At 36.2% G+C, this 59,710-nt stretch overlaps 1 protein-coding gene across 1 annotated transcript; it reads left to right on the forward strand.

The window, feature by feature from the left end:
- Window positions 1-25,151: 25,151 nt before the first annotated feature.
- On the forward strand, window positions 25,152-41,237 carry LOC117438553 (matrix metalloproteinase-16-like). The gene is made up of 4 exons (XM_034074027.1): window positions 25,152-25,242; window positions 33,706-33,856; window positions 36,186-36,301; window positions 40,780-41,237. The coding sequence occupies exons 1-4, from the start codon at window positions 25,155-25,157 to the stop codon at window positions 41,112-41,114; spliced, it is 690 nt and encodes a 229-aa protein (XP_033929918.1). The 5' UTR covers window positions 25,152-25,154; the 3' UTR covers window positions 41,115-41,237.
- Window positions 41,238-59,710: the final 18,473 nt, after the last annotated feature.

Consider the following 59,710-nt stretch of genomic DNA (forward strand, 5'->3'; position numbering starts at 1 on the left):
AAAATGTCAGGGGGTATTAATAATTTCCTCCTTACTTTGCAGAACCTCAGGGTGGCAGGTTATAAGGAAATGTTCCACATCAGACTGTAGCAGAAGAAGCGCAGGAATTAATTCTCAGAAGGTATAACAGGAATAGGGACTGAATACAGGAAGGGCATCCAGCCATGGAAGAAGTGAAGCTGGAGGTTCTGTGGCCTGGCAAAATCAAAAAAGCAAGCCTTTTTGCACTTGCCCCGCAATGATAGTACAAGGATATATTGAGAAATGATGGGGTGAGAGTCAAGTACAGAGAGGTGGAGAAGAAAAGTGGATTGATGGCAATACTGTACCAGGTGGAAACAATTAAAGAAGAATTATGACCTTCACTGAAAGAATTATTGCTGGATAGTTCCCAGATGAGTTAAATTAATAAAGTTGGAGGATAATCAAATAATATCCTTTTCTTTCTTTGTCTTTATCTACAGGTCTGTAATGATTGTGTAGTGGCAGATTTTACTGCCAGGTAAAATCTGCCATGTATGCCACGTACATTTTCAAATAGACACTTTTTAATCTCATGGGCAAGTCTGAAGCTCAGGAGCTCAATTTGTTTAAATAATCTTTGAAATTGTTTGGGAACTTAACAGTTGAAGAATGTGAGCCTTTTTTAATAATTAAATTCTAATCTAAACATAAAAATGAGGCACAAAAGATAACAGTGTATGATACACTGTGGATTTTCATAAAAGATGGCAAACAATATTAATTTCAAGATTCTCCTGGCTGTTGAGCTATTAAGTGCACTTAAGAGTATCAGAATATTAGAAACAATTTCTGTGTTCAGTTGAACTGATAAGCTTTGTCTGTGGTTTTAGACTATCTGGCATTCTTGAATGAGTATATCCAAAGTAAAACTGAAAAACGTTGAACTTAAAGGAAAAATGAATTTACACTCATCCATCCCTCTTTTATTGTTTTGCCATCACTTTGGCAAAGCATCAGTCCTAGCAATACTTGATAAAAATAGTAGGGTTATAGAAAAGAAATAAAGAGGAACTGTTCTTGATCTAATATGAACAGTAAACGCAAAAGTAAAGCAATGAACTTGTTAAAGATTCCCCAAAAGCCAACAAATAAAATTAAAATTTGGTGGACCTGTTGTTTTCGTAGAAATTATTGGATTTTAAGGAAAGCAAAACTGTTTGTTACCAAATATACTGGATTACTGACATATAAATATATTGTCTCAAAGGGACTTCTTCCTGAATTCTTTGAATTAGATGCCCTTAAAATGCCTCTTCTATCTGGAAGTCTTGGAGGCACAGTATGCTATAGAAGAAAAATATCAGTTAAAATCAAAGTATTGTAGCTATTGGTTTCGGTTGTCATCCAGTGTTATTTTGAAGTGTATGAAATTTGTCTTAATTGAATGCATTTTTTTTAATCACTGCTATTACTTGGTACGTTTGAGCTGCTATAAGCAACCATCAGGATAGAAGAATGTCTGTGCCAGAATTAATGAGTGCCAAGTTTTTATCTTGAGATTCCAGTTAGCTTCTGTATTTATGCTGAATGCAATTAGTAATTAGCTGTCACACTCATTTCCAATCTTTTCTCTAGCTATTTTCTCTTTCTGTTTAGTTAGAACTCTCCTGGGACAAAAAAAAAATGTTGAAAAACAAATTGGCCTTCCTTTTCTGGGAAAGTTGTGCAAAGTGGCATGACACTGTCTGCCTTTAATGGAAAAATCTCTCAGCCATTTTATATAGCAATATGTGGTGTCTGACAACACTGTCTTCTCCTTAAAGACTCTTGAGAGTACCTCCAGGGCTACTGCATCATGAAAAGAAACCCCATTGTCTAAGGTCACCAGAAAAGATCCATTAGTGAGGATGTTTACAGCATATATTTCTACTTTTTCCTCTTTACTGTGCAGTTCAAACTCCTTTTCCAGCCTTCTGAAGCAAAACAGTTTTGAAGATAGTCTAGAATGTCCTATCAGTAAAGGGACTTACGTTAACATGTTCTGAATCTTTTACACTGTTAAAAAAAATGCTGGTTGAAGGAAGCCAGTGATTGCACAGAATGTATTGTCTCACAAAGAATGCAGATCAGTTGACAGTGGTTGCTTATTCTGTTATTTTTGAGGTGTGTATAGCTTGTTTGACTCTACGTGCTGATTGTTACTTGGCAACAAAACTACCTCTAGCTCTGTTTCAACAATCTGTGTTATTGCTGTTAATATCCTTTTTTCTTTATGTCCTTTTCAGTTTCACAGATTTTAACAAAGTGCTTAGTTTTTTGAACTGGTTAAATCTAGAAAAGTAAGCACTAAATGTGTAGAACTTGTTCTATGACTAAGTTAGAGGGACAAGTCACGGCTCTTTATGTGGCAGTTTTTTGCCTCACAGAACTTCTCATGGAGGTTGCACCGGCCCATTCTTTTTTTGATGCTAAATCTTTAAGAAACAAATTAATAGATCCTATATAATCTATAATGAATTTAGTATTCATATTGGAAAAGTTGACTCACTCCTAGAAGAACAGCATTTTTAGCCACTGTTGTATGCTAAGGTGTTTGTTGAAATATAATGTAAGTATAAGAGAAAGAAACTTGTCCATTAGACAAATAGCATTTATAGCTGAGAGAAATGTCTTCTGAAATGTTAACATTACAGATGGTAGAACATGGAACTAATTTTAGGAAGGCCTTAGCAGGCTGTGTTTTACTATTTTATAGTAATTTCTCCACAACTTGCAGAAATTTGTTTTCTGACTCTTCATCTGCTAAGAACCATTGTAAAAACATTTATGACGTGCCAAACAGCCAAGCCAATTAGGCTGCCATTACCCCTTGGCATTAGTTTAGACTGCAGTGCCTTTCATACATAACTGTATAGATGCCATTTATATCCCTTTCAGAACTGTGTATTTATACAGGGTAGGCTGTTAAACACAAAAGGAAAAGGAAAACTGTTTCTTGATATGTGGCAAACACATGAGGAATTTTTAAAGCATTGTAGCATTGACTATTTAATCATAACTGGTAGGTCTAATGAAAAAATCTGTGAGATGGAGGGAAAATAATAATAAAAAGTAGAGACAAAGAAACAGCTGCAGTATGAGGCTTGACTCTACCTTATTTGAAAGCAGGCATTTTTTCAAAGCTCTTGCGGCCTGTTTGTGTAGCTGGTTTTTGTCGCATGGTGCTGTGGATTTCTGGGCTGTCAGTTGCAGCCTGGGAAAGTTCAGCAGAGGATACTATGGAAGTAAACACTTTGGGGTCTGAGAGGGAAAACCACTTAACATCTCAGCTATAAAAGAGGGGGAACAGGAGGTCAGAAGTAGCTAAGTTTGCAGAGAGCAGACTCCTTTCCCCCTACTTTTTTATATCTTTATGTTAGGATGAACAATCTAGTGGAATTCACCATTTTTTAACTCATCAGGGAGAAGAACTGCTTTAATTCAGTAATTTATCAGGTAATTCAGGTTATATGCTGAAAAGGAAGAAGAAAAGCAGCAAAAACTCAGTGCAGATTTCAGTTTATCACAGCAGACCAAGTCCATTGGAAATGTACAGGATGGATGTTTTTTGACACAAAACCAAATTGTAGGATATCAAGAACAGAAAAAACAGAAACATGCTGGAATACTAAAAATTCATAGCTTGTATATTTTTGGTAAATGTATACTTTCACTGAGAGATGTAAAATTTTTTACCAATGTTGCCTAAACCTCTCAGTGTGCTTCTAAGCTAGGGAAGGGTTTTAGCTAACACATTTCACAGGTTTAAAATGTAAAGCACAGTCTGTTCATCACTGTATGTAAAGTAGGTAGCATATTCCATTCAGTGGCAGAGGAATTTAGACCAGAATGTAATCATCTGGGTAATAATAGTACCACAATAGTTCAATTAGAAATCCTTCTACCCTCTAACCTTTTAAAAAATTCTCTTGTTCTTTATTACATAGTTTTATGTTGATTCGAAAGATGGCAAACCAGTATAGCTATTCTTATTATGTAGCACGTACTAACCTACAGGTATATTTCTACACACATAAATATTACACAAAGCTCTAAAAAGTCAGAGCTATAGTATTAGGGCTTTATTTACAAGAGTGTTGGTGTAATGGATATATGTTACTGAAACATGTAAGCAACTTGAACTGATCAGCTGGTTGTAGTTTCTGGCTAATAGAATTCCTATTATTCATGTACTAGCCCATTAAGAAGGATAACCTTAGCAGGATGCATGACTCAGTATCTTCAGCAGGGCTTTAGATTTGCCTGAAGAAAGAGTTTTGGTTTTTTTTCCCCCAAATTGCTATGTTTTCATTGGCAAACAATGTAGTGTGAAAGGATTTGATCAGTAGCAGAGCAGATGGTACTGAGCTCCTCTCATGTCCATCATATGTGCTTTGCTTTTAATTAGACACAGTCTGTCCTCTGAGGCCAAATAGTTCCACTATACATGTGGTTCAGATTTTTCTGAAGGGTAGCTATCCCTTAGGCACTGGTATCTTTGACTGTGGAGCCCTTTGAGAGCATATCACACAGGCATTTCATCTAATGCAAATGGTGCTTCCATCTTCTGAACATGTCATTGCTCACACCATCTTGACTGAAATAAAACATCACATGTTATTTCTCCTGAAGCTATTTTTTGCATGACAGGATAGCTTGATTACCTTCATACTGTGAGTTTGGATGATGTGCATTGCAACATAGTCCAGGGAGAAAAGGTAGAGACAGATGCTGAGACATCACTTTGACCTTACAGATGAATATCCTTCTGAATTTTCTTTTCCCTCTGAGAAAAGCAAGGCAGAATGCCTTGTTTAAATTCAGTTTAAACATAAGAAAAACCTTTTTCTGGAACGTGTTATCCAGAGAGCTTGTGGAGTCTCCATCTTTGGAGACAGTAAAGATCTTACTGGACCTGGACCTAGTCAACTGGCTGTAGCTGACTCTTCTTTGAGGAAAGGTAGGGATTGGATCTCTAGAGGTGTCTTCCAACCTCAATCCTTCTGTGATTTTGTGTAGCAATTGAAATATGAGCACTATAAGGTATAGTCTCCCAAAATGTTTCTGTGTTACCTTTTTTCTGCACTTTCCTCCAAAGTATCTTTTGAATATTTCTTCATACTTCTCCAAAACCTCCAGAGGTCCCTTCTAACCTCATCCATTCTGTGATTCTGTAAATCCACTGAAATGTCACTGTTTCACCCACTCATTTCCCAATAGTGTTTAATCCATCATCTCTTTGGGGATATAGTCCTCACAGACAATAGCTAGTGAGACTTAGTCAAGAGTCTGTTCTGTGACTTCTGTATTCAGGTCAGAAGAGATCAAGCAGAGGAGATTGTGGTGTGTGGCTGCTGCTGAGAAAGCACTAACAAGGGAATTGCAGGGGAAGGAATATCTGCCCTTTCCAGCTGTGTGAGACAGATCCACTACTGTCTCTAACCCTTGTCTCAGCTTACAGGGGAAGTCACTCTCCTTTCTATGGTCAGGCTGTGGGCTAAAAGACTTTATTCAAAGATCGACTTGGTCCTGTCTCTGTGAGACTCTTACCATCTCATGGTGAGCCAGTAATACCTACCAGGTGAGCCCCCTACTCCAGAGAGTCCTCACAAATTACAAAGAGGTACTTCAGGCTTCAAGAGTTTTCACAGTGGGATGGACAGACTGAATTTAACAGAAATGCTCAAGTACTTATCTGAACTCATTTACAAATGTGGTAGTAGGATTTGGGACAATATTCATACAGGTTTAAATAGTTAAATGTGAATCTTTAAAAAATATCTCATTTCTTTTTTAATTTTAATCTAATAAATACTGGAAAATATAAGAATAAGTACTTGTAAATCATAGGCCAAAACTCCACAAATTTGTCATTTTTTTAGAAGTAGGATTTTTTTGTTATTTTTTAGTAAAGTCGAATTGGCAAATCTGAAGATCTCAGTTACCTTCTTTATGGAAAAGGATAGAGTAGGTCAAATTTTAAATATTCTCATTTATATATTTCTATATATTTATATTTTTAAAAAATGACTTTTTCTTGATGCCCCCAAAATAATTCCAACAAATAATAGCCTACTTAGATGGTGTTAGTTGTGTATTTAGAATTGCTTTTTCTTACTCATAGAATATAACTGTGTATTTAGGATTGCTGTTTTTTTTTTAGTCATTGAATATAACTGTTTTTTTTTAATTTCCATACGTTAGGAAGTTGACCATTCACATAATTCTGCTTTCAGTGAGAACAAGTCTTGCATACTGTCATATGCAAGAACTATAGAAAATTTGTAGTTCTGTATAGCACTATTAAAAAAGTGAAAGACATTAAAAATACAGATAAAAACATGTACATGAAAGACTTTGATCTGGCAGATTTGATTGATTGATTGATGGCTTGGCTTCGCAAGTGAAGATTTGGGAAGGGTTTTAACCATGCTTACTACAAGCATGATGACCAAGGGCATGTGGGATAGTCAAATCTGGTTGGAAAAAAAGGCTGCTTAGGCAATCAGGAAGTTTCCGACCAGGACTGTCATCTCCTGGGGCAATCTCGAGCACCCCATGCCCTTATTTGCCTGCCTGTAAGATTGGATCTGCAGCTTCCCATGCACCTTGTCACCTACTAACTTGACCCTCACCTGTCCATACCGACAAGTGAGAGTAAACCCTTCCAGCCTGCGCAGTGGATTTTTTAGGTGGGGCGCAGTATGCGCAGAGCTGCCCCCCCCCCCCCCCCCCCCCTAATCTTCGTTAGTGAAGATAAGCCTTCCTCACAGTAGAAGGAAAACTCCTATCTTCAAACCCAAGCAGATGGAGCTCGTCTATCCTTAAAAGGTCTTCCATCTAAGAGAAGGACACTGACAGAGTTACTTCTTATGAATAACACAACCTAGCAGAGAATCTCAATGTTAAAATGCATGCACATGAGCTCTCGGTAGTCTTAATCACTTAAGGACTAACTATGTGTATCAAAGTTAAAAGATCAATCCTTTTTTTACTCACATTTATATTTGCTTGCTACAGACAGAGAATGCTGTGACCCAATTAATTATTCACTTATTATTTTACTACAACAAAAAAAAGACAACATAAAGCTTTACTGAATGCTAGGGTAGAAAAGGTATTTAATTTTGTAGAACTTGCCTGTTTTTCAGATTTTCTTAGCAAACTGGTTAAATATATTCCACGGGCAAGACAGTAGAGAAAAGCATTATAGACAGAAAATAATTGCAAAAACCTCACATCAAGGAATAATCAAATTTACATGGAGGCATATCTTCAGTTTGGTACCACCAGCAAGTGTTGTAATATTAACAATACATTTTAATTGGGGCTACATTTTAATGGAACCAAGGGAGTAATTGAAGAAAACACTTCAAGCACAAGGCTTAATTAAAATTTCTTGTTGTACAAAATTGTGTCCTTTCAACTAATTTAGGTAAACATTTGGGGAAACAATTGGAATGTCTTGTAATGTAAACTTTTTTAAGCAGTGGTGTTGATCAGTGTTAGAAATGCATGCTTAATCTTGATTTACAGCTAAAGCTTTATATACCAGAAATACTTGCATATTTTTAATTTCTTTGTTTCTTTTATTTTTTTTTCCATTGCAAGTGGTTTAAGGTCCACAATGCAGCCATTTTACCAGCATTTTAATTTTATTGTTCCTCTGAATTAGTAATTTCCTGTGCAAAGCACTGCACTACTAAACAGTTGAGGTCTGAAATAATTTAGAACATCTATGTTTATAGTCAACAAATAGTGAAACAATATTCACACTATTGAAAATCTATTGCAAAAATATCATAAAGTTATAGTAGATATTTAAATCCTACATTTTCTTCTTTTTTATAAGCTATAGCTTTAATATTTAATTTTAACTGTGCCTTCCTTGCCTACTGAGTGAAAACTTGACCCAGTTGAAAGTAATGGGGAAAAAAAACATTGACTGTAACAGATTCAAGATTTTAGTTATTATTAAGTACCTTTGACATGACAGGGAGACCATCTATTTTGAGAAATATGTATGATATAAAATAACAGAAGAAACAGCAGATGAGCTTTTAATACCAAGCGTATGAGATTAAAAAAAAATTAAAACAAAAGTTTTCCTGTACAAAATCAAAATTTGATTGTCCGTTCTGTAAATCAAAATGAGACAGGGATCATTTTAAATTAACAATTTGACATATCTGTCCAGTGAGAATATCTTCACTGAGGAGAGTAGACTGTATTAGGTCAAGGGTTATACTTGATAGTGACAGAGTTCAACCCTTTCCCATTCTCCTTAGCTGTTCACCAGCATTTCTTCTCAGTTTTGTCACAATGGAGCCTTGGCTGATGTTCTGGAGTAATAATCTGACCAGCTCTTTATAATACCCACAGTCATTTACTGCTTCAAGTTGTACATTCCCAGCTTATTTGTAATCAGATAATATGTATTTTACAATATTATATATTCAGTTAGAAAATACTTCACTTTCTTCATGATCTAATCTGAGTGACAGAGAAAGTGAGCAAAGAAAATCAAATATCTACCATTTTCATATTCATGTTGTCATGACAGATACCACTGTTGGCTGCTCTTTGCTGGATATGGCCACTTTTAATGGCCTGGTTTTATCTTAGCCATTGCTGTCAACCTCAAAGTATCTGCTCAAATAGTGCTGCTCACTCACTGACTGCCAGTGGGAAGTTCTCTAGTCTTTTTCTAAGTCTGCCACTTCCATGGGGGGAGAAAATTTACATAGCCTTGCACCATGCTACTCAAAGCTGAATTTGAATACTCATATTTTTTTTTGTTGTTGTTGTCAGCAAAATTTTGTAGATCACAAGCATTAAACTGAGGATCAGCAGTATATATTAGTGGCTTAGCTGCAGCAGCTTGAATCCAGAATCACCCCTGTACACTCACAGAATTTCTTACATCATGTCTTCCCCTATTTCATATGTTACCAGCTTATCAGAGTCTACTGCTTAATTCATATCCAGGAGGAAATACTAATGCTTTCTCACTGTTTCTTGCTCCCACCTGTGGTTCTGACATTACTCATCAGCGCACTGCTTTTGGTGTCCTCAGAGAATTCATGTGCAGTGGGCGGGAGGCAGGGTACGTGGTTGGATGAGCACTGCATCTGCTTTTAGGATTGCTTTGATTGCATCTGTGTTGCAAAACTATGAGATTTTGCTTCAGAGATTATGAAGCTTCAAAGGAGGGACATGATTCTTTTAGGTCTTCAGAGAGGTAACAAATATCAAGGTGAGAATTGCCAATGCAGCTGCTTTCATGTATTGTACTTGTGTATGACACTTAGATTACCATCAGCTCATGCTATGTCCTCACCCACTGATCTTTATTTACAAACTTATGGTAGTATTAATTAGGAACATTTTGCCCAATTGTAATTTATTCTTTAAATATTTTTTTCTTCTTTCTTGTCAATGTTTTCCTATTATTAGTCATAGATTCATAGAATCACAAGGATCACAGAACCATAGAAACATAGAATGGTTTCAGTTGTAAGGGACCTTCAGTGATTCATCTCCTGCTGTGGGCAGGGACATACGCATGTATATGGAGAGAAACATAGATGTATATGAATTTATGGGTACAACAAAAATATTGAAAATACAGGTGATATAGTGATGTCATGTAAATATTAACATAAATGTATCCCAGTTCATTCTACAGTAAACATATTACTACTTAAAGGAAATTAAAACTATTACATCGAGAAAAATATTTTGAGTACTAATTAATGTTATCCCATAATATCAAGAATAGATTTTTGATAGTTGTTTTTAGCCAATCTTGGTGGATATAGTCTGTTGCTTCCTCATTTTCACAAGCTTTTGGGTCAACAAGAGTGAAATGATAATGACTCATTATTTTCACCATGAAAAGAGACTTAGAAGCTTCCTAGACATGCTTCAGTTCACAAGCCACAGACTTATAAATGTAGGTGAGCGTTATATTTTACTGAGTGAATCCTTCTCTGCTCTGTTGGAGTTTTTCCAGCGTTCTTGGTTTGTTAGTGATATCTAGCTGGATTAAAGAAACTAGAAACAAGTATTTATTAATCATTATTTCTCTGACTTCTTTCATTTTTTTTCACTGCCTGCATCTAGAAATTTTGATGGAGGTCATCCCTTCTCTTGGATTGTCAGTGACTTTTGTTTATCTAGTCTAATAGCCTCTATTCCATGCTGGTTTAATCTATATGTTTTGGGATAAAAATAGAGAAAGGGGAGTTGAGTTTGTCTTCCTTTTTGATTTTAAGGGACTGCCTGAGTCATTACAGAGAGCCTGATGACTCAGACTTTCTTGTAGTAGTTGTTAAAATAGTCTGCTTACCTCTCAGGAAGATGGTGAAGCATCATGTTACAAGTGCTAGAAGATAAGGACAGACATGTGGAGAGAAAGAGTTGTGATTTCATTAGAACAGCTGGTCTGTTTTGCTTGTACGTAGATGAGCATGTCCTGGACCATTTTCATATGTTTGTATGTCTATTCCTTACAAATGTGGCGTCAACAGTTTCAGACTTAGGCTGGTTTTCTCCAGGAAGACTTCTGTTCTAAGGTCTCTGCTATTGTTGGTAAAGCGATATAAACATAGTGCTAAAGAATATTGTAGAGCTGGGAAAAGAATCTTGAAAATACTTTTATGGTGATATCCTGTCTATTTCTAGGGAATTGCATGCTTTCAAATCCTCCTGACAATCTTACTAAAAGGAAAAAGGTAGTCCAAGGTTCTTAATTTATTTTTTTTTTCAGGTTTTTTTTTTCTTTTTAATGGAATGGTGAAAGAGGCTATAAAAGAGTGGAAGAAAAGTGGAGAGTATGACATATAATGTCAGTAATGACTTGAAGAATTAAGGGAGTCGTAAAATTAGTATTACTGAGCTTTCAAATAGAATAGGCACTTACATTCTTGTCAGATTTAAACCAGCAAACTGTCTTAGAAAAGCATTGGTTATTTAGTTTCTGACAGAGTGCATCAAGAATGGAATGTGTTGGTGTAATAGAAGTACCAAGAAGTAGGTGTTGGTAAATGGAAAAGGAGATTTAAATCCTTTGAACATTATGTATACTGTACGTCCCATATTTCCAAGAACAGTGATCACCTGTTGACACAACCTGTAAAATCCAGGCCTCTCAGAAAGCCAGTCTTCATTCAGCTCGTTTTTACACTATTATTTGCAGAGACAGGCATAGCTGCTGCAAAGCAGATACCTTTACCTCATATTGTTATGCAGCTACTAATTAAACCTTTTAACACCTTTTCATTTTTTAGCCATCACTTGCCTGTTTGCAAAGATAGATCTATCAAGAATCCTTTGTTTGAGTTATATTACGTGGACAGGCATGTGTATTACTGAAAACATGTCATACTTTTTCCATTTGAGTCATCTCTGTTAGAGTATTTGAAGCTTAAATATATACCTCAACAGAATACTTTTTTCTGAATGCCAGGAGAAATTCTTTTCATTTTTAATCAAGAACTTTTTTATTCCTTATAATTAAAAAAAGCCAATTTTTTTTTATATATTTTCATGGTGCAGAACATGCCACTGCTCCATGAACTTATGAAACTAAATGGCTTTTATGTGAAAGGGTTCAAGGTATTTTACAGATGGCTTTTGTAGTCTGAAAGTGTAATCATTACTGAGAAAATAAACAGTCAATGGCTCTGTAAAGGCCTAATGTTCATCCTGTGGATAAAGGGGTTTGTGCAGTACTTCATGTGCATGTGCTGTTTGCTGCAAAATATTCAAGGGAATGTGAGCACTTCAGAGATTCTTGGCTACAAGCCTAGATTTGATGTCTTTGGAGGTCTTTATTGTGCCTCTTTTATGGCTGACTGTTTGTTTCTTCATATTGGATCATCATCATGTGGCAATGGGAGCATTTTATAAAGTCTCGGTAATTTTAGTTATTTGGACAAAATCAGAATGAATTGAAATGCTGAGTTCAGTTAGGAATACAGAAAGTGAGTTTTGGGGTTTTGGTTTTTTGTTTGGGTTTTGCTTTTTTTTTGTAATATAATGATTATTTGGCAAAGATAAAGCATTGATGACATGACTCTCATACCTGAGTTGTTACCATTAATATGTTCTGGGACACATGAGAAAAGCAATAGAACTGCGCAATCTTTTCTCCAGCTGCATCATAGTGCAAGGTCAGACTGTAGTCTGTGTAGCTGTCAGACTTGCAATCCAAATGGATACACTGGACAAATTCTGGTGTGAAAGATTTCCCAAGAAAGAGCCAAGTGCTCCTGGAAGTATGTGATAGTGATACAGTACATGGTAATCTTCCATGTAAGGCAGAGACCAACCGTGTTGTAAGAGGTCTCTAAGATTGTTGAGTTGCATGTATGATTTTGTCTCTAAATTGGAGAGACATCAGTTTGATAGGCGGACCACTCGGTGGATAAAGAATTGGCTGGATGGCCGCATGCAAAGAGTTGTGGTCAACGGATCAATGTCCAGCTGGAAGCCAGTAACAAGTGGTGTCCCTGTCATGGTTTGAGCATGTTTTGAGGGTGTTTTTGTTCAAGGTTTTTTTCCAGCCAGGTGGAGGAGGGGAGTCCGGGAGGAAGGAGAGACAGGGCACCTGACTCAGGCTAGTCAATGAGGTATTCCATACCATAGCACGTGATGCCCAGGATGCATACTGGGAAAGAGAAGGCTGGAGGGGGGAGCTCTGGAGAAAAATGGAGGAGGGAGCACATGGTGCTCGGCCAGGCAGGGTGGAGTGAGTTATGGGTTGGTGGCTGGTGGGGTGTTGTATTCTCTTCACTTGCTGTTTGCTGTATCATTATTATTTGTAGTAGTAAATGGCAGTAGGGGTTTTGTGTTATGCCTTAGCAATTAAACCATTCTTATCTCAATCCGTGGGGGCTACATTCTTTGGATTCTCCTTCCTAACTCTCCGGGAGTAGGGGGGACTTGGTTTAAACTACGACAGTCCCTCAGGGATCACTGCTGGGACTAGTTTTGATCAAAATCTTTGTTGATGACATGGACAGTGGGATTGAGTGCACCCTCAGCAAGTCTGCCAATGACACCAAGCTGTGTGGTTCGGTTGATACACTGGAGGGAAGGAATGCCATCCAGAGGGACCTTGACACACTTGTGAGGTGGGCTGTTGCCAACCTTATGAAGTTTAACCATGCCAAGTGCAAGGTTCTACACCTCAGTCAGAGCAATCACAGGCACAGCTACAGGTTGGGCAGAGAAGAGATTCAGAGCAGCCCTGCCGAGAAGGACTTGGAGGTGTTGGTCAATGAGAAAATGAACATGAGCCAGCTTCAGTGTGTGCTCACAGCCCAGAAAGCCAACCGTATACTGGGCTGCATCAAAAAGAGTGTAGCCAGTAGGTTGAAGGAGGTGATCCTGCCCCTCTACTCTGCTCTTGTGAGACCTCACTTGGAGTATTGTGTGCAGTTCTGGTGCCCTCAACATAAAAAGGACATGGAACTGTTGGAACAAGTCCAAAGGAGGGGCACGAGGATGATCAGGGGACTGGAGCACCTCCCGTATGAAGACAGGCTGAGAAAGTTGGGGCTGTTGAGCCTGGAGAAGAGAAGGCTGCGTGGAGATCTCATAGAAGCCTTCCAGTATCTGAAGGGGGCCTACAGGGATGCTGGTGAGGGACTATTCATTAGGGACTGTAGTGATAGGTCAAAGGGGTTACAGATTGAGACTTAAACAGGAAGTTTAGATTGGATATAAGGAAGAAATTCTTTACTGTAAGGGTGGTGAGGCACTGGACTGGGTTTGCCCAGGGAAGTTGTGAATGCTCCATACCTGGTGGTGTTCAAGGCCGGGTTGGAGAGGGCCTTCTGTCACATGGTTTAGTGTGAGGTGTCCCTGCCCATGGCAGAGGGATTGGAATTAGATCATCTTAAGGTCATTTCCAACCCTAACTGTTCTACGATTCTGTGATTCTACAATATAAGATCTAGTGTCATCCAGCCTCTGGTGATAATCAAAGACTCTATAGCACATTTTAAATGTATTCTGCATAGTTCTGCACAGTTTTTGCTTGAACTGAAAGTATTACATAGATACTCACAGGTTTTGATAGCTTCAGAATATTTTTGAAAATTTATACAAAGAAAATAAATGGGTAAATGCCATTGCTCCTGTGCACACATGTAAAATAGGGAGGATGGATAGATAGATATGCATCAAAAATCTTATAAAATGCTCAAATAAAATTTGATAATGAAGAAATTATAAAACACATTTGAGTAAGACTGAAAGAACTAAAATAAAAGATCTAATTAGAGAATCATTTGCTAATGAGAACAGAGCTGTAGCAAAATGAGGATACATAATTTCAAAATTAAATATTAACCAAATGTTCATCAAAGTGTTCTTAAATTCATTACTTCCATAGAGCACCAAACACTAATACCAGTCTTAAGAGATGTTTATTTTAGAATGAATTTTTTCATATGCATTAATTTAAATTTGATCGTTTAAAATGTAAAGATTTTTAAAAAGCCACTGTTTTCATCTGCACTGGAAAGGGCAACAGCAATCATATGCCCTTTGCAGTGCAGATGAAAGTAAGTTAGTTACCGCAGTTATTTACTGCACTCAATTGAGCAGACAGGGAAGGAGCAGGATTTAAATCAAGACATGTCTGCTAAAAGGTAACTATAGCCATGGTTGTGAATACTTCTTCAAGTAGGCCATGTTCACAATATTAACTTAAAGAGGTCATTTCTCTGACAGTTCTCTCTGAATTACACAAATCATGTGTCCTTAAAAAAATATTGATTAAAAAAAAATATTAATTGGCCTCTTTCGGCATTTTTCTTAAGCCTAAGGTCTGTTTTTAAGAGCTGCTTTTCTTTGCACATGTTTATATGTATTATACACGCAGTATTCAAAGAAGCACACAGAATATTTGGATAAACTAATAGCCGAGCAAATAAATGTCCAAAAGCCTTTCTGCATGGAAATGACCAAACTGCATAAGGCTGTTCATTGGCTTATGCAATTGGCTGAATTGGCACATTGGCTGAATATCTTGTTACATTTTGTTTAGGAAGAAATAATGTAAGTTCATAGTATTACACACCTTTTTTTAATATTTGCCTTGTAATATGCAAGGAATTAGCAAAATTTCAACATATGATACCTAAAATAAATGTCACAGTTACAGTCTAAAAACATTAATTGTTTTATGTTCCTTTTATGGTGATTTTAGACAAAACAGTACCTCTGAAATAGTTGAATAATGAATGTTGTCTTTCAAGATAGAAAAAATATAGCACAGAAGAGTGATTTGCAAAATCTAGTCTAAATATGAATGGGTGTTTTTCAAAGCTAGCTTAAGAATTGCAGAATTCTCATAGAGCTTGTTGTCAGGCATTTGTTTTGTATACTGGAAATAAAATCAGAAATTCCTTAAATCTGCTACTAAACATGAAAGTGTTTTGAATTTTATAAAACACCTCTGAGCAGGCAACAGTAGCTTGGTAAAGTGGCTCAGCTTCTCCGAAGGGGAGTCTCTTGGAACCAGCTGTAACCAGCTGTGTCCAGCATGGGTACTTTGTTGAAATTACTACAAAAAGACATGAGAGGTTTCAGAGCAATTACCAATGTTTTTGTTAATGAACCGTACTTTACAATTTGATACTGAATGTAAAGGAGATATTTTTTGCTCCAGCTTCAGTCATTGTTCCTCTGCCTACATCATGCCATCTTGGTGGTTCATATATCAGAGTCAGGCTTGAGATGATTCTGCTTCTCATGATTTGCCCTGAGGAGAAGGACTTGGGGGTGTTTGTGAATGAGAAGCTCAACATAAGCCAGCTTCAGTGTGCATTTGCAACCCAGAAAGCCAACTGTATCCTGGGTTGCATCAAAAGGAGTGTGGCCAGTAGGTTGAAGGAGGTGATCATGCTCCTCTACTCCACTCTCATGAGACCCCACCTGCAGTACTAAGTTCAGGTCTGGGGCTCCCAACACAAGAGGGACATGGACCTGCTCAGGAAAGTCCAGAGGAGGGTCTTGAAAATGACAAGAAGGCTGGAGCACTTCTGCTATGAAGAGAGGCTGAGATAGTTGGGCTTGTTTAGCCTTGAGAAGAGAGGGCTCAGGGGAGGCCTTAAAGCAGCTTCCAGTACCTAAAGGGGGCCTACAAGAAATCTGGAAACAGACTTTTTACAAGAATATGTAGTGACAAGAGAAGGGGGAATAGTTTTAAACAGAGAGGATAGATTTAGGTTGGATATTAGGAAGAAATTCTTCACTGTGAGGGTGATGAGGCGCTGACAGAGGTTGTCTGGAGAAACTGCAAATGTCCCATCTTTGGCAGTGTTCAAGGCCAGGCTGGATGGGGCTTTGAGGAACCTGGTTGAGTGGGAGGTGTCCTTGCTCATGGCAGGAGGGTTGGAACTAAATTATGTTTAAGGTTCCTTTCAACCTAAACTATTCTATGATTCTATGAGCAAGAGTGCATATTACAATTTTCTTGGATATAGTGTCCACAAAGGCAATCTATGCAACAATTTATAAATGAGGGGAAGAAAAAAAGGTTTTGCTTATGAAGAGGATAAGAGTGTATATGGAGTCCCATAGCCCTGTGACTACTTTGGAAAAAGAAATTTTCTTTAGAATTTTTCCTAATTTTCCCTAATCTTTGAAGTCTTTCTGGATTACTGTAGGTGATTTTTAAAGAGCACAGCTATAGATTTCAGAATGAACAATGAAAAAGACTTTTGCATGTATCTCAAATGAGCAGAAGAGGCTTGTCATGTCAATAGTTAGGACTCAGGTAATGAAGCCAAGAATGTAAATTTTAACATAAACAGAGCCATTTTTGACATGGAATAAATTACTTGAGACTGCTTTGTCAGTTACATAGAAAACCAAGTAAGAATAGGTAGTAGAAATAATTATGCAACTTCTTAGCAAAGATTTCCTGGGTAAAATTGCAGGATAATTTTTCCACTTGAAAACATATTTACACCAGTGAACTTTTCCTGTCACTGGTTTAGCTGAAGACAGACACTTTAAAGCAGACTCAGTGTAGTACTACCCATAAACAACAAATGGATAAGTTTACCAGGTTTTTACTTGCTTCTACTCTGAGTCACAGTAGTTAAATTCTTTCGCTCTTGGTGTTTGTTAGCAGTAACATGAGTAAGATAATGAACAATGGCATTCATTTGTGTGGAGGAATGCTTCATTATCTGATTAGATGGCAATATTAAATTGTAATTAACAGTGGCTAATAATTGTACCAAGAAAGTATATTCCTTGTTTAGGAATGTATGGAAGCAACCGAACTAGCAATAGCATTCAGTGACGTTTTGAATCCAGTGAGTTGCTCTCATCTCCAGTGAGGAGAGGATCAGGGGATCCAGAATCACAGTATAGAAGGTGCTGAGTTTTTCCTAAACAGTGTTAAATGATCTGACTTCTCACAGTGGTTCTCAGACCACATTTTTCCCCTGTTATAACCATGCCATTGTCTCAAACGCATTAGGAAAGATTTTTTTTACAAGTTCAAATAAGTCATCTTCAATGCATTATACATTTATCTGTTAACAAATGGATAACAGTCCTTTGTAGTTTTAAATGAGCTTTGTTTGTTCTTAATGTTCTTATTACTAAGCTGAGCTAAAGTATTCTGTGTGTATATAGAATAGCCCATTTAGCTAATTGTTTCCTAAAATGAGCTGGATTGATAACATTCATAAAATGTCTGATTCCAATCTCTCTAGAGCTAGTTGTTTTCTGCTGTGGGATGAAGTAGGGAAGCTAATTTATAAATTTCCTTGCAAATTCTGTATTAATATTCTATATTGAAAACAACAAAAGTAAAAGCAAAACACAAAAAAAACCAACAATCAGTCCCATTGCTGAATGGTGCTAAGAATTTTTTCTATATTTAATTCCCCTAGATTGTATCTTTTTTTTTTCTGCTCCATGAAAATTATTTCACAGAAAGGTACTCAAAAACATTTTATTCTGAAGGGGGCCTACAGGGATGCTGGTGAGGGACTGTTCATTAGGGACTGTAGTGATAGGACAAGGGGTAACGGGTTGAAACTTAAACAGCAGAGGTTTAGATTGGATATAAGGAAGAAATTCTTTACTGTTAGGGTGGTGAGGTACTGGAATGCATTGTCCAGGGAGGTTGTGAATGCTCCATCCCTGGCGGTGGTCAAGGCCAGATTGGATGAAGCCTTGGGTGATGTGGTTTAGTGTGAGGTGTCCCTGCCGATGGCAGGGTGTTGGAACTAGATGATCTTAAGGTCCTTTCCAATCCTAACTATTCTATGATTCTATGATTCTTTTTTTCCTATTCTATACAGTGGTGTACCTTGACTTTAATGCTATAAATTTCAAATTTGGAGTGCTGAGAATGGATTCCCCAAATGAGTAGAAAAAAAAACGTTTAATCCCCCACGCTGAAGACCCAGTATTACTATCCCTGAGATCACCTGTGGAATTCACATGGGCTAGTGAAGTAGATGTGGAAAAGCGTCTCTTGAGATTAGATCAAGATTTTTAAAAGTATATTCCTGATTTATTTTGACTTAGATACAATAAATATACCCTGCTTTTCCAAAATTCAGGAAATTTCTTAATACTCTCATAAAGGTGTGTCTTAGAGGAACCTCATTCTCTCCTGAATCAGTCTTGAAATGTAGTAGGTTCTGCCCTCTGGAAAGTTTCTCTGTACTTAACTGAAACTCTTCTTTGTAAGAGAATAATATGAAGTTACTAAACAACATAGTATATTATTTAGCACTGTTTTGTTACTGTTTTTTTTCCCACAAAACAAAAATGGGAAAAAATCAGAAGGCTACTCATTTGTCTGAAGGTTTCAGTCTGCCGCTCATGCTTTGCGTGGCTGCTTGGTATGTTTAATCTACTGACAAAGGCTTGCTTTTGCACTTGGCCAGAGGTAGCTTATGGAAGAAGACATGACCCAGTGTGATGTGTTCTGTCAATAAAATTAAACTACAGTATTAATTAGAATGCATTATTTGAATAATGCTGATGTAGGTCAGTAGTTTTATGTTTGTCTTTTTTTCTGGTGGTTTTTGTTTGTTTGTTTGTTTGGGGTTTTGGGTTTTTTGTTTTTGGGGGGGTGGAGGGGAGAAGGTGGGAAGGGGTTAAATAGGCCAAGCAGTGATCCTCTCGAATCTAGTTATAGTCAAACTAATCTCTCTAGCAGCTGTAGATATTAAGTTTTGAAGTTTCTCTTCTTATTCCATCTTTTGGTGGTTATCCTTAAGAGCACTGTATTTATATTTTAACATCAAGTTAGAGTTTCAGTACTGATAGAGAGAAATTCACACAGATATTTGCTGTACAACACAAGGGTAATTATTAATTATGGGGAGTTTCAGACACATGTTTATAATTATAGTCAGAATATTATAATTAGCAGTTGTGACTCCTACTTGTTTTTCACCTATCGCATTGTCTTCCTTAAATCTTTTACTGCCTTGTGCACCTACAGTGAGTTTTAAAACCTTGTAAAACCAGCACAAAACTTAATTTCTGCTAAAGTCAGCTTAATCTGTATCTTCAAATAGTTACTTGAAAGGTTTCCAATGTTTTCTTCTTTCTAGCTCTGTAGATTCTTTTAGAATATGTGTCACATTGGGCAGTCTTTCTGGATTTAGTGGGTGTCATTTGGACTTCTGAATCAGAGCGTCACATGTCATTATAGATTGCAGATAGAGTTCATTACATATAAAGGGCAGAGCGCTAGAGAGTTTGTAACAAATTAATGTTTTATTGTTGGCAATAGTTGTTGGTCCAGAGATGAATGAGAAAATGAGATGCTGAGAGAAGAAAGCTCCATTAATTTTGTACTAAAAACTCCACTAATTTGTGTATTATGGATGAACTGAAATATCTGGAGATTGGTTTTAATTCTCCTACCAATCAGTTGTGTCCCTTAAGGAACCTGAGAGGTGTTCAAGGTGAGAATAAATACTGAAATTGAAATTAATTATTCATAGGAGTGCAGTTTTAAATGTTAATTTGGAAAAAAAAAAAGATTACAGTAATGCTTTACCAGTATCAAAGTAAAAAAGTGTAAAAAACTGCATTATGATTACGATCCAGATTTTTTTTTACCCTAATACACTCTTCTATTCAAAATTCTTCAACTTGTTAACAGAGAAGTGCTTTTATGAGGAAGGTATTTGCAATGATCATAAGCAGTGGACTATAATTTGGCTCCACTGAATTACATATATATGCACAGGAAAACTTACCTAGAGCATTTACTGACAGTGCAGAATGATTTATGTATTACCTCTTGTTCAGTTTGGTTTCTCTAAAAAGCTTTATTGTCTTTTTTTCTCAGAAATATCCCATCTTCTAAACAAAACAAATTTTCTCTATTTGAGTGGCTGCTCCTGATTCTTTATCCCACTATTTTCCTTTATCCATAATAGTGTTTCTGAAACAGCTTACAGTCTCTCATTACTCAATGCCCATTTTATGATTCTTAGATGTATTGCTCATTTTTCAATTTGTTTTTGAGGGCTTTTTTTTGTTTCAATACCGCTTTTTGATCTGGGAATAGTTATCCAAGTTTACTTTATGTCTATAATCATAATATTTAATGATCCATTATTATGCAAGATCTCAGCTGCACAGAAGCGATCCATGTCTGGAGATAATGGGTAACCACAAATGCTTAAAAAAGGGCATTTGCTAGCTGGCAAAGAAAGGCACCAAAAGCTGTGCGTTTAAGGTATGTGTTTGTCAGGCTTGGAGTGCATGTGACAAGTCACATGTTCAACCTGTCTGCAGGAGTTAATGTGTTTTGGGAAAATAAAATACCTCAAAGTATATTTAAACAATATAGTGGGAAAGACAAACAGTTTTTCAATACACAGTGTTTCTCAAAAGAGACAAAACTGTGTTTATTCAGTATAATCAAATATACTGAGACGTGTTGTGTCAGAGAAACTGTTTCAAGCTTTTTACTTCAAGTGTGAAAGAGCTTCCTTAGAGGGAATACACATTATCTTGGACTATGCCTCTTCTGAATTTCAGCAATAGCTGAACTGTGTTGAAAACACCTTTTCAGTAATTGTGCCTGTTTAACAAAATCCAAATGATAAAATTGCTGGTAAATATAACTTTGTTTAAAGATAAATTAAGTACTTTCAGTTATATGTGCTGAAATGATCCATTCTTTCTGTAATTAGAGCCTATCCCATCTGATAACTCAGAAAGGTCTTTGTCTTCCTTTACAGACACATGCTAGACCTTCTTAACTTGATTTCCAGAATTTGAACTTTGGCATTCTAAAACTGTATTGTCCAGTGTGTTCATAGGAAAGTCAATCAGGAACATTAAGTTCACATAAATAAATTGTTCTTTCAGCCTCTGCCAACACTTACCTTGCCAATTGTATAAATGGTCCAAACTTCCATTTCTGCTCTCAGTTATTTCCAGATATTTGCTGATTCTTGTTGATCTGGCGATCTCCAAAAATTCATTTATTGCCAAATCATGTGCCTACTTCTGTCTGTTTAAAATAGGACCATAAAAATGCTAAAATTGTACATTTCCAGAATTCTAGTTCTGTGGAAACCTGTAGGGCCCTGACTGATGAGCAATACCCTATTGTGCATGATTATTGCAATGACATGTAAATCTACTGAAAATAGAGCAGGAAAATAAAGATTCCATCAACCGAAAAGAGAGCATGGTATGTTATGTTCACAATTGTGCTTCAGGGTGGAATATTTAGACATTAAATGAAATGGCACAGGAAGATTTTATTTCAAGCCATTTTAGATACCATTTCTATTGGAAGTATCTCTAAACTGACTATAGAAAAAGAGTGGGGACCTTTTATAATCAGTCTCAAGTGAAAAAGCTGATGCTGGTCCAGGATGGATATATATATACACACAGTAACACCCTGTTGAATGAATTTCTTGTCAGATACCTTAACTTACTTATTCTTTTGTTGAAAGGATGGAATGGTGTTCCATTATATGTATCCAATGTTATGGATACATAGCATTGACATAACTCTTCCTCTCTCTCTCTGTCTTTCAAAACAAATTCCTGGGGTTATGCTACTTGAATCAAACACTCCAGCTTTGCCATAATTTTTCATTGTGAAGATTTTAATTGTGGTATAGCAGGGCAAATTATTGCTTTGTCAAGGACTTGGAGAAAAAAAGCTAAAAAGTCTCATTATTAGGCTGCATATACCTAATACAAAAAACATAGTTTGACATACAACCCAGTACCAAATCTGCAGAATTTAATTTTATTGGTCTTGTTATCAAAATAAATTAATGCAAATATGTTCACAAATCACTAAGGTTGAAACATAACCCATTCTCAAAAAAAGGATCTTTGTTGACTCATTGATTTTACAGGTTTTGTCGCTCTGTGAAACCTGTGTTCCTTACAGAAACAGTATCTTTCAAGAATGCATATTTAATCTCTGCTGAGGTCATTCCACTGACATTTCAATATTATACTAGAAATCACTGTGATGGTATAGTACCACCCAATCAGCAGTGCAGTGCTGACCAAACTAAAATGACTGCTTGCTATTCCAGCCACATCAGTTCTTACACTTGGAAGTTTGTGGATTATGAAATATAGCCAGAACTAATTTAAAGTGGGGGGTTTTGTTGTTGCTGTTTTGATTTTGCTTTAAGTTACTGGAATTGACTGAATATTTAACAATGCAGACTATGACTCCTATCATTGCAACTACTTCTCTTGAAACACATTAATGTGATTTGCAACATTTGGTGTAATAGTTGAAAGTTGGGATTCATTAGTCTACCTGGAACTTTAATTTTGTCTGTAGCACTGATGTCCAGACTTTCCAGAGTATGCATGCTATACTGGGAAACTCATGAAAGCCTGAACTTTTCATTTGCCACCTTTGTTCAGTGAAGTGATTATGTGGGTAAATATGTCTTTTTTGTAATCAGCTAAGTAGTAAGCCTTTGTTCAGCTTTAAAGATCTTACTTATTTTGTACCCACAACTTCATCAGTGACCTTCTGAGTTGGTGGACATTTAATGAGAGCTGTATATATTCTCTCCCGCAACTAATCATTGTTTACTAAGTGCTTTTGCAACAAAATTCACACAAACAAAAAAGTTTTCTCTATCCTGGAGTGAAGAAAGACATGATTGGACTATTTCATTGTACTCAGATAGTAACAGATTCTGCAAACAGACCTATGAGATATGTTGTGGCATTTGAAGTTTTTATAGAAAAATGGGGAGGGGAGGTGAGAGAGGGACAACAAGGATCTATTTGGCCTATTGAGACTTATCATTGCATCATTCGTTCATAAAGTAATTTCTAGACTGATGATGCCTTAAAAAGTCTGACCTGAAAATTCATTTATCCATTTCAAGCATTTATTACTGTTTAAATAAAAAAATACTTCCAAGTGTCTGCTCTGAGGATGTTCCCCCTGATTTTAATTTTTCATAGCCATCTTGTCTTGTTTGCATTATTGACATTGTCTGTTCCAGCATTCAGAACACATGCTTCAGTGAGGCCTTCCTAAATACTTGTATCTCTAAGGTGTATCTACCCACATTTGCCAGTTCTCTTACTGGAATTTTATCAATCAGTCCTAAAAAATTGCTTTACTGACCTTCCTTAGGTGTTATAATACCATCTTTCAATAAAAAGAAAAAAAACAAAAAAATAAAAATAGGGATCTAATCTATGTTACACTAGCAATGAAATAACTAGACATGAAAAAAATAGAAGGATTTTAGTAGTATTATTTCCAGACAATTGCAACTTCTTAACTTAAAATTTTACAGGTTGTGTAAGCTATTTCAACTTTTTTTTCTGGGACTGAAAACAACTCTTTCAATTTTAGACTCATTTATGCACGTGATTAAGATGTATTTTTGTATATATATATATATCTTGAGCTGCTTTGTATTTGTATGGCTAATGCTTTTTGCAAAGATTTATAAATGTTGAGTCATTGGAAAGATAAACAATTAGAGAGCTGTGATTTTGGGTTCAGAAAGATGATGAATACAGTTCATCATAAGCCTGCTCCGGCAAAGTATTAATCTTCTCTCTAAGCTGTGTCAGTTCCCAGATAGGAGCACAGATCTCTTTAGCTTGGCAAGCTGACCTACAGGGAAAGAAGGCTGAACTGCTATGTAAACTGTAACATATCTGACAGAATAACACTTTCTTTGTTAAGGGGTTTTGTTTTGTATAATACTAATGCTGTAAAAATCTGCAACTGTGTATAAAAAGCTAAATACTTGCTTACCCCATCCTTCATCTGTAAATATTAGATCAGCTGGAACTGTTGCTTTACAAGAGCTGGCAAGGTACAACCTCGTGTCACATACTCATTTCTAACTTAAACATTCCTCATTCCTCAATAATGCAACTTCCCTATGGCTCTCACTTAAAGCAATAGCATATCTCATAGGGAGAAACCATTTTAAATGTCAACAAACAGCAATTTACCACAATACTGGATTTAGCACCTATATTTGGCTGCAATATTAACCATTCTATTTAATATTACATGGACAGACTGCAAATCTTCACTAAAGTTATCATCAAAGTGCAGTTCTTATCAGACTGATGTAGTAGGATTAAAGCTATATTTATCAAACTTTCACTATTAGCAGCCACTGCAAAAAAAAATTGCTTGCAGAATTAGTTGATCTTCAAAGCCTGTCTGTAGTGCCATTACATTAGGCTTATACATATGCATATGGTTTGGTCTAAGAGCACTTGTAGTCAGACCACAAATTTTAATTTGGGCCCCTTGTAGGAATGATGCTGAAAAAGTTACATCATCTCATACAGAGTGCTGTATGTTCTGCTGAAGGCTATCTACACCAAACACATAGTTCACATGGGTAGCTTATTTTCACCTCAGGGAACAACCAGTTCTGACATATTCTTGGTGTGTGGATGGAAGCAAGCACAAATATGGTTATGCAGACAGCAAAAGGTCATGCTATAAAAATGCTAGGATAGGTTGTTCAGTATTTTCAAGAGAGCAGCTGAACACATTTGAATGCTCAAAGTATAGTAAGAGATGTATATTCGGTTTCCAGGATCAGTGGTTTTGGCGAGTCAGAAACAACAAAGTGATGGATGGATACCCCATGCAGATTACCTACTTCTGGAGGGGACTGCCTCCCAGCATTGATGCAGTTTATGAAAACAGTGAGGGGAATTTTGTCTTCTTTAAAGGTAAGAAAATAAGAAAAGTTTGTGTAATGCTTTCTGCTGTGATGATTTCTGGTAAGGTCTCGCTTATTTTTACTAATGATTTGTAAATCATGTTGCAAATTGGTAGCTAAATGAATACTATATGAGTTATCTCATTTTGCAACTGCAACTTTAATTTATGATTACCCTTCAGAGTGTCAGATCATTTACATATTCAGTAAAAATTAAATTTGGAAGTATAAATAAGAGACATAGTAATGCAGTGATCTACTATGGAATCCTTTTTGAGAAATGTGGATTAGGAAGCAAGAATGAAACCACAAACTTGTTTGCTTGTTTTTGTGGTTCTCTTTGCTCTTCTTCCTTTTTGCAAATGAAATCTGCATATATTTAAATGTATCTCTGCTACATATATATCTCATTGTACTGCACTTATTTCATCAGAGAACTGTGATGTTAGGATTTTCAGGTGCCACAAATAAGTATATTTTTTAGATGCATGTTTAGTAACTTTAAGGACAAAAAACTTCAGAAAATGTGTGGATTAAATTGTTGCTAATCATTCTTTTCAAAGTTTCACTCCCATCATCAACTGCTCTTCAAAATGAGAGTTCTTGAGCATGCATCTAACTTAGGTTTAAAAGAAAATTATTCTGTATGTTAAATAAATACCCATTTAGCAACAGAAGGGTGCAAACCATGAAGAATATGTTATATAAGATAATAATTTCGAAGATAGAATAGAGATGTGAAAGCTTATTCAGCCATTTAATGTTGTGATTCATTTGTTAACTTATTATCAAAAAGCAATTTTTTTTAAGTTGTTATATAAAAAATTAATTATATTTTACTAGTGGAATTATTAGCAAGGAGATAGAAATAATATTTCTTTCCTTACGGAAACATTATCATCTTGGGAATGTTAAATTGAAAATGTTTAATAACGTCCAGAAACACTGCACAGCCTTACAATGCAGATGTAATTTATGTTTTTACTAATAGGGAAAATGTATTTTTGTGTGGATTGTAAGGGAAATTACATTCCATATAGAACATCTTTATTTATATGATTTCAATACAACATGTACTTTTACTTCTGTTGCCGTAAAATAAAATTCATATCATAAACCCTGGGAAGTTGATAAGATCAGGAATCATGATCAAGGTGTCTCCAGTTCCATCCCTCTGCTTGATTTTTGGTCCATGAGACATGGGAGGATATAAATATTATTCTGCAGATATTTCTTTGCTCATCACTGATACATAGAGCAAAGAAACTACCCTGTGCATTGCAGACCTCTACCTTGATAATACTGAACTTCAGACAGGAATGGTCAAGCTTATTGTTCTACCAGCTTTCCTTGACAGTGACCTCAAAATATATTTTATCATTATTTAACACTTCCCCCAGTGCTGACTGGCTCCTGTTAGGTCTTAGAGGAATGGGTTGATTCAGTAGTCTCTAAGTTATAGGTAACACACACACGGAAAAAAGAGAACTTTTTTATTTTCTACCTGGGAAATTTAACAGTTAGGATTAATCAAAGCAAACAGAGGCAGCAGTATTGTGCTCTTGGAAGTCAGAGTATTGTGTTCTTTTCCTTCCTCATCATTCCCAGCTTATGCTGTCTGATTTCAAACCAGCTAATTTTGTGCTTTTTAGCTGATATATTTGGATTTTCTGTTGCAGGTATTTTTCCACCTGCTGTCTGAAAGTCCTTAAATTATTTTTTTTCAGTGACATCAGTACTGTGCCTTTGGTTACCAAGGTTAAAAATCCTGTATTTCCTTTTGCAATTTTTCTGAATTTTTTTTGCTTTTCTGCCACTTCCTCTTCATGATTTCCTGTATCTACCTAAAGCTGTTTGTCTGTCCACATAATTCATGTATATTGCATTGCAACAGGATCAGTAGGTTCAGCTGAGTCATTTGTATGTGTGTGTGTCCTTGAAAATTCATGTTAACCAGGGATCTCAGATGCCTTATGGAACATGATTGCAGAAGTATATATCAGTATATTGTAGGTAACAATCACTGTCTTATTTCTTCCATTCCCTCACAAAATGTCTTTCTGGAAAAAGAGTATATGTCTTCCTCGTAAAGGTACTAAAAATATATGAGTTGGTTATTGCTAAGATGATGAGCAAGTAAAGTATGTTATCCAGGTAACGTGCTTTACCGATCTAAAGCTGGTCAAGCCAAGTAAGTTCTAGAAGGAGATTAAAATCTGAAGTCTAGCATACAGGTGTGTTCATTTGCATCCACTATTCAGATAAAAAATATTAAAGATGGAGTGAGTGCCATCACAGAGCTTGGGCTAGGATAATAGTGACATCTATGCACTCCTCTCAAAAAACATTTTCCACATCACTTCATTTTAAGACTGGTCAGTATTTGGGTGAAGACAGCATTTATTTGAGGATTTTTAAATAAGATTTCCAAAACTTCTTCTTAAGTTATCATTAACATCCAGTGTCCTGAAAAATATAGTGTCTTGAATCTTAAGTGTGTGCTGGAGAAACAGGTCAGTGTGTAGATATCCTCCCTTCACAAAAGCCACTGCTTCTTTTGCAGATGTGCAAAGGAAGGTTCCAAGCACACCTTCCATCTCCATTGCCCTCTTTCACTCACTTTGGAAGCTTTTTTGCTAGTGTGAAACAGCTTGCTATGACTAAGTTGAGGAGCAGCAATTCTGCTCTCTGAGGAAGGTGAAGAAAGGAGTAAGCCAATCTACTCCTCTGCAGTTGCTACTAAGTAATTGCCACCTTCTTTCTCTTTACATGCCTACACTGTCATGAGTTTAGGATAAACAGTATTCTGTTAGGCAGGTGATATTTTTAAGATGCACTCAGGGTAGTAGACCTTGTGAACAATCCTGGATTAATACATCCTGTTTGTCTATTTAGAAATCCACAAATCTCATTTATTTTCAATGATCTATGCTCTATTTGATTTGTTTAATCCTTGTTTTCAGGGTGGCAAACATAAAATTTGAAACAATTAATTTAAATTATAAAACAGGTTTAGATCTTGTTTAGATATCGTTTTTTATCAGCATTAGATATTTTTTCCCTGTGTGTATACAGTTGGATTCATGATATTAGTAGACATCTTTACAGTAGTATAAATAGCGATTGATAAATGTATAAAAATACATTTAACTTTTTTTCATAGAAGCTATATTGTAAAATGTGAACCATATACAAATAACACATGATTGCAGCTCTGGATAGTACATTTAATTAGTAAACTTTGAAATCTTTGGGTCTAATGTTTCTGCTATGAGAAATGTAATTATTTTTAACTTGTTCTAATAAAATCTATCAGTATATTTATAACTATTTGACATTATTCAACTAAGAATACTTAAGAAACCAGTGAGATCATGCATAAGGTGTTAGATGTCTGTAGAAAGTCAAACTGAATTAATTTCAAGACTATTGGATGAAGTGTCTTCTTTGCTTTTAAAACTTCATTGGTTTAATTTTTTTTTTGTTTTACCATTTTAACTTTTTTTTAATAGTATTAATTTACAAAAGCGTAAACAATTGTAAAAATTCATCAGCATGCTTGTAGTGCAAAGTGATATTTGCTCATTTTTTGGTGGCTGAAGGTGCTTGGCCTGCCTCATGCCTCATAATGCTTGTAAAGTACATAACAATTTGCTGGATGGCTGGTTATAAAAAAAACAGATGTTTACATTCTTGTTATTATTCATTGCTGGTGTCCATGCTGAATGATAATAAGAAGATGGCACCAGAATAATACTTTTTCATGAGAAAATGTGAATAATAAAATTTATTCTGTGTATCTGTGGGAATTTATATGGTGCTAAAAATGAAATTGTCAAGCCATCTGCACTGTTGAATGTTATAGCAAACCAAATGCAGCAATAGAAAGGCTGCTGTAAAACTCATACTAGCAGTGGCATCATCATAACTTTCAACTGCACTTACACAACTGTTGACAGTTTCATTTTAAAAGTAAATTTACTGCTGTCAGATCATGGAGCGGAGAAATGACAGAAACTTAATGTGGGAAATAAACAGAGAATGAGAAAAAAGGAAGCATGAATAGTAATTTGGTAATACTAGTATGAAGACACGTGATCCTGGCTTCAAAGACTAAAATTAAGAGCAAAGGTGACTGGAGAAAAAAAAATAATCAGAATTAGATATTAAATTTTTCACTGGTTTCAGTTGAATATAATTCCTAAAAATTTGGAGAATTTGTCTTATTAAAGTTAAACTTACAGTGATTATATGCTAAACCCGGCATAGGTCTTGCACTACACACATATAATTGTGTGTAAGATGAACAAAAACCTTGGTTGCTGACAACACAGGAGCACAACTGTTCAGTATTCTGGTTCTATGAATGAAGAACTATCATTTAAGGTCTGCAGAATTGTTTGCAGCAGTCAGTAGGTAGTTAAATAGTCTGAAGAACATCTGGAGTTAAATATTCAGTATTTTAAGTAAAGCATAGCAATACTCATGCTCTTTATTTCCATTTTTTTTTTCAAATGTCAAAGATAGATGTTGAGAAACTGCAAATACCTGCAATCACAGTTCATCTGTCTCAGTTGTTTCCCTACAGTGATGGTATTTAACAAAGCATGATTTCAAAAAGTAAGACATTTTGACTTTTTTATCACTCGCTTCATTCCCAGCTTGTGACTTTACCAATCTGTTTGTTATTATGCTAGGTTTTACATTAGGGAATAAAAGCAGAGAGAGATGAAACATTCTGAAGGCTGGCCAGACTTCATGAAACATGTGGTGCTTTATTCTTTGTGAGAGTAACAACCTGTCAACTAGACTTTAGAGAACAACTTTATGAAATAAATACAGTGGTGATTTCTGCCAAACGCATAGGTTAGGACTCTGAAAAGGCATCAGTTATATATAAAAAGGATCAAACTATAATTATTCTAGTTTTGTCATATATTTTTTATTCACATTATAAACACGATTAATGAAGTGCATTGAAAATTTACTAGTGGAAGTGGAATATGAACTAAGTGAATGCATACTGAGTTAAGAATTCATTTTTAATGCATTTTAAGATACATAAATATAATTTGAAATAAACGGAGCTTATTCTCATCACAGTAAAGTATCATTTGCATTAAATTTCAGCTTTAACTCTTCCTAACATTTGGCTGTGAATTTGAAAGCTTCTGATTTTTTCTGTCCTTTTTCTTTGGAAATCCTCTGATCAACAGCCATCCAATTTCCTTCAGCTGAGGGAGAGAAACTAAACAGGAAAAAAACAACAAAATCAAACAAAAAAACCAACAACAAACCACCTAAAACCCTCTGAAACAAATAAACAAAAAAAAAAACTGAAGTAATAATTGTCAGCCAGGTAAAATATTTGTATTTCCTCTATACAGTCCTTCCCAGTAAGTCAGCACAGCTGAAGCAGACTAAAATTTCTTCCAAAGCAAATCAATAGAAGTCTTTCCCACATATGTTAGAGCTTTCAATGCCCTACTGTCTCTATAAAAAACAGTCAAATTTACCTTTTCACTCTTTAACCAGAAAGAATTTTCTTTTCAGTAAGAAATTGTGTGAGGAATTTAGTTTTTTATGTCATGTATTCCCACAGCTTCACTTTCCTTCTGCTTCAGTATATTTGAATATGCAACAGATATGTGGCTTAGTCACTTATAGTGGTGTGTGCTAAACCCTTGTTTATTTTGGTATGACCTGATCTTGTTAATGCTGTAGCTGTGATAATGTTCCTAACAATTGCTGTTACTTTTATTCCTTGTGAAGTCCAGAGAAAGGTAATAGCATTACATACATCACAGCATATGTCTCCCAATGCTGTGCAACAGCTGTGATTTTGAATGATCTTTGAAACAGAAATGAGCTGGCTCAGTATCGTTCACTGCATACCATCTGTTGTTCACACCATAACTACCAACTGGTAAGGTCCAAAACACATGACTTCTCTTATCATTGCGTTTGAAACTGCCATTACCATCTGAAGCCTTCTGTATCTGGTCATGTGAATTGGCAGAAGGATAAACCACATGGGAGGCAGGACAGTGAATGACTGAAGATGCTCACCCCTGTCATAATCAAACCCTATAAGTGAATTTTGTAAGGAATCTCAATAAAAGTAAAGGTCACGTTAGCACAGACCTTAATCCTCTGACAGCACAGACCTCAGCTTTCCATGATCATTCTTCATCATTCTGTGTGTCTCTTTTATTTTCACTACTTCAAATATCTCTGCACATATTCATTGACTCCTTTCTTCCTTCAACTGGCAGGGAGGGAAAGATGGCTCTGTTGAGCAAACTGTAGTGTTTGTGCTTGGAACTGGGTGACAAGCAGCTGTAAAGAAGCTGATAAAAAATTTACTCTGGAAACCCAGCATGGGAGGGACTGAAACTGTATCTCCTCTCCTAATTAAAACTGTGATAATATGTAAACATGCTTTAAATCACTACAGCATAAACAGGGAGATTAAAAAAACCCTGCCTTTAAACAAACATTTAATACCACTGAGGGATAGTCAAAATACAAAAACAACTGCAAAACAGCTCTCTAGATTCTTCCCTCTTGGTGAGTGGCATACACCTGATCCTCGATCTTTGGGGTAATATTACATTCCCTTATAAAATATTTATACAGCACAGTGTCTTAACCTCGTCTTTGTAGCAGTCTGCCTAGCCTTACAGGTAAGCGTAATGGCTAATATGAACAGCTATGATTTTATCTCTTAGGATATCTTTGAAAATATGCTTGGGCAAAATATATTTTCAGATTTCTCTCCTAATATTTTAAATATCATCATAAATAATAATGGACTGACCAAAGTGAAGTATCCAGTAGGCCAATTCAATATATATGTTCATGGATCTTCTTTAGACCTTTCTGTGATGTAACTCAAAATATGTACATGATGTCAGAGTATCTTCTCCTTCAGTGTTAATACTAAAAATAACAATGTTTTTCGGAAACACAGGTAAAGGTAGTGCTTTGAAAAGATAAAACACATGGTTCCTATACAGTGGAGCCTATAGTCTAGGTCAGAAAGTGTTCCTGTGGCCTAGATGACATAGTACAAAGGAAAGACAGGCCTCAAAGCAAGCTCTTCAGATAAGTACTAAAATGCAAATTATGCTCCATTTTCCCTATTTCTAGGGGGCATATGAGGAACTTTATTCCTTTTTTTTCAGCCAAAGCTGTCTGTGTTTGAAAGAGAAGTCTCTACTGAAAAGACACAGGTGAGAAGTGTATTTTGAAGAAGAATTAGAAGCAAGCAAAAAATGTAAAAAGGAGAAGATAGTTGCAAGAATAGGAGGGGAGGCACAATTACTGGGGAAAGTCTCAGACTAAACGCTTAATATGACATGAGGTGAGATAATCACGGAAGTGTTCAGTGAGGAAGAAGAGCTTATCTAGGAAGCTAGAGCAGATTGAAGCTGGGAAATGAGAGTTGTGGGGTGGTGAGGTGAGCTATCCAATTACAAGAGAGAGCACAGGAAGCATCCTCTCCAAAAACAGGGACAGGGGGTAGGGGAATACTACCAAACACTGATGCAATTGCTGCTTCTGTAGACATGTATACCCGTATATAGAGAATATATTTAGTTAGTAAATGCAAAGTAGGGTTTCAACCACTGAACATTGCCAGTGTCCAGGAGGCACCAGGCTATTATTTTGATTTAAGACAGTTTAGGTAACATGCGGTTTGTGTAGACAGTGTGCTAAGAGTCATGCATTTACCTTGTATTATCAGCATGCAAAAGTCAAGCGGGTAGTTTTGAATGATTTGTCACCCACAGCCAAAGGTTAAATCTTACTGCCACTGGTACTAAAAGCAACCACCATTGATTTCAGAAACACAAGGTTTTCAGCTGTGGGATTTCAGAACTGCAGTTTTGTCTTTAGGCCACAGTAAAGAAAATATGATTAAAAATATTTTAAATTCTATGGTCATTTCAGAAATAATCTAAATAATCTGTACATCCTTCATGAGTAATTTAATTTCTTGAGAAACAGGAGAGTGCAAAGTAACAAAATTATATGGTCTCTTTGAGGCTAGGATTTTCTATTTTTTATTTATTTCTATGCTTTCTTACCTTTTTTGTCTTAACATTCACTCTTCTTTCCTAATAAAATGTAAAATTGTTGTGTATTATTGCTGCAAATGTATTACATTACCAGTCATAGAGCCTCCTGAGATTATTTCATTTTCATTCTGCATTTGAACCCTATATAGTTGATATCAAAATACTCTGTGGACTTACTGAACTGAAGGTGCTTTATAAATGCAAGGTATCTGTAAGGCATATTTAATTTTGCATTATCTACAGTGATAGAACATTTTTCATTTGTGTTTGGCAGAACCACTGTAGCCCTTTGGGAGTCTTTCTTATTTCTTCAGTATGTATTAATATTAATATTGATAGTACTGAAGACTAACACACGTATATCTATGTGTATATATGCTTTTGTACAGGTAACAAGTTCTGGGTTTTCAAGGACACTACTCTCCAGCCAGGTTATCCTCATGATTTGATAACTCTTGGAAGCGGAATACCTTCCCATGGCATTGATTCAGCAATTTGGTGGGAAGATGTTGGGAAAACCTACTTTTTCAAAGGAGATAGGTTGGTATAGGAATTATGCAAGGAAGCATATTTCTTATAAACTAAATCATATTTGTGTGAATATACTGAAATGTTAAAAAGCCATGTAGAGGAGGCTGTCAGTGATATGGATTAGTGGTGGTCTTGGCAGTCCTGGAGTAATGGTTGGACTAGATGATCTTAAAGGTCTTTGCCAACCTAGTTTATTCTATAAGTATATGAGTATATATGTATGTCCAGTGGAAAAAAAAAATTTATAGGTCATCAGTGAGTCATAGTTGTCACAAATATAAACTTAGTATTCAAAGTAATGTAGTTACACACGCTCTTACCTGCTCCTTTTTACACACATTTCTAAACCCTGTCACATAAACAGGCAAGGCATGATGAAAACCTTTTTAAGGTCAGTGAAAATTACTTCTCTGCTACTATTTAAAAACAGGGTAAGAAAGGGAAATAACAGCTAAGCCAGGGAAAGAAAGAACAATTTGAGCAGTTCCTTTGGAATTATTTTTAAATAAATCTTACAGTTCCCTTCTGAAGGAACACTTACTTTTAGGATTAATGAAGAACAGGAAAAAATTGTAAAATCTGAATTACTTTTGAATCCTGAAAGAGAATTGTACTGGTCACTTAGTGTCTCTATGCCTTCATTTCACTGTCTATAAAAATAAGTTACCTGACTGAAGGATTTTATGGGGTTTCAGGATGTTGCTATGTTTGTTGATTGATGTATCACTGCAAATTCTGAGTCCTCAGAGACAAATTATTCTTTATTAATAATTGTAATGTCTGTATTAGTATTATTAAGAATATAATGACTGCTTTTGTTACTGTTTGGTACTTAGGATTCTGGGACACTAATAGTATTCATGGATCTGTTAAGAAATTAATGTACATCATATAATATGTTTAGAACACTGCAGCTGATAATTAGCAATACTGTAATATTGCACTACAAATTGACATATGCAATTTTAATATTAAAGCTTTTTTTAAAAAAAAAAACAAAATTTTTTCCAACACTCATGATGAGGAAAGCACATAACCAAGTCAAATTTTTGTGCTGTTTTAAAACTAAGTGAAAAAGAAAGCCAAGTAACTAATTTGCCTCCAATAGTTGAGTCTGAAAAAGAAAGATGTTACATTTCAAAATAAAGAGCGTCATTGGCTGGTTACTGGTGCCTATGTGACTAGATTAAGGAATCAGGCTATAAAAATAATTTATGCATAAGAAAGAAAAAATAACTACAAATGATTTTAATGTAACTTGCCAACTTTTAACCCACTTGAAATCTTCACCTTTTAATTTAATTGAAAGTTTAAAGCCAAAGGACTGCCCCACAGGGAGAATTCAGAGGAGTTTAAACCATTTTGGTTTTTAAAAACATTAATATGTGAATTGATTAGATTGTCTTAAGAACCTTTGCAGGGACAAAATATCATCCACTTAAGGATTCTTTAATATGTCAGGAACAATCATAACAAGGGCTTCTAAAAGTTGAAGTCAAATAAAAAGAAAAAGGGTCAAGTTTTTTGCAGTGACTAGATTATGAAGGAAAGTGATACTTTTTCAGGCTTTTGGTGTTCTGAAATGTCGAGTGGTTGCTTTTAGTGTAATTTTTACATGAATAAGACTGATTCTGGGAAAAAAGAAAAATAAAAATCTTCCAGGAAACTATGCCCTAAAGTAGTGGAGCTAATCAAAACATCCAAATGACCCATCCAAATCTTGTATCCGAATACACAGAGGTACTAGAGATACAGTGTACTAATTCTTAGAACCAGCAAGAAATAATCAACAGTAACTGTAAGTATTAGATAATAGTGAATACTTCTTACATGTTCAGGCTACATTCTGAAGCTTTTTAAATTGGAAAAAGCTTAGCTGACAAAAAAAAGCACAAAACCAGGTTAAATTTTGTATCTAATGATAATGAAATGAGAAGCTATGTAATGCATACATATAAGGAGTTAAATTAGGATTGCTGGGAGTATTTTAATCTTAATCTACTGACATTTTCATAATTAAAATATTACCTAAAACATTAATATATTTTTTGCATATGTTGCATCTCTGTCACCATGTAGAAGTCTGAGGCATCAGAACTGCTGCAATTATAAGTGAGATTCATACTGATTTAGTTGTCAAAGTACATATGTCTTTTATCTTTCTGTTTACATGAAACAGTTGTCCAGTCAGCAAATATATTTCTTTGTAGTCTGGTTGTATGTTCAAAGAAAAGAAGTCAAGAATTCCCATTTGTGGCTAAAGAATGTAGCAATGTTAGAGGGCAGAAAAATGTAGTTACTTAGCTGATTTTTTCTTTTTCTTTATAAAACATTTCAGGTATTGGAGGTACAGTGAAGAAATGAGATCCATGGACCCTGGTTATCCCAAACCAATCACAATATGGAAAGGCATCCCAGAATCTCCCCAGGGAGCCTTTGTCCACAAAGAAAATGGTATGTTCTAATTCCTGTTCTAATGATTTACTAACACCTTTTATGTGAGATAGAGTAATAGAGTGGTGATTGAGTATTCAGGTTAAGTAAGGAGGGAATTCTTGATTTATGATCAGAATATTTCCTGTTGTGGAACTTGCCATTGTGGAAATGGCTGTTTGCATGTACTTTTTAGCACAACAGAGAAAAAATCTTTCAAATTTAGTATAATAAACCTCAATTTACTCTTTTTTTCTTGTGTCTTAATTCACTTAATTATTTTTGTTCTCTGCAGTACCTCTTAAAAAGTACCTCTTAAAGCAAGCTTCCTAAACAAATTCAAATTGTCAAGATATTGACTGTTTAAACAGTTTAGAAGGTGTTATTTTTATTCTGAACTAGGAAAGGGAAGCAAAATCTTTATCTAAGCAGAAATATCCCTAGGAATCTATGTAAATAAAAGATGTCATAAGCCCATGATTCAGAAATGCAGACCACAGGGATGTTAGTCTGAAATGCTATTGCCTGTTTCAAGATGCATCATCACAGGAAACTAAAATCTCATCTGGCTTCACCTCCAAATGAATGAGGGCAGCCCAATCTCCATCTTACAAGAATTCAATGCTTCTCAGGGGCTGCTGGAAGGCTGCCAACACAGTGCTCAGTTGCTCAGAGTTGAAATCCCTTTGACAGGAATAAAAACATGCATTTATCATCACTTATCATTGTCGGAGAATTGTTGTATGGCATATGTGATTTATTTATTAGTAGGTTCCATTTGCCTCACAGGCAGCACACAGATATACTGTCATATTATTTTAATTTCCTTTTAATAAGCAGATAAAAAATTATTTTCTTGTATAAATCATTTAATTCTCATAACTTGATTAAGTAATTTACCATGGAAATGTTTGGGGGTTCTGGGGGGTTTAGGTTTGGATTGGTTTTTGGTTTGGGTTTTTTTTTTTTTTTTTTCAGAAATATGTTTTATTGCTTCCTTGCTTTGTCTCTGTTCCATCCAGAAGCAGAAACTCTCTCTAGATTCTGGCCTTTTGGATAGACTGGATTTTTTTTGTGTTGTATTTATTTGTTTTAACTGGGAAGTAGGTCAGTCAAGAGGATACTCTGCACACATTGCACTCAATAGCTGTTTGTAAACACAGATGCATGTGAAAACAGACACAAACATTATGTATGCGCAGACAAACATAATGGATACAACCTCTGCTTTCTTCCTTTCATTATTTTCAAGTATATTTTCAAAGAAATATAATATATATATATATGTATGTATGTGTTTCTTACCTTGACTGCATTCCCCATAATAAATTTTCTGTGCTGAGCTCAGGTACACATGTCTCTCATTACAAATTTAAATTATCTTTCTGTAACACTGAGACCAGTGTTTCTGAAAACACTACAGTGGCAGAACACTCCTTGGTAGGTCAGGAAAGAATCTTGACTACAGCAAAGCTGCTTCTCTTTTTTACCCCAGTGGCTTTGATAGTCTGACTCTTTGAATAAGGACGATGGTAAAACATGACATGAGATAGTGGAGGAGGGGAGGGGAAAGAGGTCATTCTTGGGCTTCTCAGAAAGGCTAAAAAGGCCCAAAGGCAGAAAGAGGGATTGAAAATAACACCATAAAGTTCCCAAGGAGACCACTAAGAAAATTTCCCTGAAATCAAGAAAATAGAAATATTAAGAAACAGTTCACAACTCCACTGTTGTTTGCATGAGGATGGAAAGAAACAATAGCAGATGAAAATAAGAATTGCCACTGCTTAGTTGGAAAGAAGTTGATTACATTTTGCCCGAAACTGTTTTCCTTTCCAAAATTGTTTTCTTCTCTTTGAGCAGAAGTAGAGTTGATACGTTTTGCTACATTATCTTTGTAAAGGAACACCTGAAAACATATCTTCCAGTTAATTCATTTAATTTCAAAGAATACTTTCTTCTTTCCCTTCTCTTTCTATTGTGTAAACCATGCAAATGATTACCTGCAATAAATCTGATCATAAAGGGGTTTTCTTCACTGTCCACAAAAATTTCAGGTAATCTTGCAGTAAAAGGCTTGGGAAAGAAAGAAAAAACAATTTCCTACTTGAGTCAGCATACCGACTCTGTGTCCTAGAAACTTGGTTAGGCTCAGGTAACATCTTTGAAAACTATCCTTGATACTTCCATATTGTGATTTGGATACTAATGCTGTGGTAGAAACTCCAAGGAAGAGATGAAGAAGAAATTTCCTTTTTGTTGTTCCATAGAATCTGAGATCACACAAACTTCTCCAGATTGGTGAAAGCTTTCTTTCTGCCTTGAGAGCAGCATAGAAAATCTTATCTCTCAACTAGAAATACTACTAAAGTGAATAGTGAGGCAATTTTTAGAGAGAAGAGAAAATGTAGTCTATTAGTCCACTGGGCTTTTTTTGCCTTGTGCTTGCTAGTACTTCTAGTCTGAATTCCTATTTGCCACATTAGTGACTGCTATGTCCTTTCATGCTGTTTGGGTCAGGTATTGTGCTCACCATTGTCGGGTTCTACCACCTTGAAAATGGTAAGGAGCAGCTCACAAAGCAGGCTCAACAAGTCAAACAGATGAAAGCACTTTCAACAGTTGTGTGACATCACTCATTCTGCCATGAGAAGTAGTAAAACTGCCCAGTCTCTCAAACTACCCTTCTCTGCTTGTGATTTCCATCCTTCTGAATCTTATTGACTGTTATCCTGGTTCCTGTCTCAGCAAAGCAGAACTTTCTAAGTAGAAGTTTAAACTACCTTCAGAATTTCCCAGTGGAAAATATGCTCTGATTGAAGATTTTTTATTGGTTCTATAGAGGCTGGTAATTCCTTTGCTGCTTTGATTTTAACAGTTTTAATTTGATCTTTCAGTATAATAACAATTAATGCTAGCTAATGTCAGTATTATTACTTATATGTACATTTGATGTATACCTGTATGTATTCTGTATATTTGCAAGAATACAGATTTAGAAATGTCATATCTGTATTTATTCTATATGTATTAAAATACTGATAATATATCAGATTTCTATACTTGAAATACTTATCCAGGTCCAGTACGTACAGTGCTTTCTTACGTACACATTAGTATATGAAATGCAAGGATAGCATAACCTGGGGTTCAGAATGCTGAAATTCTTCAGTTTAGAGTATTATTTATTTAAAATACAGATTGCTTTAAGGAACTTGATATATGCTGAAATTTTAAAACTACATCATAGTAAAGAATTATAGTCCTCTTTTTAGTTTTGTTCCAATCAGAATAGAAGGTATTTTGTGACCTAGCCTCCTAACTACTGTTTTAATATAACTCTGCTATTCTTTTCTTTTTTCTTTATAATCAGTATTGTACCTTTCTATAGATAAACCAACAGTACAGATTAAGGAAAGGAAAATCCTACCTTTTCAGTAGCTAGGAAGGCCTTTAAAATGACATAAATAGAAAATGTAGAATAATGTTCTAACTTTCTAAGTGTTTGGGAAAATGGCAGTAGATAATGAGGGTGTTCTTACAGTTTGAGCTGCAAAATATGCTATCAAGTAATTTTTTTTTGTAGAATTAAAGAAACTAACTGCTATTTAAATAGGTGATTACTAATATTATCTCCAGATAGCCAGTCACTGATGTTTTCAGGAAGCGTTGTTCATATGACAAATAGTGCCCAATCCTTCTTGGTGTTCTTAGTTGACTCAAGTACTGCAGGAAATACACTAGGGTCTATAAAGTGAAGCTAAGCATAAATCCAACTGTTTGCATTCAGTTCATAAGCAGTAGGAAGTTCACCCATCCTGATGGATTTTTTTTCTTGCTATTTTTCAGCTGGGATAATAAAGAAATGCAGATTTTTGGCAAAGTGACAAGGGGTTTTTCTCCATTTAGGCATGTTTAGTAATATGACTGAATTGTGAATTAATAATCAAATACAAGCACTTTGCAGAAACTTTAAATCTTGCTACACCTGTTTGCTCTTGCCAAAGCTGGTATTTCATCCAGTTTCCTTCTTCTGAAGTACAGGAGCTGGCTATGTGACTGTAAAGAGGGTCAGTTCTCATTTCTGGCTAGCATAGCATTGCAATTTGTTTCAGTAGACTTCTCATCTTGAAGAGGTTGTGATGCTTTAAAATCCTGGCCCTGAGGACTGGTTGGATTTTCAGCAGCTGAAGAGACCACATGGACCCTTATCTTTCAAAGATCATATTCTGTGGAATTCCTTTATTTTTCTGTAGTAATGTAAGAAAATAAAATCCCAGTTTATTAAAAAACAAAAACCAAACCAAAAAAAACCCCAATGTTAGATTCTCTAGAAACAATAAGAAACAAAATCTGTAAAGATTTGAAAGACCTAGAACTGAAGTCTATTTTTAATGTTTTAATTGCAAAAAAAAAAAAGATACCAGTAGTTTCAGTCATAGTGTGTTGATGATGTGATTCGATCCAATATGACCATGAATAATTTCAATTTTCTTCCTCAGGCTTCACATATTTCTACAAAGGAAAAGAGTACTGGAAATTCAATAACCAGATGCTCAGGGTGGAACCTGGCTATCCCAGATCCATCCTCAAGGATTTTATGGGTTGTGATGGACCAACAGATCGAGATAAAGACCGACACAGCCCTCAAGATGACGTTGACATTGTCATCAAACTGGACAACACAGCCAGCACTGTGAAAGCCATAGCCATCGTCATTCCCTGCATCCTGGCCTTGTGCCTCCTTGTCTTGGTTTACACTGTGTTCCAGTTCAAAAGGAAAGGAACACCCCGCCACATACTGTACTGCAAACGCTCTATGCAAGAGTGGGTGTGATGTAGGGTTTTGGTTTTTTTTTCTTCCCTCCCAGGAGTTTGTGGTAACTTGAGATTCAACACAAGAGCTGTTTCCTAGCTAGGAGCGGGCATCTGTCAGTCTGAAACAAAGCTGATCTTTAAAACCCAGGGGGTTTGCCTGTCCTGCGCATGAGTGGCGATTCGCTCATCTGGGAAACTTCCATGATACACAGTATCTGCTGTTTCTTCAGTCCTTTGTCTTTCTTTGTCATTCAATTTAGGCCTTTCCTCTGCGTGCTCAATGCCCTATAAACTATCAGGATTAACTAATGAAGAGGAAAAACAAAACAAAAAAAATCTCCAAATGTTTCTACAGTTGTCCCTTAAGGCCTGTTCCCCTTTGAAAAATTTTTTGCTGAAAGTGAATTTTTTTAGAAAAACACAACAACCCACAACGGAACTTTCAGGAAAGTGAGAAGACCCAAAACAGCTTTGTCTCCAAAGAGGATTGCTTTCTGTCTGCTACGGATAAAGTCCTATACTCCTACTTCCAGTTTTGTTGTCAGGTGGGAGGCTCAGATGACATACAGGACTTCAGACTGTTTGGACAGCCATTTTCCAACAAACAAGGGGCCAAAATATCTGCAATATAGTAACAGCCTTAATGATACATTCATTTTGTGTTTTATACAGCTGCTCTGGGCTACATCCTCAATGTTTTTAAACTCATTTATATTCGTCACTATATTCAAGCAGAACCTTTTTATTGGTTTGTTTGATTTTTGGTTGGCTTTCCTGCATAATCTTTCCCAAGCTGTACGAAGCCAACTGCCCCAGGCCTTTCATAGGTCTGTCAGGAGCACTCATTCCAAAGCATGGTAAAAAGCAGTGTGTCTCTGAAGTGGATTTCAATGAACTAAAGCAACAGTCATGCTATCAAGAAACTTTACGCTGGTATTACATTGGTGGTGTAACCCTTTGAGAACTATTGCATCCTTTTTCAGAGTCTGTTGGATGTTAATCTTGGTTGTCATTAAATTATAGGATTGTGTTTGGGTAATACAGGTTTTTAAAGAAAATCAGTTTTTCAAAACAGATTTCCTGTGAGTGCGAGTGTTTTAATTATTTGCATTACTAGAAAAACATTTGTAACATAAATAGAAAACAGAATATATTTACCAGCTACTTTCTGGCTAAAGGAACCAAGCCTATTTTAATAACTTCTACCATTTACCAAGAATTTTTCTGAACTGGCAACAGTTTTATAACTTCGCCTCTTAAGCATCTTGAATTTCTCTTTTAAACTATGTTGCATGATAATTCAATTTGCCTCCACAGAGGTAGAGTTACAGTTTCAAAGGAAAGCTAAAATGACTCTGATAATTGCATGAATATCCTCTGGTGTGTTACCCCTTTGCATGTTCATCATAGTTCTCAAAGGGTTAGTCAAATTTCTGGCCTTCAGCCAAACATGATTATCACTGACAGAGCCAAGGGACCACCAAAGCGTTTTGTCATTCTGTGTAATTTGTGCTAACAGCAGTATTGTCATTTTCATGTGACCTGCAGAGCAGGTTTGTATCAATATTTTTTTCCTAGAGAAAAGTCAGCAACTGACAGACCTCTTTATTGATTTTAGGAGCTGCTTCTTGCAGTGATAGGCTTTACAGTCACTGGGCTGTGAACTTATTAAAGGTGGTCAGAATGATGCACCCCAAAAGTCAGACACCTGGTTTTTTATGAAAGCCGGGATTTGAGGGGAGTAGCTTTTGCAACAATGAACAGCTTGCCTTGAACTTGATTATTGACCTGTTGACTGTCATTACCAAGTTAAACATTGTCTTCTGTGAACAGCTTCACTGTCTGAATTTTCTTAAAGTGTACTGTCCTATGTCTTTGATCTTTGACCTTTAACTTGCAAACTGGCACAAACTGAAGGGAATCTGGTGTTGCAAATGGACTAAGACAAGTTTTATTTCTTAAAAGGCCTGATATACATCATCCAGAATTCAAGAAAAAAAATTGAAGTGTTTTCATAGAAAAGAATGGACATAAACCTAAATATTTATGATAGATCTGTAGAAGGGTATTTTGCTATGTATACATGCACACTCTAAAAATGAACTACAGTAGAAGTTAATTTTTATTTAACTTGGATACAATTTTCAGTATAAAATTATAATTTCTACAAATAGCTAATTATTAATGAAAAGATTATAGGAAAATATTAAAATACTTGAAATGGCCAGTATGGGCTTTTACATAAACTGAAACTTTTGTACTACATTCAACTAATTTCATACTGGTTTCTTAATCCACATAACTGGATCACTTTTTAGAGAGTGTAGGTATATATAGATATATATTATTGTTATTATTATTTTGGTAATGGATAGCTTGACTGCCTTGAATTTATATTTATATTGAGCATAGCATGACAAATAGTATGCCTTTTTGTTCAATTACATGGTTTTATATTGATTTGAGGACTTATTTTATGAACATATGTGGCATGCTATAAAGCATTGCAAACGTATTTCTTAGAGCATAAACAGATGATATACATATGTACGGCTAACAAAAATGAAGATTAGAAAAAGATATAGTTTTACAACAGATATGCAATGCAGATGGCATTTTGGAGATGTTACGTAGAGGTACTTCATACTGTAGGTTAGAAGTGCAGCAATATTAGCCCATAACATTATTCAGTAAATCCAACTCTGTTGTTGCTGAAAACATAGATTAATTGACAGTTTAAGTAATGTAGCATATTTACTACACATCAACTCATTTGACGAATTTGGAATTCTATGCCTGTTTGTCATATATATTAAAATGTGTGTGTGTTTGTATACTTGTAAACACACACATACAAATACGTACATATTTTAATCCAGGGAAAGGTTTTTATTTTCAACAAACTAATTTATGTTACGCTACAAACAGAACAAAATGATTCATGTTGCTGTTCCAGTTTTGTCCCTTGCATTGTTGGTGGAAAATACTAACAGCACTACTTATTCTGCATTTGATTTTCCTCTACAATGGGAGAACTTATATTATCTTTACACCAGAACAGCATCTCATCTGTTTTTTTTTTATTGACTTGAAAATTTCAATTCAATTTTAAAATAACTTTCATGGCAGCTTTAATTTTTTGTGCAACTGTTTCCCTGACAGTAATGAAGTGCCGAGCATGTAAACTGTTGTTCTTTGATAAGGTAACAAAAATGTTTGTATTTGGAGAATTTAACTTTAATTATGCAGGAAGGTAAGTGTAATAAGTCTAGTGCTTGGTATATGGTACATCATAGATACATGGATACATGATCAATTGATTGATCTATCTTCTTTTACTTAAAAGTGCATATATGTTATATACAGAGAAAAGGAGGAAAAATAATACTACATTGGCATGTTTATGTCATGCAAAGAAAGATTGTGTCAGGCATTTCTATTACATACTCCTACTTTCAGTAGGCTATAACACAGTCATAAAGGTTTGCTTTAAGTAAAAGATGTAGGAGCATTTGTTTTCACCGTAATTCCCAAATACATACTGGCTAGTTTCAGATAACTTCAGAGTAAACTAGTGATGTTGCCTGGTCTAGTTTTGAACTCAAATGAGTGAAAGTTCTAAGACAATGTTATATTTTGAACAGTTGTTTTTCTTCCAGGGCCTATAATTATGAGAGTTAAGAAAATACAAATTGAAATTATTTTCAGTTCTGCAATCTGGGCTCCTGCTCATGTGCCGTAACTTTTTTCATAAAGTTTTTAATAAACATTTCCATATTGCTATTGTTATGATCTCAACTGTGGAACAATACAAAACTGAATATGTATTGCATTAATCAGTTACAGTCTATCAAGCTGACTATACAGGGTCGTGTATTTTCAGAGTATGTATGATGCAGGAGGCCTAAGCAGATAATGGCAGTGTTTCCTCTAGCCTTTTAATGTAATGAAAAGGTTATTGACTGTAGACAAAAAATAATTTTTATAAAAAAAAAATTAAAACTATGTAACTGTATATTTACTGGATAGGCTGGGATAGAGAGACTCAAATGGCTCCAAAGGAGCCCTTTCAAGTCTCCTGAATAAATGTAATACGTATTTTATATATTCCTATGATCTTCTTTTTCTTCTTTCAAAATGGGGCAAAGGGATGGGATAATTAAAGAAAAAAAATGTTTAAGGCTGATTTTGTGAATTAAAATTATAGAAGCTAATAGATTCAAGCATAAGGGACAGACAAACTTTTTTCTTAGAGATGTACTTCATGTACCCGGTTGGTTGATAAAGACTTCTGCACCATTTGGACTGTGGGTTAAGAACAGAGTGTAAGGCTTAATTATTGAACTTTCAACTCTTATTGGGGGGTCTTAATTCACAAACTTAGTGTCAGTTAATGTAGCTTTTGGTACCAAATTTATAGAATCAAATTCTATCTTGTTGGTTAGAAGAAAGTGCATAGAATAGAAAGTAGGTCTACCTATAAACAGTGGAAGTATTACATTCCTATTCTATTTTTTTTAATTTGAATCATAGCTAAGGCAAACCTTAGAAAAGGCACATAGCAAACTGAAGAGTGAATGTTCCAGTCACTGCATTTTCAAGGAAGTAGAAATGAAAGCTACCACACCATTAGCAGCCTAAACTGGAGATAGCACAAGATCACTGGGCTGAGGAGCAAGAATTATGACTGCAGGGGCTTGCTCTATCCTGGCTCCCATGTCCTTCCCACAACATGGCCTAAGTTGTCTTACCAGTTACATAGGTGAAACCATGCACCATGGCAGCAGGAGATGTGAAGCAGCCATTATGGAGCAGTAGCTCTCTGTCACTTTTTGTTGTTGTCAAGGTTGTGTTTGGATGTCTCTGTTTCCAGAAGTATAAATAGATGACTGCAACCCTATGAGCCATGAGGAAAAATCGTTATTATCAGTGGAGGGAACAAATGTCACTGGCCACTTAGGTATTCAGATATCCTGTAAATCAAATAACATTGTGTGGGAGCTAAGGAATAGATAACCTGTTATTGAATATGATGGGATAGCCATGACCAATACAACAGTACTGCAATGTTAGGTGTACATCCTTAGCTAACAATACACAGACTGCAGATAAACAGTGGTTCACATAAGACAAGACAATTTAAACATATGTCAGTTACAAAATCAGGTGTAAATGACCATATACTCATAAAATTAATCTCTGATTAATGCATGCAAATCAGTGAATTATCTGTCACTGGTCTCATGAAAAATGGAATGTGTGAGTCAAATCTGCCCAACCCATTGTTGTGATTTACTATCTCAGATGACAGAGGCTGATAGAGAAAGACATTGTCATCAGTGCCATCAATGCTGAAGATGTCTGGTAAGCACCAAAAGCATACAATCACTTGCTGCAGACTGGTTCCATTTGATGCTTGATCTAATGTTAGGCATCATAGATTCTGTATGATGTGGCATTATTTGATGTGTGTATGTACCTAGGAAAGACCAGCACTAATCAGGAGGTCATATTTTGAAGGGTCATCAGTATGCGACCACTGCAAGCATCTGTTCCTAAATTAGAATGTATTTCAAAGTAGCATGTAGACAGCATTAAACAGATGCATCATAAACAGCTCTTGTTTCCCACTATACATAAGGTTTAGCATATCATGTACAAATTTTAGTCAGGTTACTAACATCTGCAGTTGCAGCTGCCCATTATGTCTTTGAGATATGGCATTCTGTGAGAGGTGTACATAAAGTACATTTGCTCTGTATAAACAGCCTTAAGTACTGCCCACAGTATAGATTAAATAAATTTTAGAGTCAGAGAAGACATAAATGAAGAAATGCTGATGTAAACTAGCATGCTGAAGACAATTTTCTACTCTTGGATGTGCATGCAGCACTCTGCTACGTGCTGTCATAGTAAAACTGCATAAACAATGATCATTACACTTTCCAGGCATTTATGATGGCACAAAGGTTTTCAGTCACACAGCTCAGTTTCTTCTGCTTCTGTAAAATGACATTGTTCACAGATGATAGTTATAATAGCCACCACATAAACCAAAGCTTTCTATTTAGTTAATAGTAATTTGTACCTGATGAAATTGCATCACATACTTTTTAGAACTACAGTATTAATCTCCTTGGTGAGCTATTGGCATATCTTAATTCAGTAGCTTTTCATGCCAATGATTTTTTTGTTGTTGTTGTTGCAGTAAAATATATACTGAACATGCTCCCCATCTTGCCATCTGGCACTAGCACATTGAATAATCACTTTCATTGTGTGCATACATGTGTCCTGGTTCATCCATTTGCCCATCCATCATTTGGGGAACTGGCTTTCTGGGAAGCTGGGATAAAATAACTTCCTAAAGTACCTGGTTAGCCCTTAACAATATGACAACAGAGTTTGAAGAGTTTTTAGTGAAGTATTACTACTTACAGGCAAGAGAACAGTGTAGCTCCACCAGATGGGCTCACCACTTGCAAAAAGTAGTGTGTGAAATCAGAAAAGAATGTTTCCAATCCATATTCCATCCTGATGTGTTGGCACAGTTTAACACCCAGTCTACACAGATATTCATAGCTTACATGGCTGTACACAAAATCATCTGCCTTTTGGAAGGTGAGAGTGCTTAGGGTCAGCAGGAAACTCAGTGTTAACTCATTTATAAGGTATGAACAAATTTTGATTCCCCTTATTATCAATTTGCATCCTCAAAATAAAATATTTTTTTTCATAATGTAAAATTATGGTTTATAATTTTTCTCAGTGTTCATAATTGCATGATATTATATATAGCTCCAAAAGTACTAATGTACAACTGATACATTCCAGTTGAAACACACAGCCCCATACTTAGGCATACAATTAATTTAAAACAGAGATGCGCATACTGTGTATGATTGTTGTATGCTTGCCTATTGCTACAAAATTGTCAAGTGCTCACATAGTGATCATATTTTATGTAAGTAACCATGTTTGAGTCAGTTCCAGGCAGTTTGTCTCTTTGGATATAAGCAGAAATTATATCACTTAGGAAATGGTACATGTCTTGTATTCAGAAGACACCATCAGCAACCTACAGCACTGTTTTAAATGATCCTGTCAACAATAATTCATACCTGCAAGGCACAGCTGCCTCTTGTATTTACATGGTGTGTTTTTACTTCGTATGATAAAGTGCTATGAACTCTGGCCCTGCGTCACGAGGTAAATGAAAACTATTAAAAAAGTCTTTCAGGATAGCCATTGTCAAAACTCACACAGCTCACAGAAATACCCTGAGGTGGTTATACCCAAGAAAGTTCTATCTTGAACAGGAATCTAGAATTGAAGGGATGTGTGATGATGTAAATCATCTTTTTACTCTGTGCAACACAGTTGGTAAAACACTGTCAGCTAAGCTGTATGCCTAACAGTTATCTTTACTGTGTTTCTAAACCCAAAATCTCTTGTCAGTTCATGCACAGTACTGTCTTATTGCATCTGGTCAAAAACCACTCGATAGGATAGATCAAGGATTATGATCCTCCCTTCTGTACATTGTCCAAGATGTACAGTTCATTATCTGCTACCAGTACATATTCCTTTGAAGGTGGTAGCTCTTGGATCACAGCTTTTCACAGCTATGACAAATACAGATTTAAAGGAACACCCTACTGAAATCCTTCTCAGAGGAAACATAAATCAGTCATAAACTTTCTTTCCACAATTTCTAGATCCACAGGAAATCAACTAGGTCTTTTGGCCAAAGACTGCAGACAGACACAGAAAAAGCAGCATAAGCACATTTCCATTTTTCATTTCCAGAAGAATATAGAAAAGGAATGAGAACATTTTGGTTTATAATTGCAAGTACAAACCCATTTTCTCAGAAAGGGAAGGAGTCAATGACCACTGATACCTCTAAAGTTGCATGTAGCTGCTGTGTAATCAACAATAAAAGAGAAAAGAATCAAGAAGTTGTTTATAGCTTTGAAAGAATTACTGGTCTCCAACAGCAAAGATACCTGTTAGGCTGTAGGAAGTCCACTGAATTCTGTATCTGTTTGTCATAACACACCAGAGAGCAGCCAGTCAGAAGGCTCCTCAGATAGTTACTCTCTCTGAACCAGCCTACAAATATATAGAGTGCATTATTTATCTGCTACATTCAAAAATCTTTTGAGAGAGATTTAGTCAAACTAACATTGGCCAGATCTGTGCAAAACCTTGTCACAGTGAAATGTTCTTATGTTTGATTTCAGAAATTATATCCAAAGACATATCTATCATTTGAAGAACTCCACTGGATGAAATACTGAAGGACAAAGAACCTTTACCTCTATTAGCCTATATTATACCCATGTGTCATTATTTCCATGATATCTCAGCCCTGAAGAGTTTAATATAATAGAAATACTTTTATGACCTTTGGATGGATCATCTATTGCATTTTTTTTATGTAAACTGATAAATACAATGAAACTTTATTCCACTCCACCCCCTTTTTCTTCACTGTGCATTCACACATTTCCTGAATAAATAAGGTAATATTTAATTTTATATGCTCTTGGTGGACAAGTAAGAAATTATCTGTTCACTATACAGAGAAAAGAAGACAATATAATTTTTTTTTTTGTCTGTCTCAATCACACACATGACATTTTACAGTCTGCAGGTTTTTGTGTCTATGGTGAAGAGGTAGTGCCATTCTCAAAACCTCTTGTGAATATTTGAGAAACTTGATATATACCTTTCACTAAATCTTGTTCATTGTCCAGTCCCTCAACATTGACCTCCAGATTACTCACTTCAGATTACTGAATTCTCTGCCATCCATTAAGTCTTTTATGAAAATGAACATGATACAGCCCCACTGACCATCATGGACCCCTTATTTGCATCTTGTGTCTACTTGCCTGGTCACATGTGCAACAGTGTAACAACATAGACCTATCATTTTTGATACCAGCTATTGCATACCATTTGCATGCATGGTTTATGCCATCTGTGAGAGGTGAGCAGTCTAGAAAAGCTGCTTTTGAAAAAATGTTTGTAGTTATTTCCAGTGCTTCCAGTTCTGGTCTTAAACATTTTTAATTTCTCCTTTGCTTTCTGATGCCTATAATCTGTGCCACTGATAATTCAGACACAAGTCAGTTCATACACATACATCAGCTATCATTACATTACTGCTGTAGCATAATAAGCTAGCACTGTTGCAGAATGCTTTGCTATTATGCGTTGTTTTCTGATTGATCCTATTTTTTTACGTATCATAAATAACAAATTTATAAAGTGCTCTCTCAGACGTCTGCTGCTGTAGTCTGGGAATTAGATTCACTGCACGATTCAGCCACATCTTGCAGAGGAAGACAGAGGTGGTTTGACTTCTGTAGTTTATTGTATGTGATAAGTGTTCCTATACGGTCAGAAGCTGATCAAAGGAGGTGATGTCTGCTCCTTTCTAGTCCTGTTTAGTACTGTTAACAGTTCAAGCGTGTACAGCTGGTTTTGTCAGCGTGTAGAGTTTGATATGGATATGTACAAGAAGGATACATCGTTTTCCATGCTTTATCCACATTTTTGTTTCTGTTACTTTCTGAATAACACACACCTTGCTTTCTCTCCAAGTGCTGTACTCTTGTATCTACCAGAACGTGATTTCTTCTGTTGTTCTGCTTTTTGGATGGTTTTTAGCAACTGATTCTATTTTCCATCTTGTTGCCATTCCTTTCTCCTTTTCATTCCAGCAGGAAATTGTTCTGGTTCCCATGTTAGCTGGAAGCTACTACAATTCGGACTCTCCCCACACTGTGATTTGTTTATCTTTCATCTCTGAAAAAGAGGAAATCAATCTTTCATGCAGAGACAAGGATATTGGTGCAGTTGTCAGGTTATCTCTGAAAGTGGGCTTATGTACAGCATGACCATAAAACTCACACATTGTTAAACATTAGCTCCCTTCAAGCACTGCTTCTTGAACCACCCAACAACTATTCATTTAATTTACAACGCGTGACAAATAAGTCAGAACATGGATGTAATGATATCTCTATATGATGCAAATTTCTCATTTTTATTCCCTTTTCTCTGCATAGCCCCATATGCATTTCATGCCTGTGTTTGGCTCATTAGGATGCATGTTAGTAACAGAATAACTGGAGCATTTATTTGCTTTCAGCAACTAAATTTTGTCTTATTATTGTTATTTTTTTTTAATTTTATTTTATTGGCTCACACAGCATTCTATACAGTAACCTTTTTATAACTGACATATGTTATTCCTTCAGGTAGCTTCTACTGACAAACACAAAGCTTGTTTGTGTGCAAATTGCAAGGCTGACTAAATGGTGCTAAAGTGTATTATGACTGTCAGGTATAATCAGGCAAAATTTTGGTGGTGCTTAGACTGATTTGTTTAATTGATTTTATTGATCAATGCATTGAACAGTGTTTTATTACACACAAGTTGTCTTTTGTTAGTAAATCAAGACCTCATAGTGCATTGTGAAAACAAATGGGTTAATTAATCTATGTAACAGCTCACCAAGCTATTATCTCTTTAACTCCTTATAATGTTGTGTCATTAAAGGTCAAGGGGTCATGATAATAATCTCATTGCTGTAGACCATTAACATGACTGAACATTTTCAACAAAGTACTTATGTTTACAATGCTATAACCCTTTGACTGCTGCGGCAACCTTTAACCACAGAAAGTCATGTGCTAGAATCATCATTATGATTCTTGCCATGGAAATCAAAGAGTTAAGGGGCTGTGCAGTGATTTGATTTGTATTTATTAATTTATATTTATTTTTCATTTTCATTTGAGAAGGGGGAAATTGGGGTGGGGCAGTTCTTGTCTGCTGTAAGTGTCTTAACCAAGGGAAGGGTTAAAATGGCTTTTATACTATTGCATCTTATGTACTTGCCATTGTTTCATTGTGTTTGTAATTACAAAAAAAAGAATCTGTCAATAAATAAGAGAACAGAAAAAAGTTTCATAAAGGCATTGTGGTTTAATTGGTGTATATTACTGTAAGATTTATAGCTGCTGTTCTTTAGATACTGTATAATATGACTGGACTGCCAATTTAAGCCTCAGAAGAGGAATGCCTAACAGATAATGACAGTGTATAGAGATATTATGGATATGATGGTCTGAGCAAGGTAAAAAAAAATTAGTTAATTTTCCTAATCAAAATATAGTAGGAAAAACTAATTTGTATGGAAAAGAGTTGGGCTGTGTGACACTGCACCTAATTCTGTAATGTCTGAAAAGCCACTCAGAGATTTCTGTCACAACTACTACAAAAGTGAAAACGTGGCTGAATTTCCTTGTTTTCTGTAAGACAAATTATGAAAAGTATAATGTGAACAGAAGGTGAGTCCAGTGATTCAGGTTAGGAAATAGCCAAAAACAAACAAAGAAATATATAGGTTTTTCTTAAAATTGAGTCATAAGAGAAGATCACAGGACTATGATGCAAAGGACAGTTTTTTTAAAACTTTGGCCATCCTGCTGAGCATTGCAAAGATCTATGTTTCTCTCATGTCAGCAAACACGTAATTCTTCTGCTATAGACGGTTAAGGTTTCCTACGCCCATGTATGTGTGTGGGTGAAGGAAACCAGGAACAAGCTAAACATATTTGGAGATAAACTGAAAATTATTGTTTCAGAAAGAAGGCAGTTGCTTGTAAGCTGATTCCAAGACCTGAGGCCCAAAACTCATCACATATCTAAGCTACCTGAAACTTGCTCTTTTCCATTGTAAATCAGAGGTGCACATTTTATACTTGCTAAAAATACAAGTAGCTTATGATTAAAAGAAAAAAAAAATCCATTATTTAGCTGATTAAAAGAAAGAAAGGAAGAGAACAGACTTAAACAGATGCCATAGAAGTCACTGATTAAAGTTCCTTCTCACACATGAGAGACAAAAAGGCCCATGGATTGGCCAAGTCTACAGGTGACTGCTAGGAAGAATACCAGCTCTGAATGGAAAGTTTCAGGGAGTGTCTTAAGTATCTTAGCATTTTAAGTTCATGAAAGTGTGTTGTTTCTGAAAGATATGAATTAAAATAACTTCCAAGCTGATCCATGTCCTGTTAACACCATTCACTTCATAGGTAAAGATGCTGCTACATGCAGAAAACCTAGATGTCTAGCAATCACAGTAAAGATATGAGAAATCTGGTGCCATTACTCACCCCTTTTCAGACCTATTTTCACATAATTATGTTGCAGGTAATCAGATTTCTGTTTTAAAAGTTTGGGCCCAAATTCAAGATACGTCTTCCAGGAACTATTTTCAAAAAATCTTCCCCAAAAAAGAACTCCAATCAGTACTAGATTAACCATTAGACAAAACTGATTATGAATAACAAATATTCTTAATCACTGCTTGGCAACCACTTTTATGCTAGTCATTTGAATTATTACGAACAGTGAACAAAATGAACTAAATGTCTGGACAGTAATATCTGTCATAGAATCAAAACTTACAAATATGTCATGTATGACTTCATATATGATGCAGCATACAATGGCATGGAACACACTAATTTTCCAAAAAAAAAAGAAGCTAAAAATAAAAAATTAGTATTTTATAGATCACCTGCTAAGTCAACTGGGAAAACTTTGGGAACTAAGAATTGTGAGGATTACACCTTAATGAGCATTATTCAGGCCTAAACCCCACAATACACAAGTTAAACTGCCTCTTCTCCAAGTCTGTTGGCACTGTTTGCTATTGACAGCATTGCTGCTGACGGTGAAAACGAGAGTATTGGTAAAGGGTTTTTTGCTATAAAATATGCAAAGTTTAGGTGCACAGTTCAACTGTACTTAACTAGTACAGAAAATTAGACCTTGATCAATATCTAATTGATATTCACCCAAGTCACCTTCAACCCAAAAGTTGAATTACTGTCTTCTGCAAAAAACTTTCAGAATGCAAAGGAGTTTTTGAAAAATTGAAAAATCATATTCCCTTACTTCAGTGTGTGTCACATTAAATGCAACATGCAGAAATTTTCACTAAAGTGCCCCTTTCCCCATTAAATTATTGTTTTGTTTGGTTTTTTGGTTGGTTGGTTGGGGTTTCTTATCTGAAATATTCAAGTTATAATTCAGAACAACCAGAGTAGATAAGCTGTAAAAGAAGAGCAGCACCCAAGAAAACAAGAACAAACCAACCAAAAAAAAAAAGTATTTGAAAAAAAAGGCTATTTTTGGAAGCCATCTTTATATTTCTATGTAATTTCTGGAAAGTTTCCAAGCTGAAATAAGTATCATTGGTATCACACTGTTCAATATATTGATGTGAAGTTTGGTTTGCAACTCATTCATGCCTTCACAAGTCACTGTAAGAAACAACTCCTAAAGAGCATGCTTAATTTCCCAGATGTTTGTGTGAAATTACTGTCATTAATCACCATATTGATTATCTTTCTTCACTTTTCAAGGATACTTGTATTTAAAATGTTCTTGAAGTGACATGTAGAGGTATCCTTGTTATACATGACTTGCTCACTTGCTGTCTAATTGCTAGCTAAGAGATTCATTGTGCAGTGCTTTTGTGTTGTGGTTCATAGATATTTCTTGCTTTGATTTTCAGCATCAATCAGACATTCTCACCATGACAAATGACGTGTGTGGCTGCACTCCCCTTGTTTCTGCTCCTGGAAGTTGTTATTCTGTCACACTGGTCAGCTTCCCACTGCATGTCTGCTCATACTTCGATTAAAGTAACAGATTAAGGTTGAAAAGATCCTGAAGAGTTTTTCTATTCATGTTGTTCTTTTGTAAGGAAATAATCTATTATCTGTGAAAGACTAGTTTTACAAGGAAGATACCAGGTATCTGAATACTGTTACAGTGTCAGATAGCTTTGTTCTCAAATCTCTTCCAACTCCTGTTTCTGTGGCAGTCCACACCGTACGCATTGCATATTTTCTTTTGTAGTGCACTAGCTAGGTGTTTTAGAGATAACACTACATTTTCTTTTGCAAGACAGTTATTCCAGGAATCACTCTGACATACTGGATAAGAGAGCATCATCTCTTCTATATGACCCAGCAGGTATAACACATTCAGGCAGAAAGCACGTTCTGAAAATACCTCAATTCAGAAAGAATAGAACCTCACAGTTCACGAAAAAATCAGTTCAGTTAGAAGAATTATGAGTTTGTAAGTCTTGTTTAGGTAAAACTGACAACCAGTCGGAGTCTATTTAGACTCAGAACTGTAGCACACTCAGAGGTTAAGAGAAGTTAGACCTTCTCCAAGTCTATCAGAAAATCAGTTTGGGATACCAGAACCTAAATGCCCCTTAAAAGTCTATCATAGATGTAATTGCCAACTTGTAGCTCCTAAACTGTGCCTAAAGTAGCCGCTTCTGGGGTCTACCTGACTGTAATAGATTTGCACCCTAACTGGTGACCTTCAGAAGTCAGTTCCTCTCTCCATTGAACAGAGAGCTAAAACTGGCTCTTCCTCTTCGTAAGACATGTAAGTTATATGAATTGTATCCCTTTCACACCTCAGCTGGGAGAACACAGATGCAGACAATATAAGATGCTGGGAACAGCAACACTCAGAGATCCCGCACAATTAAAAGGAATGAGGTGTTTTGGGACTGTCAAGAATCACAGTACAGAGGAAAAGAGAGAAAAACTGAAAGGAAGCTGAACACATGCTTCTCTGTGTTTAAATATCTGATGTGCTTACACATCCAGCTGTCCTGCAGTTGTGTACTATCACAGGACACTGCCCAGGTGACAACCAAACATGAGTCTCCCACTTACAAGTGTCAGGCAGAGATACTCTCTTTCTAGGTATACCATGTGCCCACCAAAGCTGTTCTCTCACCCCCCTCCTCAGCTGGGCAGGAGAGAGAAAATATAGGAAAAGGCTCATGGGTCACAATAACAACAGGGAGAGTTCACTCACCAATTAGCATCATGGGCAAAACATAGTCAACTTCGGGATATTAGTTTAATTTATTACAAATCAAACCAGAGTAGGATAGTGAGCAATAAAAACCTTAATAAACACCTTTCCTCTGCCCTGCCTTTCTTTCTGGCCTCAGCTTCAATCCTGAATTAATTATGTCCTTCCCTTCAGTAGCACAGGGGGATGGGAAATGGGGGTTGTGGTCAGTTCATCACGTTGTCTCTGCCTCTTCCTCTTCCTTAGGGGCAGCACTCCTCACACACTTCCTGTGCTCCAGTATGGGGTCCCTCCCACAGGGTGCAGTCCTTTAGGAACAGACAGTGTGGATCTCCCGCAGGGTCGCAAGTCCTGACAGCAAACCTGCTCCAGAGCAGGCTCCTGGCAGGAGGCTGCTCCAGCATGGGCTTCCCACAGGATCCTCCATGAACTGCAGGCGGAGATTTGCTCCACCATGGACCTCCGTGGGCTGTAGGGGCACAGCCAGCCTCACCATGGTCTGCACCACGGGCTGTAGGGGAATCTCTGCTCTGGCACCTGGAGCACCTCCTCCCTTTCTTTGTATTGGCCTTGGCATCTGCGGAGCTGTTTCACTCACATGTCCTCACTCCTCTCTCTGGCTGTAGCTGGTCCTGTTTAGTAACTTTCTCCCCTTCTTAAATACATTATCCCAGAGGTGTTACCACCACTGCTGATGGGCTCAGCTTTGACCAGTGGCAGATCCATCTCAAAGTGGCTGGCAATAGCTCTGTCAGGCACAGGGAAAGCTTCTGGCAGCTTCTCACAGAAGCCACCCCTGCAGCCTCTCTGCTACCAAAACCTGGCCATGGAAATCCAATATAACTATTTCCTGATTTTATTTGGTTTTGTCAACTAAAGTTCAGTTATAGTTGTCACTATTATCACTTGTAAGGAAGGTGCCTTCATTGATTCACTATTGAAATCCATGTGTGTAGCAGAGGCATTGCACATTATAAGCAGCATTGAGAAGACACATTCATTGCGCTATCCCATATGGATATCAGTTAGCAGGACAGGACATAGGTGAAAGGCAAAACAGGTGTTTCAAGGGCAGCAGCGCTGAATGCCCACTGACTGTAATGCTAATGCCACCTAAAGCTTTTGCACGCATAGCCCTTTTTACAGCACTTTTCTTGCATGCTGTCTTATACCATGTAGCTAGCACAAACTTATTTCTTGCTGAGAAATGTTACTATATGTGTATACTGAGGTCTCTGATGATGAAAGGAACATACAAATGAGGACACAGCACATATTACTAATGTAATAAAAAGATGGAAATGGGTGAAAGATAAACATTCTGTGAGAAATGAGAAAAGCAGTAAAGACCAGAGTGTTTAGAAGAGTGTTTAGAAAGGATAGTTCTGAGGTTTGCTTTATACAATATGGAAATTAATTTTGACAGTTGAATTTCTATTTATTTAAATTTGGGGAAATCTAGACAATGCACATTTTTATGTCTGTGTTACTTATCAAGCCTAGATACAATCAGTAGTTAAAGAGGAAGCAGTAAAATAAATCCAAATCAACAGTGCTGGGAAAGTATAAAATGAGTGGATGTGAGAAGATATGTCAAATCCTCCAACATGAAAGGGACATTGTCTAATGCCATAAAGTCCTAATGACCTCTGAAAATGTAAACAGGGAATTGCAACCTCATTTAAATGTTAATTAAAAGAATTGAACTTAAGTGGTTCAGAGAGACAAGAAATTGAAAATTCTGAAGATTAAATTATTCCTTTGATGGGTCAGACTACATAGTTGTGCAGTACATACGCCTCTGTTGCTGTGGGCTGCTGGAAGAGTTCCTTGAGGGACAAAGACCCTCTCCATCTCTCCCACCTCTCTCCAAATTACACTGGCACAATCATATGTGTCTGATTATCTCAAAAGCTGTACACTTCATGCAAAGCTTTCTTCTTTATACATAAAAGTAATTATTTTAGCATTGGTAATCTGATTTCCCCATGTCCCTTTTCCTTCATACACTTTACGTAGATAATTATAGCAGTTAGTCCCAGTCTGCAGCCCAGCAACCTCACAAGTTCCTCTAAGGCTGATTCTTTCCATCTGCATAGAACATAAAGTGGGTTTGCAGCTGCTTTTCTAGTCTTGTGGCTAGAGTGAGAAAAATACCTAGGTGATGGCAACATTAGCCTCATTGGAATGAGATTCATCTTCCCAACACAGTCACGTTACTTTTTTGAACCTTGGTGAATCACACAGTTACAAGTGGCCAGCTGTTTTAATACTCTGTATTGAAATAAGTAGAATTTCTGTCCTGGGTTCAGCAGTAGCAGTCATTTTTCTCCTTAGTAGCTGGCGCAGTGCTGTGTTTTCAACTTTCGCCTGAGAACAACACTGATAACACACCAACGTTTTTAGTTGTTGCTAAGTAATGTTTACTCTGATCAAGGACTTTATAGTCTCTTGCTCTTCCAGTGAGGAGGGGCATGGGAAGCCGGGACAAAGCAGAGACAGAGCACCTGGCCCAGACTAGCTAAAGAGGTATTCCATATCACAGCACATCATGTCCAGCATATAAACTGGTGGGATTTACACAGATGGCCCAGATCACTGCTTGGGTTGGGCTGGGTATCGGTTGGCAGGTGGTGAGAGATTGTATTCTTTTCCCTTGTTATTTCCCTTATCATTATTATTATTGGTGGTAGCAGTAGTGGTTTGTGTTATACCTTAGTTACTGGACTGTTCCTATCTTAGCCCATGAGAGTTACATTCCTTTGATTCTCCTCCCCATTGCTCTGGGAGTGGGGGGAGGAAGAAGGTGAGGAGTGAGCAAGCAGCTGCATGGTTCTGAGTTACCAGCTGGGCTTAAACCACAACAATTGCCAATACGCAGTTAAGCGTCTGAACTCTCCATACCCTGAGTACCCAAAATATGACTCCTTATAGTCAGCATTATGAGCAAGGTGACATTTAAGCTTATTGTTAAAAGGCACTGAAGGAGGAAGAAGACAGTACACCTCTGCCTCTAGTCTTAGCCACCAGCTAGGGGAAAAGCTGGGCACATCTGGAGCTCTGGGTCATCATTTACAGGTAAATTGGGTATTTTGCACATTTGGAGATGGGTGACTCATTCAAGCGTTGTCCCCAGGGTGTGGAGACTTCTAGACTCCAAAGTCCTCTGCGCTCAAGGGCATTTGGCTCTTCTTAGGAATTAGATGGCTTTCATCACCTCAAGTCTTCTGTCCTCTGTGTCTAAAAAGGGGAAATTTAGATAGTTAATCTCCAGAGAGCTTTTGCCATTCATGTATTTAACCTGGAGAGAGAAGGATTTTAAAATGCTCTATATCCTCAGTATTTCTGAGTATTGTTTTCCTTAGCATCCATTTAGAAAATGCGGCAACTGGTGTAAATCTGATTCTAAACTGCCACTCCAATCAACACTGAATGACTGAAGGCACAGGCTTAGATATGAAAGCAAAGACTCTCTGCAGTGGACATCTTAAGCTGGGTCACTGGTAAATTCTGTGAGGTGGCTGTGTTTCTTCAAAATTTAAGGTTGCATTTGTCACAGCAAGTTTCTTCTGAGTGGGAAAAGTTGGTTGACCTCCTTACCAGGGTCTTCTTGGTGGTTTACAGGGACTTAGGCATTGTATCTGCTGTCAGTGCCCAGGCACTGGCAGTGGGGT

The sequence above is a fragment of the Melopsittacus undulatus genome, unplaced genomic scaffold, assembly GCF_012275295.1.
Source record: "Melopsittacus undulatus isolate bMelUnd1 unplaced genomic scaffold, bMelUnd1.mat.Z mat_scaffold_490_arrow_ctg1, whole genome shotgun sequence".
In the NCBI taxonomy this organism is placed as follows: domain Eukaryota; kingdom Metazoa; phylum Chordata; class Aves; order Psittaciformes; family Psittaculidae; genus Melopsittacus; species Melopsittacus undulatus.

What these genes read in the sequence shown, in the direction of transcription:
- LOC117438553 (XM_034074027.1), top strand. Translation starts at nt 25,155, where the DNA reads ATGCAGATTACCTACTTCTGGAGGGGACTGCCTCCCAGCATTGATGCA. An exon ending in GAATTTTGTCTTCTTTAAAG is followed by an intron (nt 25,243 to 33,705) that starts GTAAGAAAATAA and finishes GCTTTTGTACAG; the next exon opens with GTAACAAGTTCTGGGTTTTC. An exon ending in CTTTGTCCACAAAGAAAATG is followed by an intron (nt 36,302 to 40,779) that starts GTATGTTCTAAT and finishes TTTCTTCCTCAG; the next exon opens with GCTTCACATATTTCTACAAA.